This window comes from Arachis hypogaea, chromosome 12, assembly GCF_003086295.3.
Source record: "Arachis hypogaea cultivar Tifrunner chromosome 12, arahy.Tifrunner.gnm2.J5K5, whole genome shotgun sequence".
In the NCBI taxonomy this organism is placed as follows: Eukaryota; Viridiplantae; Streptophyta; class Magnoliopsida; order Fabales; family Fabaceae; genus Arachis; species Arachis hypogaea.
The window spans coordinates 113,447,158-113,519,246 of record NC_092047.1 but is presented as its reverse complement, the minus strand read 5'-3'; the positions used below and the strand labels follow the sequence as shown (position 1 = coordinate 113,519,246).

Below are 72,089 nucleotides of genomic sequence, written 5' to 3'. Positions count from 1 at the left end.
CTCACGGCAAAAGGAATCAATGTCTCTCCTCTGTTTGAACTTCTGCAATGGACTCCTCTGTTCCATATTCAGAAACATGTTTACCCTGGATTGGTACGATAATTCTATGCTAATATGAGACTGATCGATGGTACCATTCACTCTTATGTGAAGCGGGTATACATGACTCTGAATTCGGAGATCATCAGTGCTGCCCTAGGCTATACAGATGAGGGACCAAGAGCGTACATGACTGAGAAATGGGATTCCCAGATTGGAGTCACACACAAGATTGCCCTGCAACACATTTGTGCTAACTTATCTGGCTTGGATGGCTCTATTCTCACTCACAAGGCACTCGGTCCTACAAACTCATTACTACACAGGATCATCACCCATATTCTAAGTCCTCAAAGTGGTTCACATAACAGAGTAACTGTTTCTAACTCTCTTGTACTTTTTGCTCTTGTTACTTCTATTCCTATTTCATTTGGATACCTTATGATTAGGCACATGTGGGAATCTGTCAAAAGTACCAAAAAGGTAAATTTACCTTATGGCATGTTTCTCACCAGTATTTTTGAATTTTTTAAAGTTAATTTAACAAATGAAGTTGTAGAAAATAAGGTCTCAATGATTAAAGGAGGAGGAGCTATGAAGGGTACCAAAGGAAAGAAATCTGTAGCCTCGGACAGTGAGTTTGAGAGTCGGCCACCTGAGTCCTCTAAGACGGTATAATCGATTAAGGAAATTCTTACTGAATTCTCCAACATGTCCAAGCTCATGGTGCAATCATACAAGGAAGCCCGCAAGCTAGCTTATGAAAACGAAATGGCTTGGGTAAAGTGCAAAGACAGGGTGGGTCTAATGCTGCAGAGTTTTGAGGAGGAGATGGGTGCAGCCAGTGATGATGAGGCAGATGGCTCTGACTACAATTTATCTGATGATTGATCACTGTTTTCTTTTATATTGATATTGGCTTGTTATGGCTTAATTTGATACTGTAGTAGTATGCTTGGATACTTTAGACCTATGACACTGTGATAAATTCTTGATATTTTGGTTATATTTTGGATATTTAGCTTCCAATGTCATTTTTTGCAGGTGCCCCTTTGATGACAAAAGGGGGAGAAATGGCTGAAAATTTAAAATTAAGAAAATAGGGGATGAAATCCTTTGTGGATTTATGATCACCCTTGTTTCAATTACTTATTGTGGTGATCTGCTTGATGCTTGTGATGTATTTGTTTTATCTTTGTAAATATGCCTGTTATGTTCTGGATTAGAAATATGCATTTGATTTATCTTGTGGAGGCATTTGATTTACTTTGCTGTGTTTTGAATTAAGAATATTTTTGGCAGTTCCTTTAAGCTGTGATATGTAAATAAATTCTAATAGTTGCCATGTTTTGAGATGATCATGCTTGATTAAAAATATTTTCCATGCTCTGATTATTTTGCTCTGATATGTTGATTAAAAAATATTTTCAATAGCAACTTCTTGAAGCATAAAAAAAATATTTTTGGTTGATATGTACTCAATTGCTTTGTATGTTTGAGCAGAAAATCAATTTTATGATAACAAATGAATTTTGTTTATCACTCCAATTCTGCTCATAAATAAAGCCATTCAACATTACAAAACTTTACATGTTGAATAACATAGTTGCCTTAAGCTTGATTTCAAAAGTTACATGTAGAGCTTCTCTTGGTAAAATAGTATACATTGAGGGGGAGCCATGTAACAATTGGAAAGGAAGAAATCCAAGTATTTAAAAGGGAGTACTCTAATCTTTAATTTCTTTCCAATTTTAATTTTTAATAATGTTTGTCATCAAGGGGGAGATTGATGAGTTTGGAAAACTCAATTTAATTTGAAGATGAACAAACATTATTAATTTAATTAAAATATAAAAAATTATCAATTTGATTTTAATTCATATGTATTGATTGATAATTTTTGTTTGTGCATATTCTTGTTGGGCCGAAAAGAAAAGAAAAGCACCTAAGCCCAATGAAATCAAAATTTCAGTCTTGTCCAAATTTTCAATAAAATGAGTGGCTGAATCATTATTTTATTATTGGACCAGACGGGATTATTATTACAAGCCCAATTACAATCTTTGCTAAATAGACCAAAGCTTGGTCCGAAACCTTTAAGCAAAGAAAGCAAAGTTTTATTGCTTCCAACGGATCTCATTTTTTCATTATGTGATGGAATTCAAATTTTATTAAGATGAGTTAATGCAGACCTTGGAACCATGAGAGAGAAATTGTAGTTGATTTGGTTGATGGCCTTAATGAGGCATGCTACCTAAAGCAAAGGGAAGTGGAAATTTAATTTACTTTATCAAAATCCATTAGTTAGTGTTCAAATTTTTCTCTCCTCTCTCTCATCTTACTTCTTGTTTTCGGTCATTACACAGCAGCCATGAAAGAAACTTTGAGTCACCGAAAAAAAAAAATGCAAGCAACAAGACCATCACAATGATGGCAAGAAAAAGAAAACATAAAATATGTAGTGGCTGAGATCTTCACCAAGAAAGGTAAGATTTGGTGAAGTAATCTCGACCTCTCCATACCAAAAATAGAAGAGAAGATCTCAGTCAGAGGAAGAAGATCCTTGGAGGGATGGCTTGTCTCTGATTCTGCTCAACCACCACAGGAGGTAGCTACAGTGGCTACGTGATGGAAGAGGCAGAGGATGGAGCAGATGAAGCTGTCATCATCATGAAGCATCAAGGGCTAGGAGTTCATCTTGGAGTGAAAGGCAAGATGGAAGGCTTGGATTGATGATTGTTGGTGACGAAGGAAGAACCAGAGGTAATTTCATGTTGGATTTTGCATTCAGTTATCTCTCCTCTCTCTCTGGCCGAACCGGTTTGCATGAAGAAAAAGAAGTTTAGCTTGGTTTTTGGTTTCAACCATAGAGGCTTCTCCTTTTATAAATAAAGGTGAACAACCAGGGCTTGAAACAAGGAGTGAGAGTGCAAGGCACAGAGTTCTCAGAGCTACCTGAGCTAACAGAAGTTCTTCTCTTTCAATGTATTCTGTTTTGTAATTTTTTGTTTAATTTTGTCTGTCTTGAGTCTCATAGAAAAAGACAAACAGTGAGGTTTGTAAGAAAAAGCCATAGAGTGGAAAAAGACAGAGAGTGCAAAATTAAAAGAAAAAAAAAAAGCCATAGATGTCCTTAGAATTCCTTTGTACATCTGTGTTGTGTTTCATGATTCTGTGGGAATCCCTTTGCAAGTTGGGTTAGCACTTAGCAGTTGAAAGCTTGGCAGTGACCAAGTCAAGTTCAGGATTGGGTTTAGATTCTGGACTTGTCGCAGATAGGAAGGGTAGTTCCTAGGGAGAATTGGTGTTTGTAATCAAAGATGATTATAGTAAAATTCCATCATTGTTGTGATGGAGACTGGATGTAGGCTGCACTACACTTAGCAGCTGAACCAGGATATATCTGGGTGTAATTTTCTCTCTCTTCTACTCCATTTCTGTTTCTGCTGTACAGGAGATAAAATTGAAAAATATCTCGTGCCAGGTCACGAGATAAAAAGAAAAAGTCTCGTGGCTAGGTACGAGACAAAAATAAAAAAGTCTCCAAAAGTTGTTTCAAAGACCAGCAAGTGTTATTAAGTGAAAAATGGCTAAGATTCAACCCCCTTTCTCTTAGCCACTGATACCATCAATAATGATTATGACAAATTGAACACAGCGTTTGATAAAATAATCTTCATCATCTTCTTCGACTCTCTTCCCTTTCTTAATCCTATCAACACTGAATATAATAAATTGACATCTTTCGTTTACAAGTGCAGCCATAAACATGAAACATCACTGCCACTATGTCTTCGCTACAAAATGGATTAGATAAATGGGGAGTTCTATGGTGTGGATGGTATTAAATATCCATACCTGTGAATATTATGTGGAGACCTTTTTCATTGAACACGTTTCTGTTGCCCATGTTCACAAGAGAAGCTGATGGAACATCATGTTAGGGAGCAGCAAATATTTTACAGATGTACTACATGGTCTAGGAAAATTAATAAGTATGATTAGGTGTTAATTATTTTTGAGAAGTTGGGGCTATTGGGCAGGTTCTATTTTTTTTTTTTTTTGTGTGTATGTGACCATAACTGAATTTTGGACTTGGGTCACCATTTTTTGTGCCACTGTGCAGAAAGAAATTTTGTTGTGGATAAAAAGAAGTAAAATGTAGCATTAAAAAGGAATTAAAACCCATTAAGAATATTTTACTTCTTAATGTGATACAATTAAGTCGGAATTTATTTCAGCCTCCAATGTCCCAATTTTATCCTCTAAGATTATATATATACTAGACCTACCTAGGGGAAAAAAAATCTTCGCAGAAACAAGATTTTCTCTATTTATAATCATCAATAACTTTCTTTTGAATTTTGAATAAATAATAAGTATACTTTTTTTTTAAAGTGAAAGCTCGTATATAATTATTTTTGTGTGAAGTTGATATTTATATATTATTAAATAATTTAATAAATTTAACTAAATTATTATATAATAATTTTTAATTATCAATTTTACTTAAAAATAATTGTATGCGAGCCATCAACTTCTTTTGACTATGATCATCGCTTCGTTATTATTATAAAATGAAATGAGAATCACAGTGTATATTATGATACTATTATACTATGATCATCGCTTCGTTAAAATATATTATTCTATAATTCTTTGTATATAACACTTATGTAAACTTTTTTTTTCGATCTTTATATTATGAAAATGAATTATATACAATGAAGACTCTCTTTAGTACTTAATTTCCTAAACTTCCCTTAAAATACAAATCAACGGATAACTTTAACTTATAGTGTATAATTTATAACTTCTTGAAGACGATTAATTAATATATAAAAGAGCTTAAGATACATAATAAATGATAATATACATGGTACTTATATTTCCAATTTATACAATTTGTTAATTTTCTAACTTATCATGAATGTGAATGATATAGGCATGAACATTTTACTTCTTAATGGGTTTTAATTCCTTTTTAATATTGCATTTTACTTTTTTTTATCCACAACAAAATTTCTTTCTGCACATTTGCACAAAAAATAGTGACCCAAGTCCAAAATCCAGTCATAGTCACATACACAAAAAAAAAAAATAGAACCTGCCCAATAGCCCCAATTTCCCAAAAATAATTAGCACCTAATCATACTTATTAATTTTCTTAGATCGTATAGTACATCTGCAAAATATATGCTGCTCCCTCACATAATGTCCCATCAGCTTCTCTTGTAAATATGGACAACAAAAACGTGTTCAATAAAAAAGTCTCCACGTAATATCCATACCATAGAACTCCCCTACTATATATAGAGAATGTGAAACTCTTTTATTATTGAGCTCAATATAAAATGCAACATATGTTATTCATATAGCCATTTTCTTTTCTTATCTCAAAATCGCAAACACCCTAGGCCTATAGGCTATAGCTATTTCATTTATATGCTATATATATACACTTGGAATTCAAGGTAAACTTATTAGATTTCTCATCTAATTCTTAAAATTTTTTTAAAATCATTTTTTAGAAAAAAAAACTGATGTTTACATTATTATTTCTTCTTATGCACACATTTTTTGTATTTTTGATGGCATAGAAGATTGTTTTTTATCTTATCTCATATTTCTATCAATCACTTTTAATATCAAAAATAAAAAATTCACAAAAGAATATACACGAAAATAATCTATAACAATATATAATGAAAAAATCTATTTTGGTGTCTAATATTTTTTTTTCATTTTTATCCTTTTTAATAACTTACTTTCAGTTACAGAATTTTCTACTACTTCATTTTCATTCGAAGAAAACAAATCGATACATCAAATGGACGTACTCTAAGTTATACTTCCCATTAATGAATTTATGGTGTTAGTTTATCATTTAATATGAATTATTTTTTACGATATATCTATGTTACTGAACTCTTAGTACATACCAATTATATATAATTTATTTCTTGAGTATATCCTTAAATTATCAAATTACATTATTTTCATCCTAATAATAAATTTTTTACATATACAGATACTCACAATAACACCGAAGCTGGTTCAAGTAATATACCAAACGATCTAAATATGGGTAGGAATCATATGTATTTATATTTATTTTAATTAATAAGAATTTATTTTCTACTTAATATTATTATTTTGTCTTAATGTACTTTACATAATTATAATTTTAATTATTAAATAGTTTAGTAATTTTTAATATAATATCATATAAGTATAAAATTTTTATAACTGTATTATTATAAAAAAAATATATATGTTCAATGTTTAATAATATATTTGTTATTAAATTTTTTGACTCTGCAACAAAAAAACTTAGTAGATAATTCTGATATACTTTTTTTTAACCTTTTTTTTACAATTTAGTTTGCCATTTAATTTGAATTATTTCTATAATATCTCCATATTAATGTACTCTTAGTACTATCTATCTGTAATTTATCTAACGAATGTACTCTTAAATTTTCAACATACATTATTTTCATGTTAATAATAAATTTTTTAAATATTTAGATACTCATAATAAAAGCAAAACTGGTTGCCGAATGATAATAAATATAGATAGGACTCCTGTATATTTATTTATTAATAATAATTTAGTTTTTCATAAATTTTGATTCAATAAGCCTTTCATTATTGTCCTAAATAATATTATTATAAGAATAAATAAAATTTTCTCGCGCCGTATCATTATAAAAAAAATTATATTAGATATATGTTTAATAATATAATTGTTCACTATATAACAAAAAAAATTAGTTGATAATCTCAATATTTTTTTTATACTTTTTCTGATAAAAAATAGATATATCAGAAGTGTCAATTTCTCCACTACATAAATTTAAATTGATAAATTTACTATTTTTAATATAATTATTATGCTACCAGTTTAATATAATTTTTATATTCACGAATTACTTATCTCTAAAGAAAAATTACACACCGTAAAATATAATAATTTAAAATACATTATTGTCGTTCCCAAACGGTCCAAATATGGGTAGGAATCCTATATATTTATATTTATTTAATTAATAATAATTTATTTTTTTTAAATTTTGATTCAATAAATCTTTTATTATTGACCTAAATAATATTATTATAGATATTATTATATTGTCTTAATGTACTTTACATAATTATAATCTCAATTATTAAATAGTTTAATAATTTTTTAATATAATATCATACAAATATAAAATTTTTATAACTGTATTATTATAAGAAAAATATATATGTTCAATGTTTAATAATATATTTGTTATTAAATTTTCTGACTCTGTAACAAAAAGACTTAGTAGATAATTCTGGTATATTTTTTTAACATTTTTTCTACAATTTAGTTTGTCATTTAATTTGAATTATTTCTACAATATCTCTAGGTTAATATACTCTTAGTATTATTTATCTGTAATTTATCTACCGAATGTACTCTTAAATTCTCAACCTACGTTATTTCCATGTTAATAATAAATTTTTTAAATTTTTAAATACTCATAATAAAAGCAAAACTGATTCAAGTAATAGACTGAATGGTAATAAATATGGATAAAACTCCGGTATATTTATTTAATTAATAGTAATTTATTTTTTCATAAATTTTGATTCAATAAACCTTTCATTATTGACCTAAATAATATTATTATAAGAATAAATAAAATGTTCTCGCGCCGTATCATTATAAAAAAATTATATTAGATATATGTTTAATAATATAATTGTAACTTAAATTTTTCACTATATAACAAAAAAAATTAGTTGATAATTTCGATATTTTTTTATACTTTTTCTTATAAAAATAGATGTATCAGAAGTGTCAATTTCTTCACTACATAAATTTAAATTGATAAATTTACTATTTTTAATATAATTATTATGCTACCAGTTTAATATAATTTTTATATTCACGAATTACTTATCTCTAAAAAAAATTATACACTGTAAAATATAATCATTTAAAATAAATTATAGTCATTCCAATAATATGATTGCCATTATTCAAATACTGATAATAATAGTGGTCCAATTAATATCTAATAGAATTTTACATTTCACATCTTTTTTAATATTCTACAATTTTTTTAAACGTTTTATTTAATATACAAAAAAGGTTCAAATATTTTTAATAAATATATATAACATTGTAAAAAATAAATGATAATTTCTTCACTTAATAAATCTATTATACGGTTACACTTGAATTATTTTTTAAATGGTACCTTTTTACATGAACTAAAACTGGCTATCATGTATTTGTATTTCACGGTCACTATCTATTTTTTTTAGTTATTCAGAGTTTGGATAATTATGATATTAATAGGTATTCTACATATTCTATTACTTCCAATCAATTTAATTTTGTATGATTTGTTTCTTATAAAATAACCTCTCAATTACCACTGATTATGTACAGGCTTAATTCAATGAACAATTTTATAATTTTGTTAATGTATTCTTTTTACATACTATCAGAAATTCATAGAAATAGATCTGATCAAAACAGTAAACGTGAAGAAAATATAACTGGTTAGTATTCTATTTTTTTTCTTTATATATTTAGTATTGTGACCTAATTTTAATAGGTAAATAAATTTATTAAAAAATTATTATTTTATCCTTATATGTTAGCATATTAATGTATTCATAGTAAACATTAAGTGTGAGCATAATTGAAGTTAAAAAATTTATTTATTTAAGATCATTACATGAACCAATTATAAAAAAAAAGAGTGCCAGTGCCTAACAAAAAAAATTAAAATCTATACACACAAAAAATTATAAAAATCAATATAATACTTAAAATATTTATTTGTCAATTAAAATGAAAAATATGTAAATTTTAGCAAAAACAAAAAAATACGTAATTTAAAAAATTTTATATTTTGTTGAATCATTTTGTTATAATTCACACAAACATGAAAAAATAAAATAATTAAATAAAATGTTAAAAAATTTATTTATTTAAGATCATTACAAGAACCAATTATCAAAAAAGAGTGCTAGTTCCTAACAAAAAAAATTAAAATCTATACACAAAAAATTTTATAAAAACCAATATAATACTTAAAATATTTATTTGCCAATTAAAATGAAAAATATGTAAACTTTAGCAAAAACAAAAAATATTTAATTTAAAAAATTTTATATTTTGTTGAATCATTTTATTATAATTCACACAAATATGACAAAATAAAATAATTAAATAAAATATATTTTAAGAAATAAAATAAATAGTAAAAATTAAAATGATAACTCTAGGCGAAAGCATACAAAATAAAAATTATTAAAAGTAATAGAACAAATAAAATATGAACCAATATTATCGTCATGTATTGTATTATTTCGACCAGTAATCGTCATGTATTGTATTATTTCGACCAGTAATATCTAAACATTTAAAAAATATGAAACAAAACATACAAACTAAAAAATTTGCCCAAAGGCAAAAATCGTCATACCTATATAAGATAATTAACTAAAAAATGCTATAAGACAACTGATGCAACAGAGAAATTTATACAAAAAAAATTATGATATATAAAGATAGCATTTTTAAAAAAAAATATTTATTTCAGACTCAAACTATATTGTATTGACTATTTAATTTAAAAAAAATAATTCATAACAACATCACAATATTATACAGTGTAACAAAGTTAAAAAAATGATTGAAACATCACTTAAATATTTGATAGTTACTTATCTCTTTTTTATGATGACCATTATAATGGAACTAATTCTTTGTATTTATAATTAACAAAGAACTATTTTTTAGTTGTTACAAAATTAATCATTTTCTGATTTTTATTATGAATGTAACCAAATATATGTAAATTTAATACGAGTACAGAAATTAGACAAAATGTTCGAGCATCCCATAATTGTGCTCGATATTTTCAAGAGGATGCAACAATAATTCGAACTCTGCTACCAATCCCAAGGACATGTCATTACTGTAACGCACGTCTATTTCACCATGAGACGTTCGAGATGTGCTGTAATGGGGGAAAAGTCTCTCTTCCCCAAGTAAATGCTCCTCAGGAATTGCTTGAAATCTTCCTGGACCCCTCTGCAGAAAGAAACCATTTTAGAAAACATATTCGTGGATACAATCATGTATTTTCCTTCACTTCGTGTGGTGTGCACATAGACGAACAACTGGCTATAACAGGTCGTGGTATATATACATTTCGTGCTCAAGGCTCAATATATCACAGTATAGGGGGATTTTATCCAGATCAGGGCATGCGGCCACGGTTTTTGCAACTGTACACATATGATACTGAGCACGAGTTGCAGAATAGGATGCTGGAGAACACACAACTACATGAAACATTGGTTTTCAAGTTACAACAATTGCTACACCGGTATAATCCTTTTTTCCATGTGTTTCGCCAGTTTGCACAATGGTCAGATGTACATGAGTGTAGTTTAGTCATTAGAGAGCGACCTGCTAATCAGCCACAATATAGTCTTCCAACTGCATCGCAGGTAGCAGCTATAATTGTTGGTGATGACATTGAAACAATGATTCGTGGGCGAGATATTAAGGTGCAAACTCATGCTGGTAGCCTATGAAGGATTCAGGAATTCGTTGGCTATTACGATCCACTACAATATCCTCTTATTTTTCCCTTTGGAACTCATGGATGGGATATCAATACCCGAAGTCAAAGTGGCGGCAAAGTATCATGCCGAACATATAATAGCTATATGCTCCAGGTACAAATCCCTATTTCCTACGCAGTATAGACTTCAATAAAATTCTGCCAAAAAATTGTTCAATGTATCTAATCTTTTTTGCAAATTCTTAAAAATTTGTAGATCCGCCCCGATGATCATTCCATTGTATTGCAAGTAGGGTGACTACTACAACAATATGTTGATGATAACTATATGAAAATTAAAACCGGAAAGTTAAAATGGGTTTGAACTAGACAGAAGAAATTACGGGATGAATTATACCAAAGGTTACAAGATGCGTTGTACACAGGAGAAACCAATGCAGGTAAATATTGTTGTATCTAATTGCTACTTCGTAAATCATTAAGAATTACCCAAAATAATTAAAAACTAATAATATTTCTCTATATATTTGTCTTCGAAAAATGTTGGAAGAAAAAGAAAAATATTACCATCGTCGTTCATTGGTAGCCGTCGCGACATGACCCAATGATATGAAGATGGAATGGCAATTGTTCTTAAAGAGGGCAAGCCAGATATTTTCTCACAATGACATGCAATCCATCTTAGACTGAAATAACTTCAGAACTCAACCCAGTTCAAACTCCACAAGATCGTCCAGATCTAACAATAAGAATTTTTCGAGCCAAATTTGAACAGCTGAAAGAGGATATAATTACTAAGGGTGTCTTGGAAAAGGTGACGAGCTATATTTATGTCACTGAGTTTCAAAAAAGAGGGTTGCCACATGTACATATATTGCTAATCTTAGAAAATAATGACAAGTTAATTGACCCAGAGCATTATGATAGTTTGGTACGTACATAGATACTATCTAAAGAAGTAGAACCACACCTACATGATGCAGTGCTAAAACATATGATTCATGGTCCTTGCGGTACACTTGATCAATCTTTACCCTGTATGAAAAATGGCCAATGTAAATACAACTACCCAAAAGAGTTCACAGCAGAAACACGACGAGGTGACGACTCATATCCGCAATATAGGCGACGATTCGACACTCCAGTACCGATTAGCCAAAATGTTACAGTTGACAATAGATGGGTAGTTTTGTACAACCCTTGTCTACTATTAAAGTATGATTGCCATATTAATGTTGAGATATGTAGTAGTATCAAGAGTATAAAGTATCTCTACAAATATTGCTACAAGGATCTAGACCGAATTGCAATGGAATTCACAACGGTTCTAATGTTGACGAGGTCCAACAGTTTGTTGACGCAAGATGGATCGCTGCTCCAGAGGCATGTTGGAGAATATTTAAATTTAACCTTTACCGAATGTATCCATCAGTTGAAAGGTTACAAATTCATTTGCCAAATCAACATCAAGTGAGCTTCTATGATCACCAAACCATTCCTGAAATACTTAATGATGATTATTTCTCTAGAACAATGCTCACGGAGTTCTTTGCCCTAAATCGTGAGGAAGACCAACAATCTAGGCATCTTCTGTACAAGTAAATTCCAGAGTATTACACTTGGCACTACAAGGAAAAAGAATGGTGTTGGCGCAAGACACAAAGGAGATCCATCGGTCGAATTTATACTGTATCACCTTCAGAAGGAGAAAAATTCTATTTGCGTATTCTATTATCTAACGTTAGAGGACCAATCAGTTGGGATGACTTGCTAACAGTGAATGGGATCCAATATTCGTCCTTCAAGCAATCTGCTCAACACCAAGGATTGTTAGAGAGTGACAGTAGCATCCGTGCGTGTTTGGTTGAGGCTTCTGTTTTACGATTGCCATGTGCTTTACGAAGGTTGTTTGCTACCATCTTAATATTTTGTGAGCCTACAGATGTAAGAAGCTTATGGGATGAATTTTTTTCATATATGGTGGATGATTATCCATCAACCAGCACCACAACAGCCTTAGTGTTCACAAATCGGCTACTCAGGGATATAAATGATATACTCCTTCAGCATAGAAAACAGATTACACAATACGATTTGCCAGCTCTAACTCATGAAAATGACAATGACAACTCGATACCCAGAGTTATCCAAGAAGAACTGTCTGTTGAAGTACCTTGGGAAGACCTGTGTTTCGTAGCAAGATTGAACAATAACCAATCTAAAGCTTTCAAGTGCATTATGAATACAATTGATCGAAGAGAAAGTGGAGTGTTCTTTGTTGATGGACCAGGAGGATCAGGCAAAACATTTCTTTACAGAGCTATAATTGCAGAATTGAGAAATAAGGGTCATATTGTCTTGGTAACTGCATCATCAGGAATAGCCGCAGCATTATTGCCTGGGGGTCGAACAACTCATTCTAGGTTTAAGATCCCAATTAATGCAGAACCATCATCCATTTGTAACATAAGCAAACAATCAGATCTTGCAAAGCTGATTAGACAAACAACGGCAATCATCTGGGATGAAGCACCAATGGCAAATAAAGAATCAGTGCAATCATTATACCGCACTCTGAGAGACATATTAACAAACGATATGCCATTTGGAGGAAAAGTGATGGTGATGGGAGGAGATTTCCGCCAAGTACTGCCTGTCGTATCGAAAGGTAGTAAGTCACAAATGATTTCAGCTTCTATAGTTAAGTCTCATTTATGGGCTTCCACTAAAATTCTCTATTTGCGACAAAATATGCGATCTTCTAATGATCCTGTTTTTGCTGAGTATCTTGTGCACATTGGTGATGGAATTGAGCCCACCATACATAAAGACTTTGTACGGATACAAACAAATATGGCAATTTCATGGGAGGGTGAAACATCGTTACACAAGTTAATAGAAGAAATATTTTCAAACTTACAATCTCATGGGTGGGACGCTTCTTACATGGTAGAAAGGGCAATATTGACGCCAAAAAATCATGATGTGCAACAGCTTAATGATATAATTATCAACAAGTTTCTAGGACAAGAACGAAATTTAGTCTCATTTGATGAGGTAGAAGGAGATGTTAATAATTTATATCAACAAGAATACCTTAACTCAGTTTCTACAGGCAGGTTGCCACCTCATGTGTTGAAGGTAAAAAAAGGTGCACCTTTGATGTTATTGAGAAACATAGACCCTAAGGCCGGCTTATGCAATGGTACAAGGTTACTATGTCGTGGAACTTTTCAAAACATGTTGGACGTAGAAATTTTAACCAGCTATCACTGTGGAAGAAGAGCTTTCTTGCCTCGGATAAAACACAAAACAACAGAAAATTCAGGACTGCCTTTTATACTTATCCGGAAGTAATTTCCTGTGAGGTTGACTTTTGCAATAACAATAAACAAATCACAAGAACAAACCATTCCTAAAGTAGGGATCTATCTCCCTAAACATGTATTTAGCCATGGCCAATTATATGTTGTTCTGTCTCGAAGTATTTCTCAGTCAACTACAAAAGTTTTAGTCAAAGAAGGAAAAATAGATGGAACAAGTGGAGAATTTACCATAAATATAGTTTTCAACGAAATATTGTTACCTTCACCACAGGTAATTTATGTTCTTAGTAAATCTGTGTGTAGTTACTTCTTGATACAATTCAGTCTTCATATTATTTTAATCTTTAAATCTCTTTCAGTGATATAGATATTTTTGTTTACAAACTTCAATTTATTGACGACTAACGACTTATATTTTTTTAATAGACAATTTGATTTCAAAGGAGCTCATCAATATATGCCAGGAGATAAAGACAACAAACTTGAACATCTATTTTATGCAACAGGTACGTACTAATTATCATTAACTGAGACATACTAGATATACTAGAAATATATTAACAAATATCAATTACAAGAAGAAGGATTCCAAAGTCTCTGGAGTGCATGGAAAGATGATCAAGGAATTGCATTAATCGAACCAATAGACAATAAAGTAATTTTTTAAATTAATTACTATGAAAATTGCATTAAATATACATACTTCTATTTCTATGTTAGTAATCATAATCATATGTTATCTAATAGGTTCATTCCCTTCAAATTTATTCTATTGGTTGGGGAGGAACGGTTAAAACAGACAAGACCCAATTCTGGAAGATGATAAAAAAGGAAATACTGTTCCAACAACATACAAGGTAATGCAATCATCGTAATCAGAATGTTATTGATGTAACAGCCCAGACCACCCGCTAGCACGATATTGTCCACTTTGGCACACAAGGCCTCATGGTTTTGCCTATGACGATAGGGATGCTAGCCGAAGCCCCCCACACTCACTTGTCAAAACGCGTCATGCTAAGGAGAGGTATCCACACCCTTATAAGACATGCTTCGTTCCCCTCTCTAACCGATGTGGGCCTTACAATCCACCCCCTTAAGGGAGCTTAGCGCCCTCGCTGGCACATCGATCCGAGCTCCGGCTCTGATACCATCTGTAACAGCCCATACCACCCGCTAGCACGATATTGTCCGCTTTGGCACACAAGGCCTCACGGTTTTGCCTTTGACGATAGGGATGATAGCCGAAGCCCCCCACATTCACTCGTCAAAATGCGTCATGCTAGGGAGAGGTATCAACATCCTTATAAGGCATGCTTCGTTCCCCTCCCCAACCGATGTGGGACCTTACAATTGATATGCCTATTATCTATCTCCCTTCTATATTCTTCATTTTTTATAAAATAAAGGGAAAGAGTTTATGCCTAAAATATTAAAAAGTAACTCTGAAATTGCAACGGAGATTATGTTTCCCATGTTGAATAAAGTTGCAAAAAATAATTTTAAACCAGTGATAATAAATTAAACATTTTTCTTTTTCCAGCAACAAACTCACAGAAGCGGAACCAACTTATGTTAGATTAAAAAACCGCACAAAATAGAGGTAATATTGGATAATTATAGATTTGAATGCTCTACAGAGGGTTTAATGGCTTCTTTTGTTGTACATGTGTAGGAAATCCAATCTCAAACAAGAAATTTCAATTTTGTAGGTTTTATTTATTTTATTGTTAAATTGTTGTTCAAATATAATGAAATTTGTATTGGCATATGGTATATTTTATTGATTTCTAAATTTTGTAGTTCTTCAAGGCTCAAGAATTTATTGACAAGGAGATGTATGAGGAATTGCTAAAGATTTTTTTCGGTACAAATTCAGAAATTACTTCAGGTTTATCTTAATGTTTTTACTTATAGTTTGATCTATAATCACCAAAAAGACATAATTATTTTTCTTCTTTACACTTTTTGTAGGCACAAGAAAGATTATTCAAATACAAATCCGTACTTTGGCCTACCACTTAAAAAAGGTCCCTAAACAAAGAAAAAAAATATGACTTTTAAATATGGCTCATTTTTTGTAAACAATCGTATTTTTCTATTTATTTTTATGACTTTGAGTTAGATAGAAGAAGATAAAATATTATTGTAATAATTATTTTACGGATTATGTTATTTGTAGATTTGTAGATAGGTGATGTATATGTTCATTATAATTAAATCATTTTCATATTGTTATTGTTTATAGATAGGTAATATATGATTATTTTAATTTGAACATTTTATACTATCATTGATTATTTTATATTATTATTTTTATGTTATTCGAATTTAAAATTTTAAAATTTATCAAAATAATTAACTTTAAATCCCATAAAAAAAAACTACTGAAGTGCCTGTTAAGCCGCTAATAACAATAATAATAATTATCATTATTTGGTGTAATTAAAACCACATTAATAATTCCTATTACCTGTGATTTGTCTACACTTATAGGACTATTAAAACCACATAAAGGACTATTTTAATTCATGAAATTATTTTTAATTAAACAGAAAAATAAGTAAAAAAATTGGTTTCTTTCTTCATTTTTCCCCTTTTTTTCAGAAAAAAAGTAAAATATATTGATGGTTTATCAGTGGCTAAGAGAAGGGAGAGGTTGAATCTTTAGCCCTTTTTTTTGCTTAGTAACCTTTGCTGTCCTTCAGAACACTTGAGGAGATATTTCTTGTTTTTGTCTCGAGCCTAGCCACGAGATTTTTTCGTTTTTGTCTCGTGACCAGCCAGGAGATATTTTTTAGTTTTGTCTCCTGTGCAGCAGAATCAGAAATGGAGTAAAAGAGAGAGAAAATTGCACCAAGATATATCCTGGTTCAGCTGCAAAGTGCAATACAGTCTACATCCAGTCTCCATCACAACATTGATGGAATTTCACTATAATCATCCTTGATTACAAACACCAATTCTCCCTAGGAACTACCCTTCCTATCCGGGACAAGTCCAGAATCTAAACCCAAAGACTGAACTTGACTTGGTCACTGCCAAGCTTTCAACTGCTAAGTGATAACCCAACTTGCAAGGGGATTCCCACAGAATCATGAAACACAACACAGATGTACAAAGGACCTCTAAGGACATCTATGGCTTTTTCTTTTAATTTTGTGCACTCTGCCTTTTTCCGCTCTATGGCTTTTTCTTACAAACCTCGTTTGTCTTTTTCCATGAGACTCAAGACAGACAAAATTAAACAGAAAAATACAAAATAGAGAACATTGAAGGAGAAGAACTTCTGTTAGCTTAGGTAGCTATGTGAACACTGTGCCTTGCACTCTCACTCCTTGCATCAAGCCCTGGCTGTTCTCCCTTATTTATAAAAGGGGGAAGCCTCCACGGTTGAAACCATTTGAACCAAGCTAAACTTCTTCTTCAAGAAAACTGGTTCGGCCAGAGAGAGAGGAGAGATAACCGAATGCTATATCCAACATGCAATTACCTCTAAGTCTTCCCTTTACACCAAGCTTCACCAATCTGAGCCATCCCTCTTGACTTGCACTCCAAGAAGGACTCTGGTACACAAAATCGTGAGTTTACACTTTTCTCACAACTCTGCGCAGCTGACCAGCAAGTGCACTAGGTCGTCCAACTAATACCTTACGTGAATAAAGGTCGATCCCACGGAGATTTTTAGCTTGAAGCAAGCTATGGTTGTCTTGTAAATCTCAGTCAGGTGGGTTCAAATGGTTATTGAGGTTTTGATGATTAAACGACAAATAAAACATAAAATAGGATAGAGATACTTATGCAGTTCATTGGTGGGAATTTTAGATAAGCGTATGGAGATGCTTTGTTCCCTCTGAGCCTCTGCTTTCCTAATGTCCTCATCCAATCATGCGTACTCCCTTCCATGGCAAACTGTATATTGGTGGATCACCGTTGTCAATGGCTACCATCCGTCCTCTCAGTGAAAACATATCCGCTACAGTTTCCCGCATGGCTAATCAGCTGTTGGTTCTCGATCGTGTCGGAATAAGATCCATTGATCCTTTTGCACACTGTCACTGCGCCCAACAGTCACGAGCTTGAAGCTCGTCACAGTCATCCCATCCCAGATCCTACTCGGAATACCACAAACAAGGTTTAAACTTTTTAGATCTCAAGAATGCTGCCAATTGATTCTAGCTTATACTACGAAGACTAAGATCTCACGGAATGGAAGGCTCTATTGTCAGGAGAGGCAACCATGCGTCGTGAACCAGGAGGCCAAGAGATACACACTCAAGCTCTTGCAGATAGAATGGAGGTGGTTGTCAGGCACGCGTTCATAAGGGAGGATGATGATGAGTGTCACGGATCATCACATCCATCAGGTTGAAGTACGAGTGAATATCTTAGAACAAGAATAAGCGTGAATTGAATAGAAAAACAATAGTACTTTGCATTAATTCATGAGGAACAGCTGAGCTCCACACCTTAATCTATGAGGTGTAGAAACTCCACCGTTAAAAATACATAAGTGATGAAGGTCCAGGCATGGCCGAATGGCCAGCCCCCAAAATGTGATCAAGAGATCAAAAGTGATCCAAAGATAGTCTCAAAAATGATCTAAAGATATGAATAAAATAGTGAAAAGTGTTATTTATACTAAACTAGTAAACTAGGTTTACAGAAAATGAGTAACTAAGTGTAGATAGTGTAGAAATGCACTTCCGGGGCCCACTTGGTGTGTGTTTGGGCTGAGCATTGAAGCTTTCACGTGCATAGGCTCTTCTTGGAGTTTAAACGCCAGTTTTGGTGCCAGTTTGGACGTTTAACTCCAGCTTTGGTGCCAGTTCTGGCGTTTTACGCCAGAAAATGGTCTCTAGTGGGCGTTTGGACGCCAGTTTGGGCCATCAGATCTCGGGAAAAGTATGGACTATTATACATTGCTTGAAAGCCCAAGATGTCTACTTTTCAACGCAATTGAGATCATGCCAATTGGGCTTCTATAGCTCGAGAAAGTACACTTCAAGTGCAGGGAGGTCAGAATCCAACAGCATCTTTAGTCCTTTCTCAGCCTCTGAATCAGATTTTTGCTCAGGTCCCTCAATTTCAGCCAGAAAATACCTGAAATCACAAAAAAACACACAAACTCATAGTAAAGTCCAGAAATGTGATTTTTGCATAAAAACTAATAAAAATATACGAAAAAGTAACTAAAACATATTAAAAACTATGTAAAAATAATGGCAAAAAGCATATAAATTATCAACTCATCACAACACCAAACTTAAATTGTTGCTTGTCCCCAAACAAATGAAAATAAAATAGGATAAAAAGAAGAGAATATACAATAAATCTCACAATATCAATGAAATTTAGTCCCAATTAGATGAGCAGGGCTAGTAGCTTTTTGCTTCTGAACAGTTTTGGCATCTCACTTTATCTTTTGAAGTTTAGAATGATTGGCATCCATTAAGAACTCAGAATTTAGATAATGTTATTGATTCTCCTAGTTCAGTATGTTGATTCTTGAACACAGCTACTTTATGAGTCTTGGCCGTGACCCTAAGCATCTTGTTTTCCAGTATTACCACCGGATACATAAATGCCACAGACACATAACTGGATGAACCTTTTTAGATTGTGACTCAGCTTTGCTAGAGTCCCCAGTTAGAGGTGTCCAGAGTTCTTAAGCACACTCTTTTGCTTTGGATTACGACTTTAACCACTCAGTTTCAAGCTTTTCACTTGGACCTTCATGACACAAGCACATGGTTAGGGACAGCTTGATTTAGCTGCTTAGGCCAGGATTTTATTCCTTTGGGCCCTCTTATCCACTGCTACTCAAAGCCTTGAATCCTCTTTACCCTTGCCTTTTGGTTAAAGGGTTATTGGCTTTTTCTGCTTGCTTTTTCTTTTTCTTTATTTTTTTTGCCTATTTTTTTTCGCAAGCTTGTGTTTTTCACTGCTTTTTCTTGCTTCAAGAGTCAATTTTATGATTTTTCAGATTATCAATAACATTTCTCTTTGTTCATCATTCTTTCAAGAGACAACAATTTTAACATTCATAAACTTCACTATAAAAAACATGCACTGTTCAAGCATTCATTCAGAAAACAAAAAGTATTGCCACCACATCAAAATAATTAGACTAATTTCAAGATAAAAGTCGAAATCCATGTACTTCTTGTTCTTTTGTAATTAGGAACATTTTTCATTTAAGAAAGGTGAAGGATTTATGGGACATTCATAGCTTCAAGGCATAGACACTAGACACTAATGATCATGTAATAAAGACACAAACATAGACAAACATAAAGCATAAAAAATCGAAAAATAGAAAAATAAATAACAAGGAAATTAAAGAACAGGTCCACCTTAGTGATGGCGGCTAGTTCTCCTTCTTGAAGATCCCATAGAGTGCTTGAGCTCCTTAATGTCTCTTCCTTGCCTTTGTTGTTCTTCCCTCATGGCTCTTTGGTCTTCTCTAATTTCATGGAGGATGATGGAATGCTCTTGGTGCTCCATCCTTAGTTGCTCCATATTAGAACTCAAATCTCTTAGAGAAGTATTGAGTTGTTCCCAATAGTTGTGTGGAGAAAAATGCATCCCTTAAGGTATCTCAAGGATTTCTTGATAAGGGACTTCCTCATGCATTTATTGAGGTCCATGAGTGGGCTCTCTTGTTTGCTCCATCCTCTTTTTAGTGATGGGCTTGTCCTCTTCAATGAGGATGTCTTCCTCTATGACAATTCCAGCTAAACTGCATAGGTGACAAATGAGATGAGGAAATGCTAACCTTGCCAAAGTGGAGGGCTGTCAGCCACTTTGTACAGTTCTAGAGGTATGATCTCATGAACTTCCACTTCCTCTCCAATCATGATGCTATGGATCATGATAGCCCGATCCACAGTTACTTCGGATCGGTTGCTAGTAGGAATGATAGAGCGTTGGATGAACTCCAACCATCCTCTAGCCACAAGCTTAAGGTCAAGCCTTCTTAGTTGAACCGGCTTGCCTTTGGAGTCTCTCTTCCATTGGGCTCCTTCCATACAGATGTCCATGAAGACTTGGTCCAACCTTTGATCAAAGTTGACCCTTCTTGTGAAAGGATGAAGATCTCCTTGCATCATTGGCAAGTTGAATGCCAACCTCACATTTTTTGGACTGAAATCTAAGTATTTCTCCCGAACCATTGTGAGCCAATTCTTTGGGTTCGGGTTCATACTTTGATCATGGTTCTTGGTGATCCATGCATTAGCATAGAACTCTTGAACCATTAAGATTCTGACTTGTTGAATGGGATTGGTGAGAGCTTCCCATCCTCTTCTCCTAATCTCATGTCGGATCTCCGGATATTCACTCCTTTTGAGCTTGAAGGGGACCTCGGGGATCACCTTCTTCTTGGCCACAACTTCATAGAAGTGGTCTTGATGGACCTTTAAGATGAATCTTTCCATCTCCCATGACTCGGAGGTGGAGGCAATTTCCTTCCCTTTCCTCTTCCTTGAGGTTTCTCCGGCCTTAGGTGCCATTAATGGTTATGGAAAATTAAAAAGCAAGGCTTTTTCCACACCAAACTTAAGAGGTTTGCTCGTCCTCGAGCAAAAGAAGAAAGAAGAGAGTAGAAGAAGAAGAAAAGTGGGAGATGGAGGCTTGAGAGGGTTTGGCCAAGGGGGGTTTTGAGTGTATGTGATTTGTGAAAATGAAGGAGGAAGGAGGGGTATTTATAGTGTAAGAGAGGGAGTTGGTTCGTGTGAGAAGGGTTGGGTTTGGGAGGGAAAAGGTTTGAATTTGAGTGGGTGGGGGTAGGTGGTTTGTATGATGGGTTTATGGGAATTAGGGAATGGATGTGAGTGGTGAAGAGAATATGGGGAAGAGGGTAAGATTTGATACGAGAGTGGAGTTTTGGGTAGAGTGTTATGGAGAAGTGTGAAGAGGAGAGAGAGTGAGGTGGGGTAGGTGGGGATCCTGTGGGGTCCACAGATCTTGAGTTGTCAAGGATTTCTCATCCCTGCACCATTCTGGCGTGTAAACGCCCTCTATGTGCCATTCCTGGCATTTAAACGTCGGGCTGATGCCCTTTTCTGGCGTTTAAACGCCCAGAAAGGTGCCAGACTAGGCGTTTAAACGCCCATTTTTATACATTTACTGGCATTCAAACGCTAGTTTGCCTGCCAGTTCTGGCATTTAAATGCCAGACTGCTGCCCATTTCTGGCGTTTAAACGCCCAGAATGGTGCCAGGCTGGGCGTTAAACGCCCATTTTGGTATCCTTACTAGCGTTTAAACGCCAGTAAGCTCTTCCTCCAGGGTGTGCTATTTTTGATGTTGTTTTTTATTTTGCTTTAATTTTTGTAGTTATTTTTGTGACTCCACATGATCATCATCCTAAAGAAAACATAAAATAACAATGAAAAATAAAATAAAAGAGTAAATAATATAGATAAATAAAATTGTGTTGCCTCCCAATAAGCGTTTCTTTAATGTCAATAGCTTGACAGGAAGCTCATACAGAGCTTCACAGGTGCTCAGAGCATGATTGTGGCCTCCCAACACCAAACTTAGAGTTTGAATGTGGGGGCTTTGCTTGACTCTGCATGGAGAGAATTGAATGAAGCTTTTCATGCTTCTTCCCCATGTTTACAGAAGAAGATCTTTGTGCCTTAAACACAAGGTAGTCCTCATTCACCTGAAGGACTACCTCTCATCTGTCTACATCAATCACAGCCTTTGCTGTGGCTAGGAAGGGTCTTCCAAGGATGATGGATTCATCCTCATCCTTTCCAGTGTCTAGGATTATGAAATCAGCAGGGATGTAAAGGCCTTCAACCTTTACCAAGACATCATCTACAAGTCCATAAGCCTGTTTCTTTGATTTGTCTGCCATCTCTAGTGAGATTCTTGCAGCTTGTACCTCAAAGATCCCTAGTTTTTCCATTACATAGAGTGGCATGAGGTTGATACTTGATCCTAGGTTACACAGAGCCTTTTCAAAGGTCATGGTGCCTATGGTGCAAGGTATCAAGAACCTTCCGGGATCCTCTTTCTTTTGAGGCAACTTCAGTTGAACCAATGCACTTAGTTCATTGATGAGCAATGGAGGTTCATCCTCCCTAGTCTCATTACCAAATAATCTGGCATTCAGCTTCATGATTACTCCTAGATATTGAGCAACTTGCTCTTCAGTAACATTTTCGTCCTCTTCAGAGGAAGAATATTCGTCAAGCTCATGAATGGTAATAGTAGGTTCAGTGGAATCTCTATGGTCTCTAGATGAGCCTCAGATTCTTGTGGTTCCTCAATAGGGGACTCCTTGTAGTCCAGTGGACATCCTATGAGGTCTTCCTTACTGTGAATCACGTCCTCCTCCTCTTCTATAGGTTCGGCCATTTTGGTTGTATTAATGGCCTTGCACTCTCTTTTTGGATTCTCTTCTGTATTGCTTGGGAGAATACTAAGAGGAGTTTCAGTAATTCTTTTACTCAGATGACCCACTTGTGCCTCCAAATTTCTTATGGAGGACTATGCCTCAGTCATGAAACTGAGGGTGGTCTTAGATAGATCAGAGACTATGTTTGCTAAGCTAGAGAGGCTCTGCTCAGAATTCTCTGTCTGTTGCTGAGAAGATGATGGGAAAGGCTTGCTATTGCCAAACCTGTTTCTCCCACCATTATTGTTATTAAACCCTTGTTGAGGCTTCTGGTGATCCTTCCATGAGAAATTTGGATGATTCCTCCATGAAGGATTATAGGTGTTTCTATAGGATTCTCCCATGTAATTCACATCTTCCATTGCAGGATTCTCAAGGTCATAAGCTTCTCCTTCAGAGGAGGCGTCTTTAGCTTGCAATCCAGTCAGACTCTGAGAAATCATATTGACTTGCTGAGTCAATATTTTGTTCTGAGCCAATATGGCATTCAGAGTATCAATCTTAAGAACTCCTTTCTTCTGAGTCACCCCATTATTCATAGGATTTCTCTCAGAGGTCTACATGAACTGGTTATTTGCAACCATTTCAATGAGTTCCTGGGCTTCTGTAGGTGTTTTCAGATGAAGAGATCCACCAGCAGAGTGGTCCAATGACATCTTGGATAACTCAGACAGACCATCATAAAATATACATATGATGCTCCATTCTGGAAACATGTCAGAAGGACACCTTTTGGTTAATTGCTTGTATCTTTCCCAAGCTTCATAGAGGGATTCACCTTCCTTCTGTCTGAAGGTTTGGACATCCACTTTGAGCTTACTCATCTTTTGAGGTGGAAAGAATTTGGTTAAGAATGCATTGACCAGCTTGTCCCAAGAGTTCAGGCTTTCTCTAGGTTGTGAGTCCAACCATGTAGCTCTGTCTCTCACGACAAAGGGAAAAAGCATAAGTCTGTAGACCTCGGGATCAACCCCATTGGTCTTAACAGTATCACAGATCTGCAAGAATTCAGATAAGAACTGATGAGGATCTTCTGATGGAAGTCCATGAAACTTGCAGTTCTGCTGCATTAGAGAAACTAATTGAGGCTTAAGCTCAAAGTTGTTTACTCTAATGGCAGGAATTGAGATGCTTCTTCCATAGAAGTTGGAAGTTGGTGCAGCATAGTCACCAAGCATCTTCCTTGCATTGTTGTTATTATTTTCGGTTGCCATGTCTTCTTCTTTTTCGAAAATTTCTGTCAGGTCCTCTCCAGAGAGTTGTGCTTTAGCTTCTCTTAGCTTCCTCTTCAGAGTCCTTTCAGGTTCAGGATCGGCTTCAACAAGAATATCCTTATCCTTGTTCCTGCTCATGTGAAAAAGAAGAGAACAGAAAAGAAAATGAATCCTCTATGTCACAGTATAGAGATTCCTTTATGTTAGTAGAAGAAGAGAAGAAGAGAAGAATGAGGTAGAGGAAAAATGAGAAGAATTCGAACACAGAGGGAGAGAGAGGATTCGAATTATGAGTAGAAGAAAAGTGTTAGTAGATAAATAAAATAAATAGAAAGAGATGAGAGAGAGAGAGAGAGGGAATTCGAATATTAAATAAAATAAAAAAGAAAAATATTTTTGTTTTTATTTTAAAAATTAGTTAGTATTCGAAAATTAAGAAAAGGAATAAAATAAAATTAGAGTTTAAAACAATTAGTTAATTAAAAAGATTTTTGAAAAAGTTGTTAGTGGTTTTCGAAAATTAGAGAGAGAAAAGTAGTTAGGTGGTTCTGAAAAAGATAAGAATTAGTAAAATTTTTTTTAAATAAAAAAAAAAGTCAAGTAGTTAATTGAAAAAGATTTGAAAATAAATTTTGAAAAGATAAGAAGTTAGAAAAAGATTTTGAAATTAAGTTTTGAAAAAGATATGATTGAAATCTATTTTGAAAAAGATTTGAAAAAGAAATTTAAAAAGATTTGATTTTGAAAATTGAAGTTGATGACTTGACTAACAAGAAACTAAAAGATATGATTCTAGAATTTAAAGATTGAACCTTTCTTAACAAGAAAGCAACAAACTTGAAATTTTTGAATCAAAACATTAATTGTTGGTAAAGTAATCGAAAATATGAAATGAAAATAAGAAAAAAAGATTTTGAAAATCAATTTTAAAATTTTCAAAAATATTAAGAAGAAAAATGAAAAAGATTTGATTTTTGAAAAAGATTTGAAAAGATAGAATTTTTAAATTGAAATTTGACTTGACTAACAAGAAACAACTAAGTTTTTAAAAAATTTTTACTAAGTCAACCCAAAATTTCAAAATTTTATGAGTGAAATAAGAAAAAGATATTTTTTTTTGATTTTTTGAATTTTAATGAGAAAAGAGAAAAACAACAAATTGACTCAAGACATGAAAAATTAAGATCAACACAAAGAAAACATGCAAGAATACTTTGAATGTCAAGATGAACACCAAGAATACTTTGAAGATCATGATGAACATCAAAAACTTATTTTTGAAAAATTTTTAAGAAAGAAAACACATGCAAGACACCAAACTTAGAAAATTTTTTATGCTTAGACACTAACAAATTAAAAATGCATATGAAAAACAAGAAAGGACACAAAACAAGAAAATCACAAGATCAAACAAAGACAATCATCAAGAACAACTTGAAGATCATGAAGAACATAATGCATGAATTTTCAAAAAATGCTAGAAAAATAAAAACATGCAATTGACACCAAACTTAAAAATTGACACTAGACTCAAACAAGAAACAAGAATAAAAATTACCTAATCTAAGCAACAAGATAAACCGTCAGTTGTCCAAACTCGAACAATCCCCGGCAACGGCGCCAAAAACTTGGTACACGAAATCGTGAGTTCACACTTTTCTCACAACTCCGCGCAGCTGACCAGCAAGTGCACTGGATCGTCCAACTAATACCTTACGTGAGTAAGGGTCGATCCCACGGAGATTGTCGGCTTGAAGCAAGCTATGGTCATCTTGTAAATCTCAGTCAGGCGGGTTCAAATGGTTATTGAGGTTTTGATGATTAAACGAGAAATAAAACATAAAATAGGATAGAGATACTTATGCAGTTCATTGGTGGGAATTTCAGATAAGCGTATGGAGATGCTTTGTTCCCTCTGAGCCTCTGCTTTCCTATTGTCCTCATCCAATCATGCGTACTCCCTTCCATGGCAAGTTGTATGTTGGTGGATCACCGTTGTCAATGGCTACCATCCGTCCTCTCAGTGAAAACATATCCGCTACGGTTTCTCGCATGGCTAATCAGTTGTCGGTTCTCGATCGTGTCAGAATAAGATCCATTGATCCTTTTGCACACTGTCACTGCGCCCAACAGTCACGAGTTTTGAAGCTCGTCACAGTCATCCCATCCCAGATCCTATTCGGAATACCACAGACAAGGTTTAGACTTTTCAGATCTCAAGAATACTGCCAATTGATTCTAGCTTATACCACGAAGACTCTGATCTCACGGAATGGAAGGCTCTGTTGTCAGGAGAGGCAACCATGCGTCGTGAACCAGGAGGCCAAGAGATACACACTCAAGCTCTTGCAGATAGAACGGAGGTGGTTGTCAGGCACACGTTCATAAGGGAGGATGATGATGAGTGTCACGGATCATCACATCCATCAGGTTGAAGTACGAGTGAATATCTTAGAACAAGAATAAGCGTGAATTGAATAGAAAAACAATAGTACTTTGCATTAATTCATGAGGAATAGCTGAGCTCCACATCTTAATCTATGAGGTGTAGAAACTCCACCGTTGAAAATACATAAGTGATGAAGGTCCAGGCATGGCCGAATGGCCAGCCCCCAAAACGTGATCAAGAGATCAAAAGTGATCCAAAGATAGTCTCAAAAATGATCTAAAGATATGAATACAATAGTGAAAAGTGTTATTTATACTAAACTAGTAAACTAGGTTTACAGAAAATGAGTAACTAAGTGTAGATAGTATAAATGCACTTTCGGGGCCCACTTGGTGTGTGTTTGGGCTGAGCATTGAAGCTTTCACGTGCATAGGCTCTTCTTGGAGTTTAAACGCGAGTTTTGGTGCCAATTTGGGCATTTAACTCCAGCTTTGGTGCCAGTTATGGCGTTTTACGCCAGAAAAGGGTCTCTGGTGGGCGTTTGGACGCCAGTTTGGGCCATCAGATCGGGTAAAGTATGAACTATTATACATGCTGGAAAGCCCAAGATGTCTACTTTCCAACACAATTAAGAGCGTGCCAATTGGGCTTTTGTAGCTCGAGAAAATCCACTTCGAGTGCAGGGAGGTCAGAATCCAACGGCATCTTCAGTCCTTTCTCAGCCTCTGAATCAGATTTTTGCTCAGGTCCCTCAATTTCAGCTAGAAAATACCTGAAATCATAGAAAAACACACAAACTCATAGTAAAGTTCAGAAATGTGATTTTTGCATAAAAACTAATAAAAATATACGAAAAAGTAACTAAAACATATTAAAAACTATGTAAAAACAATGTCAAAAAGCGTATAAATTATCCGCTCATCAGACTCCTACCATTGATGCTTCTTGATGCATGATAGCTTCTTCTGCTCAAACTTCTGCATCTTCTCCACGTAGCTACAGTGGCTACCTCCTGTGACAATTGATCAAAAGCTGAGACAAATCATCCCTTAAGGATCTTCTTTCTTTGACCGAGATCTCCTCTTCCATTTTTGGTATGGAGAGCTTGAGCTTACTTCACCAAATCTTACCTTATTTTGGTGAAGATCTCAGCCACAACATACTTTTTGTTTTCTTTTTCTTTCCATCATTGCGATGGTCTTATTGCTTGCTTCTTCTTCTTTTCGGTAGCTAGCTTTAGCTTCTATGCTTTCTCTGTTGAAATGACCAAAAGAGAAGAAAGAGTAGAGAGAAAAGAAAGAAAAAGCAAAGCATGAGAGTAATGAATGTTTTAAGTTAATTAAGATCAACTCCCCATGCTTCTTGTGTAGTAGCGTGTAAGCTACTCTAAATGCCATCAAATCACTTTGACATTTTCTCTCTCATGTTTCCAAGACAATTAATTCAAGCAAAGAGGATTTTGAAATCCACCACATTTTTTGGTCGGTGGATTGGACAACCCCCAATCCTAAGTACACAACACACCCACACACTCCTCACACATTTTTATCACATTTTTCCTCAATTGCATTCTCTAGGGTTTGAACCCTAGACCTTTGAAGTGGGGAGGGGGAGAAATGTCATTAGAACCAAGGCTCATTGGCATTTGCTTTCTCTCAAAATTGGTTTCGGACCAAGCCTTGGGTTTCCAACTAAAATTTGAATTGGGCTAATAATAATGTTAATAGAATCTGGCCCATTAACAAAATATTGATTCAGCCAAACAATTTAACCAAGGTTGAAAGTAAAATTCATTTTTTGGCTTGCAACAATTTTTCTTTTCTTTTCGCCCCAATCAAAACCTGCAGAACAAAATTATTTTAATTAACACATATGAATTAAAATCAAATTAATAATTTTACAATTAATCATATTAATAATATTTAATCATCACTAATATTAATTTAGAGTTTTCCAAACTCATCATATATTTTCACGTAAGATTTCCATTTCCTCTTGAATATTTCCAGAATCTGAGAAAGGAACAAATAAAAGTTTACTTTTCTCAGCTTAGATTTCTTCATAAACAAACAAACAAGCACAATAACAGAAAACGAACCACCCCGTCTTCTCTCTGTCTCCAGATTCATTCATTCAATCATCAAACCAAAAACCACATCACGGAGAGAAAGAGAGAGAGAAGTGGGTGTGTTTGTTATATAATCATAGAATGGAGAAGACTTCAGAGGTGGAAGGTACGGTGAGGAACATTCTAGAAGAAGAGACACTGAAGTGGGTGTTCGTGGGAGGAAAAGGGGGAGTTGGAAAAACAACATGCAGCTCCATCATCTCCGTCCTCCTCTCCCAAGTCAGATCCTCCGTTCTCATCATCTCAATCGACTCTGCTCACATTCTAAGATGATTATAAATTTATAATTATATAGAGTGTGCACATTTAATTTGAGATGTTATTGAAATGCACTTATTTTATTCATTTGTAGAGTAATCTGGGGAGTACTACCACTGCATTTGATTTTCAATGTCAGCAAAAGATTCATGCCTCTAATTCCCACCTTGTACAACTATTTGAAAGTTTGTACAAACAGAAGCACCCGCATTCACTTTTGTGATCTTGTAAAACTCTTATTTGATTTGTGTATCCTAATGTAATTGAACCACTTTTTGTTATGATTCTTTTGTTGCCACACTTTTTTTTTACATAAGTGGGGAGTTTTTATTCTTTAAGTTTTAATTTATGTATTACTGCATGTAAAGCCTTCTCAAATTCACGCGATTTTAATTTATTATGGTTTGAGTATTCATTTAAGCCCCGAAACCAATATAATACGACCAATAATCCAAGCTTGCCTCCATTGAATTTTCAAGAAATGCATCATTACTAAGTTTTATTTCTCTGTCTCTCTACCTACATATACACACTCTCATTATTGTTGCTCAACAGCAGTGTAAATAGAATCAACTTCATTTGTCTCTCATCATTTCAAAATTAGGCCTAATTTATTCAATACTTAGCTATATCATCGCACGAGTCATCATAAAACCAATTTATACTTTGTGAGTTATGATTTATGCATTTAAAAATAAAACATTTATTGAAACATTATAGTCTAATCTGAAGATAAAATAAGAAAATCAAAAAATTGGATATTAAGATGTGTAGAGTCACACTAAAATTTAGAGTTAATACAGTGAATCTAAACAAAATATGAGTTTATAATTTTTTAATTGACAAGTTAGAACGGTGGACTAGTAACTCTCTGGTCAAGTAGTAAAGCTAAATAAAAAAATGAATTTGACAACATCAAACATTCTAAATTTAAGCATATATCGAATCTTAACACCTTTAAGTCATGTCAAATAATTAGAAGAAGAACTCAAGATACACACCAAAAATTATATTTAAACAAAATTACTCATATGTTATTCATGTAGCCAACATATGATTTTTTGTGTTATGTATAAATAAATTGTAATGAATCAAGCTGGTTATTATTTCATTTATATAGTCGTCTTGCATACAAGTTATGAATAATTTGTGGAAGAAGAAGCCAGAACATACATATGGTTATAGCTAAAGAAAGTTTAATCTATGTAGTAGTTTCATCAAATAATATAGGAAAATTATCAGGTGTACCGAGGAATATCGGTGTTCCAGTTGTTTTAACCGTTGATTTTAATTAATATATATTATATATATTTTTTATAATTAAGATCAACGGTTAAAACAACTGGAACACCGGTGTTCTCGGTACACCTGATAACCTTCCAATAATATAAGAATGTATAAAAGATAAAGATTTGATTGTGGAACACTAGAACTTGTCGGTTAGAGTAAGGTAGAAGATGTTTTGTTTCATAGCTAGAATTATAAGATGGGTAACCTAATGTTATAACAAGAGTGCTATTTATATATTAAAATTAGTTACTAAAATTAATTATATACTATTTTTTTATATCAATACATGTGTAGTTTAATTTATTTTAAATATATATTTTATATTTTAATATGTATTTTATATTAGTTACTAATTTTGATGACGATTTTAATGTATATCTAATATGGTTGAATATACAATGGTCGATAAACATTGTAGTAAATAGTATGTGTAGTTGATGATTCAAAGATTTTATGACAAACTTCCAAAGCTTTGATTGTCAAGGAAGCTTTGAATTGGATCTGAAGTTGAACTCTCATCACAAGGCTGATGAATCTACAGGCACTGAAAAGTGAGATGATCTGGAAGATTAGAGGAAAATCAAAACTCCAACTCAGATAATTGGAAGTCATGGAAGAACCTGGATGGCCATGGGAAGAAGATAAAATGATGGAATTAATGCCTCCTTACTTCCATCATTAGGTAAGCTTCTTTGGGGTGAAAAAATACTTATCAATCTTTCGCAGATATTTTTAATTATTGTAGGGCCTTCTTGCTTAAACCGATCTTTCTGTTGCAGAGACAGTTCAGTTTGCTTCAATTAATTGCCCCTTACTTCCCCTGCTTTTGCAACTGCTTACCTTTATATTTTTATATATTAAGAAATTATTTTGCATGAGCAATGATTCAACAACTCAAGTCTCATAGACAGAAACATTTGATTGATCAGACAACAGGCTCTAAATAAAAGTCTATTGTATGCTATCTAAATCTTTAAGAGCATTACAATCTAGATTTTTTTTTTTTCTTTTTCAATAAGAGATCCCTATTTCACTTTTTACATTTAAGCTATGCATATAGCAATATTTCTTACATTCCAAATAGAATATAGGCAGTATGAAATTATTTATGCTAATAATAAGAAAATTCAATTTTATCAATTATGTGAATTCATTCTAATCATTGCCAACTATAAAAAGTTTAAGCAGACTTATATTATTTGCTAACTATTGTATTCTGCAGAAATTTAACCAAAGAATTTCAGATACTTCTAATATAAATATTGGAAAAGCTTGATCTGTTTAATTTGTGGTTGGTTAATCACTAACCATAGCTTTATAAAACTTCATGCCTCTAATTCCCACCTTGTACTACTCTTTGAAAGTTTGCATACAAACAGATGCAGTTCATTCACTTTTGTGTTCTTCAAAATTCTGCTTTAGTTTGTGTATCTCAATGGCTGTCTGAATACTGTACTTGTAATTGAACCACTTTTTGTTATGATTCTTGGTACTGCGACACCTTTTTTCTAAAGCTATGGTAAACAAACTATATATATGCTCTTTTTTCTTTATTTTGATGATTCAAATTAAGATACATCAATAATTTTACATAAATGAGGAGTTTCTGTTCTGAATTTTCAATTTATGTATTATTCCATTTAAACCCTACTCAATTTCAATCCACATAATTTTATTGAAGAGATTGGATAACCTTAAAAATTAAAACAAAATTGTCAGATAATTTTTGGTAAATGATTTAATTTATTTAAGTGCTTATAGCATTTAATGTAAAGGGAAGTGAATATTCAATTAAACATTCCTATTACAATTTCATCATTTTCAGTTGTGTATGGTAATCTTTGATACATCCTCATATCAAATCATTGAAATCAGAAACAGTTTAAAATTATTTGTTTTCAAGAACTCTGACCAAAACAACAATTTTGGCAGTTAGTTTAGGATGCAATTCATCATGACTAGCAATTCATCTTTGATTTGTGATTTCTACTTGTTGGGTTGAGATTCTGTTGTTTGTTTCATTTACTGGCTTTGCTAACTGATTAGACCGCAATTAAAATAACTAACATTCATGTCATGCATTTTGGTTGCTTTCTAAGGTATATGTTCCCCTTTCACCTCAGCTACCGGTGACTATATTTCAAAGAATTTTGTGCTCCTTAATTATTGAAATAAAAGCATGTTGTGGTTGGAGTTCATTCAATTGTAGTAGGCAAACTTATTTTAATAGACAAGCATGTTTATTAGAGAAAAAGAAGCACACGCTATATATGCTAACTTAATTAAAAAAAAAAAAAAATCAACCAACCACACTGTATGGTGACTTAAAACTTTTGAACTGGAATATAAAGAGGGAAAGAACATAGAAATTGTAATACACAAAGGGATATAGAGACACGGCGTGTATTAATTGAATGAGTGAAGCCCATATAAGCTACTCACATGATCTTCTTTGAGAGATTGCCATGTAAATGATTGACAATTTAGTTATTTATTAATTTTACAAAAAAAATAATTATATACGAATTTTTACCTAATAACATACCTAACCATTTTTTGGTAATAACTACTAATAAAATTATTTAAAGGACTTTATTATAAATTTGAATTCAAAATATGAACTCAATTCTAATCTTTAAGGTTATAGTGATATAATATAAAATTGAGTAAATAATATAGAGACAATAGGTAATAAACCTGAAATTTATAACAAATGACAAAAGCTTCTTGGTGGTAACCACTTGGTAATTGCCATAAGACCAAAAGCGTGTTATTTTTATATTTTGTTTCTACTTTCTCACATTCTTGAACCATTTGCGAAAGATACAATAACCGAAAGCAACGAAGAATAAAATAATATTGGGAAAGTATGAGGAGCCAATGAAATATTTGTACAATAGAAGTTTATGGAGAACCATTAATGTTACATTTTCTCATCAACTGAAGTTTTTGGAATAAGTGGTATCATGACATGATATTAGAGCTTTAAATCCGAAAGGTCAAGAGTTTGATTCTTAGTGAACTTGAAAATCAATTTAATCTTTTGAAAAAATGTTTATTATTCCTAGTACTCATGAAGGATGTTCATTTCAAATAAGCCATTGTCTCCCTAACAGAACTCAATAATAATAGAACCGATAGATATGAAAGAGGAAGCAAGTTGTGGAAGAAGCTAACATGATTTATTAGTTTGGAGTTGACTTATTAATTTATATATTTTTTTAATAAAATATATTTATAATAATATAAAAATAATTAAAATAATAAATACATATTTTTATATATTAATTAATTGATTAGTGATTGATTTTTATTATACAGATAGAATGATTGGTATATTTTGATCATGTTGCATCACGGCAATGAAGAAAAGTTGAGAACAGCATCATTAAGCAAAATGAAATACAAAAGATCACCACTAAACACGTAAAAACATCATACAGACTCTGTGCTTTCACACCATATATTTTACGTAAATGAACCCCACATACATATTTTGGGGGATTATTCTATTCACTTACAATGCAAGTTGGTTCTCCATTAATAATGCTTATGTAATTATGTAATTATTATTTGCTTTTAAAATATTTTGATAAATTAGTGTTAGTTTGGATTGATTTTTTTGAGTAAAAAAATATATTTTTTTAATAAAATACTTTTATTTATTAAAACTTATTTAAATACGTTTTTTAAAAAAATATTTTTATTAAAAAAAAGTAAATTATTTAATTTTTTTTAAATTAACAATACCTTATTTGTAAAAAGTAGAAACAAAATATATTTTTAATATTTAAAAATTATTTTTAAAAACTTATTTAAATATAAAATAATATTTGTATGTAAAAGTTTTCTTTTCAAAAGATAAAAAAAATAAATAATTTTTTTAAAAGCTAATTCAAACTCACCTTTAATCTCTTAAAAAATTTTTTGTTTTTAGTTTATAATGACTTGCGAGTCACTCTCTACGGACACTAATACATAACTGTCCGTGTGGATTCAACCTTAGAGGACCAACTATCCAACTTTTTATTTTTTTTATTGTTTGTACAATTGAAAAATTTTTAAAACCAAAAATAAAAATATTTTATGTTTGGATTTACTTATAAAAGTACATTTTATTAGAATAAGAAGTAATTTAATTATTTTAATAAGAAATATGTAAGCACCTTTTATCAAAATTATAATTATGGTCATCATACGGAATAAAAAACTATTTGACATTATATGCTATGTTTGAAAAGTATTGTTCTGTATTATTTATATAGAATAGAATAATTACATAAGTTATTAATAAAAAAACATGTTATATTATTAACACTTTAATTTAAAATAAATTCTTTTAATAATAATATGAAATATATATAACAAAATTTTGTATACACATATTACTGCGTGCACACACCAAAGTAATTTAAAAAAAAAATTAATGTTTTAGTTTTAACAAGCAATAACCAATTTTTTTTTTTTAATTTTAAAGATGAGTGTGATAGAAAAATCTCACATTAAAAGTATTAATATTTGTATAGTATTACATTTAAAAGGTATGATGGTTACGGTGGCTAAGAGAAGGGGGTTGAATCTTAGCCTTCTTTTTTTGCTTGATAACCCTTGTTGACTTGTGAAACCAATTCAGGAAACTTTTTGTTTTTTTATCTCATCATTTCACACGAGACTTTTTCTTTTGTCTCGTCCCTAGCCACGAGACTTTTCTTTTTGTCTCGTCACTTGGCACGAGATATTTTTTGTTTTTGCTCCTGTACAGTAGAAACAGAAATGTAGTAGAGAAGAGTAGAAGATTACACCCAGATATATCCTGGTTCAGCTGCTAAGTGCAGTGCAGTCTACATCCAGTCTCTATCACAACAATGATGGAATTTCACTATAATCAACCTGATTACAAACTGTAAAGTGCTAACCCAACTTACAAGGGGATTCCCACAGAATCATGAAACACAACATAGATGAACAAAGGAACTCTAAGACATCTATGGCTTTTTCTTTTAATTTTGCACTCTCTGCCTTTTTTCGCTCTATGGCTTTTACATACAAACCTCACTGTTTGCCTTTTTCCATGAGACTCAAGACATGACAAAATTAAACAGAAAAATACAAAACAGAATACATTGAAGGAGAAGAAAAACTGCTAGCTTAGGTAGCTCTGAGACTTCTGTGCCTTGCACTCTCAAATCTTACTCCTTGCTCCAAACAGTGGTTGTTCTCTCTTTTTAAAGAAGAGGGAAGCCTCCACTATTGAAGCCAAAAGCCAAGCTTAACTTCTAACTCCTTCAAGAAACAGAACCGGTTCGGCCACATAGAGAGAGAAGAGATAACCATGCAAAACCCAACATGCAATTACCTCTAGTCCTTTCTTGATCATCACTCTTCATCAATACGAGCTCTCCATCCTTGGCTTGCTCTCCAAGATGGATTTCTGGCCCTTGATGCTTCATGATGATGATGACTTCATCTGCTTCAATCTCTGCCTCAACCATCACTTCGCCACTCTAGCTACTTCCTGTGGTGGTTGAGCAGAATCAAAGACAAGCCATGCTTCAAGAATCTCCTCCTTGCTGGCCGAATCTTCATCCTCCATTTTTGGTATGGAGAGGCTAAGATATCATCACCATATCTTACCATATGTGATAAGAATCTCAGCCACTATATTTTTTGTGTTTTCTTGCCATCTTCATGATGGTCTTGAAGCATGCAACTTCTTCTTTTTCTTGGTAGATGAACATAGCATCCATAATTTCCTGGACAAGGACCGAAGAAGAAGAGAGAAAGAGATGAGAGAGAAGAAATTGTGAAAGAAAAAACAATCTAGTGTTTGAATAAATTAATTCAAACGAGTTGCTTTTACTTCCCTAGCTAGAGTGGCGTGTAGCACTATGGCCATCAATCAATTCAGCTGCAACTTTCTCTCTCATAGTTCCCATGCAATAAATGACAATGTAATGAATTTTGGAATCCATCACATGGTGAAGTGCTTGGATCCGTTGGAAGCATTTTTGCTTTCTTTTTCATTTGTTTCGGATCATGCATGAGGAACTCTCATCAAATGTGAAGTTGGGCTTAGTTGCAACAACATTTAATTTCTGGCCCAATAATAACATTTGTTTTCCTGATGAAATTTGGATCAAGCCATGAGCAAATGGGAAAGCATTCTTTGGACTTTGAAGTAATAAGATTTATTCCTGCCCAACATCTATTATAACCATTCAGCCAAAATGTAAGAAACATTAAGCAAGGTTGATTGCAAGTTTTAATTTTGGGCTTGCTGTCTTTTCATTTATTCTCGGCCCAATAAAAAACTGCACAGCAAAATTAATTTAATTAATATATCAATCAAAATTAGATTAATAATTTTGCTGTTAATAATGTTTGATCATCATCAATTTAGTTTAGAGTTTTCCAAACTCATCAATCTCCCCCTTGATGACAAACATTATTAAAATTGAAATGGAAAGAATTTTTTTTTTTGAAAATAAAATTGAGTAGGAGAGCTCCCTTTGAAGATTGAATTTCTCCCATTTCAAAATATCACATGGCTCTCCCTTGATATATGCTATTCTTACCAAGGGAAGCACTAACTTGTAACAATTTAATCAAGCTTCAAGAAACAATGTTATTCAACATATTAATTTTGAAATGTTGAATGCTTGATTTATGAGCAGATTTGAATGATATACAAAACTTATTTGCTATCACAAGTTTGATTTTCTGCTCAAACAACATTGGAAAATGATTTTGCTGTTCAAATATTTTTCACTAAATCAGAGCAATCATGGTTATGGTGGAAAAAATATTTTTCATCAACATGATATATTCTTTCCAAACACAGCAACTTTCATTATTTCAAACTAAAGGAACTGCCAAAAATAAGTTCAATCATCAATCATTCTATCAAGGTAATTCACATATTTCACCAAGATAATCATCAAGTAATGGCAGTAAAAAAATGTAGAACCGAATGCTAAATTATCAAGACATCATCAAATCAAAACATCATCAACCATAATCCTAATTCATTTTCACAATGCATTATCCATTATCAACAAGGGTGATCATGAGTTCTCAAAGAGAATTTCATCCCCTGTTTTTTCAGTTTCAATTTTGGATCATTTCCTCCCCCTTTTGGCATCAAGGGGCATTATGTACCTGCAGCAAGAAAGCAGTGACAATATAACAAAATATTCATAAGATGTCAAATATGTCAAAGTGTCAAGAAGCAGTGAGTATCAAGTCATGCTACTACAAAAAAAAGATTAAGCCTAATCATGCCAATATCAAATAACATAAAACAACAGTCATCAATCATCTGATAGATGAAAAGCAGAGTCCTCAGCGCCTTCTTCACTATTATCGCCCAGATCCTCCTTAAGAGTTGCTAACATCAGGCCGACCCTTTCTTTGCAATTTTTCCAAGCTTTCTCGCTCTCAGAGGCTTGCTTGCGAGCCTCTTTGTGAGATTGAATCATCATGTCTGCCATGTTTGAGAATTCACCCAAAATTTCTTTGATGGATTTGACTGTTTTGGAAGACTCTGGCCGGGTCTCATTGTCACTATCCGATGCAACAGATTTGCCCCCTTTGGTTCCCTTAGTCGCTCCTCCTCCTCTGATTGAGGATACTTTGTTCTCTACTGCCTCATTCAACAGATCAACTTTAAAGTATTCAAAAATTCTAGTTAAAAATATACCATAAGGCAGGTTAGTCTTTTTGGTGCTTCTAACAGAATCCCACATATGCCTAATCATAATATAGCCAAAGGATATCGGAGTAGAGGTAACCAAAGCAAATAATATGAGACAGTCAGAAAATGTTACTCGGTTGTGTGAGCCACTTTGGGGGGTCAGAATATGGGTGATGATTCGGTGAAGCAGAGAGTTGACTGGTCCTAGAGCTTTGTGGGTTGGAATTGTTCCATGCAAGCCAGAAAGATTCTCGCAGATGTGCTGAAGAACCGTTTTGTATGAAACGCCGACTTGTGTATCCCATTTGTCTACCATGTACGCTCGCGGTCCTTCATCCTTGAAGCCCAGGGCCGCTCCAATGGTCTCAGAATCAAGGGCTATTTGAACCCTTTTGACATAGGAATGAAGAGTGCCGTCAATGAGTCGCATATTGGCGTAGAACTCTCGGACTAGGCCAGGATAGACTGGTTTCTGAATGAGAAGAAGTGGCTTCCAGTTGAGGAGTTCAAACAGAGAGGAGATGTTGATGCCTTTGTTAGTGAGAGTGTCGAGACTAACAAGGTAGGTTGCACACAAGTGACGTTTTTCCATAACCTCATTGTGAAACTCAAAAGAGGTACAAGAGTTGAATCTGCTCGGATCAAAGTGGGAGTGAGTCTTGCCATACTTGTTTCTGAATTCCAAGGATTCCAAATTTGGAGGTTCAGTGGTGTCGTGAAGAGCAAAACCATTAGTCTTTTGAGCACTCTTCCCGGATGCATGGGGAGTTGATCTCTTTGGTGGTGATTGTGGAGGGGAAGGAATGGGAGAAGTATGAGACTCTTCTTCTTCTTCCACAGGAACACGGTCTTTCTTCTTCCTTGAGGAAGTTTTTGTGGCAATGACCTTTCTTCTCATTGTGTCTGTGTGTTTTGAAGGGGGTGAGGGTGATGAAGATGATGTAGAATGAATGTGAATGTGAGTGTGTGATTGTGGAGTAGGATGTTTTTGAGAGAATAAGAGCCTTTCACTTTTTCTGGGAGCAGTTTTCTTTTACATGGTTAGGAGAGAATAGAAATCGAATATGAAAGGGTGAAGAAACCGAATTGAGTGGGGGAGAAGGAAGGTGAGAGACACATTAAATGAGGACTGGAGAGAGAATTTAGTGGAAGTAATGACCATTAGTGGACGGTTAATGACCATTATGGTGTAGTTATTACCCAAAAATGATTTCCCTTTTTATTTTTGAAATCAAAAATCTAAAAAGTTGTTGCCTTAAATCAAGGGATTAGATGGAGAGAGGGATTTGATTTGACAATAACCACTTCCAAAGATATGATGACACAGGAAGAAGATTCTTATTTGCATAGAGAAATAACTACCATAACGGTAAAGTGGGGTCAGGAATTATTAGGTGGGACCCAAAAATTTAAATCTGCGTTGCCTCCCCCTTGATCATAGCTCCTCCATCGAGCCCGCATTTTTATCTCGTCCAAACCTACGAGACAAAACTGAACAGAGTTAAAAAATTCACAAATTTTTAATGAAACTTAAATCAAACTTTTTCTCAAGGTACAGAATCTGTCTTCACAGAGGGGTTTTGTAAAAATATCAGCAATTTGGTCTTCAGATTTTACAAATTGAATATCAATAGTTCCCTTTTGCACATGTTCTCTAATGAAATGATATTTTATCTCAATGTGCTTGGTTCTTGAGTGCAGAACAGGATTTTTTGAAATGTTTATAGCACTCATATTATCACAAAATAAGGGTATACTATTGATTTTTAATTTGTAATCTTTTAATTGTGTTTTTAGCCAAATTAATTGTGAGCAACATGCAGATGCGAAAATGTATTCTGCTTCAGCTGTGGATAAAGCCACTGTGGCTTGCTTTTTGCTTGACCACATATTGAGTGAGCTTCCAAGGAAGCAACACATGCCGGATGTGCTTCGTCTATCCACTCTATCTCCCGCAAAATCTGCATCACAAAACCCTACTGCACAAAAGTCATTAGATTTAGGATACCATAGCCCATAATCACAAGTTCCCTTAATGTATCTAATGATGCGCTTAACGGCCGTAAGGTGGGATTCTTTTGGATGAGATTGAAACCTTGAATATACACCCACACTTTGGACTATATCCGGTCTAGAGGATGTAAGATACATAAGCGATCCTATCATTCCTCTATACCTTGTTTCATCCACATCTTGGCCATCATCATCTCTTTCAAGTTTTGTATTAGGATGCATAGGAGTACCCATTGATTTGGAATTTTCTAGGCCAAATTTTTTGATAAGTTCTTTTGCATACTTTCCTTGGTAAATAAAGGTACCACTAGGAGTTTGTTTAATTTGGAGGCCAAGAAAGAAAGTAAGCTCTCCCATTAAACTCATCTCAAACTCACTAGTCATGAGTTTTCCAAACTCTTCACATAAGAAAATGTTGGCCGATCCAAATACAATGTCATCAACATAAACTTGAACAAGGAGTATATCATCATTAGATGCTTTAATAAATAAAGTAGTGTCGGTGGTACCCCTTTGAAATTGATTTTCCAACAAGAAGGCACTAAGCCTTTCATACCAAGCTCTTGGAGCTTGTCTAAGACCATAAAGAGCCTTAGTTAATTTGAAAACATGATTAGGAAACTCTTTATGTTCAAAACCGGGGGGTTGTGCCACATACACTTCTCTATCAATAAAGCCATTAAGGAAAGCACACTTAACATCCATTTGAAATATTTTGAAACCTTTATGGGCGGCATAGGCAAGAAGCAATCTAATTGCTTCTATTCTAGCTACCGGAGCAAAAGACTCATCAAAATCTATACCCTCTTCTTGATCATAACCTTGGGCCACTAATCTAGCCTTGTTACGAACAACTTGTCCATCCTCACCAAGTTTGTTTTTAAATACCCACTTAGTACCCGTTACCTTCTTACCATCCAGATAAGGTACTAGTGTCCAAATCTCATTCTTGTCAAATTGAGCTAGCTCCTCTTGCATGGCCTTGACCCATGATGGATCTTCAAGAGCTTGTTTGACATTGTTGGGCTCCATTTGTGACAAGAAGGTAAAGTTGCTAGGTTCGGTTTGCCTTTTGGTGGAGGATCTTGTTATTACACCATGAGAGGGATCACCAATGATGAAGTCATGAGGATAACCCCTCATAGACTTCCATTCTCTAGGCTTTCAGACAGGTGTAGAGCTTTGATGAACTTCTGGTGGTCTCACTGTTTCAGTTGCTCGTGCCTGCTCAGGAGACAAAATGGAAATGTCTCCTCCAATCTGACGAGACAAAACTGGGCTGACAGATTCTTCATTTTGCACAGATTTGGGATTTTCTTTATTTGTTCCAACCTCTTCACAATCTGAATCAATATCCTTCATAATACTGGGAATTAAGTTAGAATCACAAAAAGTAACATGTATGGATTCCTCTATGGTTCTATGCTCTTTGAGATAAACTCTATAGGCCTTGCTTGTGGTGGAATATCCAACAAACATTCCTTCATAGGATTTTGGATCAAATTTTCCAAGGTTTTCCTTATTGTTGAACACAAAGCATTTGCATCCAAAAACATGAAAATACTTAAGATTTGGAGGGGTTCCTTTCCATAACTCATAAGGTGTTTTCTTTAACCCTTTTCTAATGATTGTTCTATTCAAAATATAACATGCTGTGTTCACAGCTTCGGCCCATAATAATTTAGGAATTTCACTCTCACATAACATAGCCCTAATCATTTCTTGAAGGCTTCTATTCCTTCTTTCAACCACCCCATTTTGTTGGGGGGTTCTAGGACATGAAAAATTATGAGAAATTCCTAAGTCATCTCAGAATTTTTCAAAATCTTGATTTTCAAATTCTCTTTCTTATGGGCAAGGAAAATTACCCAACCAAATCTAGAGTAATCATCTACCACCACAAGACCATAGTGTTTACCTCCTAAACTTCGAGTTCTAGTAGGACCAAAGAGATCAATATGTAACATCTCCAATAGCCTTTTGGTTGAGATTCTATCTTTTGATTTAAAAGAGGATTTTACTTGTTTGCCCAATTGACAAGCATCACAAGTAAGATCCTTATCAAACTTGATGTTTGGAATTCCTCTAACCAAATTTCTTTTGACTAGCTTAGAAATTTGATACATGCTAGCATGTCCCAACTTTCTATGCCAAAGCCATTTCTCAGATTCAAAAGATGTAAAGCATGTTACATTTTTTTCCTTTAAATCCTCAAGAGTTAATCCATACACATTGTTGCATCTTTTAGCTTCAAAAAGAACATCTCCAGTTTTCTCACAAACAACTAAACAAACAAACTTCTTAAAAATAACTTCAAAACCCAAATCACATAATTGACTAACACTAAGTAAGTTATGTTTCAAGCCATGTACAAGAAGGACATCATTTATACAAGATGAGAAACTTTTACCCACTTTTCCAACAGCCACAATGTTTCCTTTTGCATCATCACCGAATGTGACAAGTCCTCCATCATAATCATCAAGCTTTATGAAGAAGGTTGTCTTTCTGGTCATATGCCTAGAGCATCCGCTATCCATATACCACATATTTTCCTTCCGTTTGGATGCTAGGCATACCTAAAAAACAAGCTTAAGTGACCTTAGATATCCAAATCTTTTTGGATCCTTTTACGTTAAACCATCTTCTATGTCCTAAGCCATTGTAATCAAAAACAATTTTATAAACCTTATCACCAATCATTCTTTCACCAAAAAAATATTGAATGGGAAAGTGTCCATTTCGGTTGCATAGTCTACAAAATCTTGGAGTTGTTGTTTTGTTAAAGTAGGTTGGGTCTTGATACCTTGTATCATTTGAAGATGAAGCAATGTTTTCAAAATGAGATTTTTCAGATTTATAAAACCCCAACCCAGCCTTATCATAAAGAGGTTTTTGACTAGCCAAGATTTGATTCAGATTTTCAGAACTTTGGGTGAACTTGGCTAAGTCTTCCTTAAGTCTTTTAACCTCTTTAAGCAACTCTTCATTTTGCTTAAAACAATCCACATATGCAAGAACGGAATGATTACTTTCACAGCTCTTAATTTGGGCTCTTAACTGCTTATTTTCTTCAACAATATCACAAGCAGTTTCGGCCTCTCTCACTTTCTCTTTAAGAAAACTGTTTTCAGCTTTAAGAATGGTGATTTGTTGTTCAAGTTCTTGATTTTCTAACAGAAAACATCTTATTTTTTCAGAAAGGTGGTCTATCATAAGATGAAGATCTTCAGTGTTAGGGTTATGAAAGACTACCTGATCTATGTGATCTGCCATGAGACAAGGTTGTGACTTGGTCTCGGATTCCTCATCATCATCATCATCCAAGTCATTTTCCAAATCTTCCCATGAAGCCATCCGTCCCTTCTTCTTTCCTCTTTTCGGCTTCTCCTCCTTCTTTAACTTGGGACAATCAGATTTGAAATGCCCCATTTCTTTGCAGTTGTAACAGGTTACTTTGCTAAGGTCTTTCTTCACTTTCCTTGAGCTGCTGCCTTTACCTTTGAGCTTCATCATTTTCCTGAATTTTTTGGCAAAGAATACAAATTCATGTTCAGAGGAGTTATCACTGGATTCATCATTCAGAGAGTTAGTCATAGAAGAGAAAGCGATTCCTTTCTTTTTTGAATCTTTTTTTAAATATGTATTTTCAAAAGCAAGAAGATTTCCTCTCAAATCATCAACTGTCATAGAATCTAAGCCACTGCTCTCAGAAATAATTAAAGCTTTTGTTTTCCACTCTTTTGTGAGACATCTCAGCACTCTCCTTACTAGCACAGAATCAGGATATGTAATTCCCAGAGCATCTAAGCCAACAATGATGATGTTGAATCGTTCAAACAACTCATCAATAGACTCTCCTTCCTTCATTGCAAACATTTCATACTCTCTATTCAACATGTCTGTCCGAGTCTTCTTTACAATGGTGGTTCCTTCATGGGTGATTTGCAATTTGTCCCAGATTTCCTTTGCCGTTGTGCATCTTGATACTCGTCGGTACTCCTCGAAGCTGATAGCACAGTTGAGCAGGTTTACTGCCTTGGCATTTAACTCCACCTTCTTCCTATCTTCCTCGGTCCAGCTTGCTTCTGGTTTGAGAGAGACTATTCCTTCAGCACTTGTGTTAGTTGGAAATTGAGGGCCTTCCAAGATGATCTTCCAAAGTTTGTAGTCTACTGCTTGCACAAAGATCTTCATTCTCTCTTTCCAATAGGTATAGTTTTTCCCATTGAAAAGAGGCGGTCTGTTGCTTGACTGTCCTTCGATAAGATTGTAGGACACCACATTTGAGCCACTGTTTTCTGCCATGAGGATCTTTACTCCAAGCTGCAAAGCTTGATCTCTTTGAGACCAAGCTCTGTGTCATGACCCGAACAAAGCCATGACTGGCGCTCAAGGGACAAGTCCCTCAGCAAGCCAAACGACCAAATTTTCAGAAAAATGGACAGAATCTCCTCTGTTTCTAGGACCTTACCAACATAAATATTAACTCCCTGTATTAATAATAAACCTCCATTTCCAAGACAACAACAACAACATACTCCAAATTATATCCACAACCAAATATATCCAAAATACGCATCATATATATATATATATATATATATCAAGTTGATAACTAGAGTATATAGTTAAAACCATAAGTCTTACATAACCAAATCATAATTACTACCTAAACAGTTCAAGATTCAAAATAACATAACCCACACGAGGATCCTGCCTGTGACATATGGAGCATTGACATAATCTAGATTTTGAGCAAAGGTTCCATTACATAATTACTTAGCCCTTGGAAAGAAGAAGGGCTCACCAAAATGACTAAGATCTACTGAGGAGCAGGTGGAATGGAACCTGGAATGACTCCTGTATCTGAAAAACATGGGAATATAATAGGGTGAGTTTTGCAACTCAGTGAGCAAACATTACATCTATAACCCACACGAGACAATACAGAGTTTACCTTGAAAATTATATTTCTTTTCAGAGATGAGAAATTCATATTAATTAATTATACCAACATTAGATAAATAGTTAAGCGGATGAACTGAAATGGGAGTTCTCATTCCAGAAGTCAAATCAAATCAAATATTACACACCTAGGACGGCTCCACCTCTAAGGGTAGCCCTTTCCTCTAGTGTGCCCGTACGGTATAACAGATCCAACGTGTGGCCTACACGTTAGGCTAGCAACCCCCCTGCTAGCTGAGGTCTGAGCCAGATGCATCTAGGTTAACGTCATAACCGCCGTTAACTACGGTTTTCTAGTCAGAGTCTCCCAAACCAATCCAAACCAAATCACTTATAAAAATCTCTAGTGCTTATAACATACTACTAAATTCCATAGCAAATCAATATATATAGGATTGCATACTAAAATTTAATTAAAATTTACATAAGGTCAAATAAGAAAACATTTATACTTTACAAAATATATAAATATCGTCTCGTGTGTATTTTTATAAAATTGTAAGTTTCACAAATCAATATTTATTTTAAAAAATTTTAGAAATCACAATAATAAAATATTTTCAACTCCAAAATTAATGATTCAACATAGATATTGATAATAATATATTTAAAAACAATTATAGATATAATATCCACTCACAACTTGATTCCAAAGAACCGGAAGCAACTCTGAGCGCGTCAACGAGCTACCAAATGATGTCCAATAATTCTACAACTCTAGAAATATGACAATAATGATATTTGTGAGTTACTAATGTTGTCAATTAATATAATCTTACTCACCTTGAAAAAAGCCCCAAATTTTCTAACCCCTAATAACCCTAATTCGGATTTATATATACCTATAAATATAGAGATGACAAAAATTGGAGATATGGCTAATTATTGAGTCAAAGAGTTACCTTGAAGCCTCAATAATAACCAGAACTCAAAAGTTGAATACTTTCTTCACCAAGTAGGTTGAAGCTCCATGATTTATGGTTGTGATAAAAGAAATTTGAATGAATAAAATAGAGAAGAGAAGGAGAAGGAATTAAGATGAAAGAAGTGGGTTTAATGATGGTGTGTATTTGCAAGAAGAAGAGATGAGAAGATGGGAGAGATGAATGAGAAAGAAGGGAAGAGGAGAAGAGGGTTTTAGGTTTTGTTGGAAGGAAATAAAAGAAAATGAAAGAAGGAAAGGGGGGACGGGAGTCTTCGACAGATGGGGGAGAAGGGGAGAAAATTTAAGTGGGGGCATGTGCCCCCCACGTGCTTTCCATCCTTTTTTTTTTTGGTTATAAGTGTGATAGTTACCTGCAGACTCAAACAAATACGGATATTTGTCGTGCATAGCGTTCTCCACTTCCCAAGTTGCTTCTTCTATTGAATGATTCTTCCAAACAACTTTCACAGATGCTATCTCCTTAGAACGTAGTTTCTTTACTTGGCGATCAACTATAGCCACCGGTTCCTCTTCAAATGATAAATCTTTCTTTAGCTCTATGGCTTGTGGTGCAAGCACATGAGATGGGTCGGGAAGGTATTTGCGCAACATTGATACATGAAAGACTGGATGAATCATAGACAACTCAGGCGGCAATGCCAAGCGGTAAGCAACTGCACCTATTCTGTCCAGTATCTCAAATGGACCAATGTATCGAGAACTAAGCTTGCCTCTTTTCCCAAACCTCATCACTCCCTTCATAGGCGACACTCTCAGAAATACCTGATCACCCACTGAAAACTCTAAGTTACGCCTTCTGTTATCAACATAAGCCTTCTGCCTACTCTGAGCTGCTAATAAACGTTCTCTTATTATGCGAACCTTCTCAACCGCATCTTGTACCAAATTTGGCCCCAAAAGCTTAACCTCACCAACCTCAAACCACCCAATAGGTGACCTGCATCTTCTCCCATAAAGAGCCTCAAATGGTGCCATTTGAATGCTGGCTTGATAACTATTATTATAAGAGAACTCGATCAAAGGTAGATAGTTGTCCCAATTCCCACCAAAATCTAGAACACAACACCTTAACATGTCTTCCAATGTCTGGATCGTCCTCTCTGATTGTCCATCGGTTTGAGGGTGAAAAGCTGTGCTAAGATCCAAACGAGTTCCTAACGCTTTTTGAAAAGATTTCCAAAAATGAGAGGTAAACTGGGGCCCGCGATCTGAAATAATGGACACTGGAATTCCATGTAACTTAACTATCTCATCAACATAAAGTTGAGCATATCGAGCTGCACTGAAAGTTGTTTTTACCGGAAGAAAGTGAGCTGACTTTGTCATTCTATCCACAATTACCCAAATTGAATCAAAACCCTTAAAGCTACGAGGTAAACCTGTTACAAAATCCATCGTAATCCTTTCCCACTTCCATTCAGGTATCTCAATTTGTTGCAATAACCCAGCAGGTCTTTGATGTTCAGCTTTAACCTGTTGGCAAGTTAAGCAATGAGAAACAAAAACTCCTATGTCTTTCTTCATGCCTTCCCACCAAAATAATTGTTTCAAATCTCGATACATCTTATTAGAGCCCGGATGAACTGTGTACTTCGAATTGTGAGCCTCTTCCAAAATAGCTTTCTTCAAGTTGTGGTTATCTGGCACACATAAGCGTTGACCGTGACGCAATACATCTTGATCAAGAGAAAAGTCTGAGTTCCTCCCATTGCGAACATCTTCCATAAGCTTTCTTAGTTTCAGATCATCACTTTGTGCAACCTTGATCTGTTCTATCAGGGAAGATTGGGCTCGAACATGTGCTAAGAAAACTCCTGATTCTCCAAGATCAAATTGAATTCCACTAGCCTCCAATTGATGGACTTCTTCAACAATTGGTCTCCTTCCAAGAGTGATATGGGCCAAGCTACCCATAGATTTTCTACTGAGGGCATCTGCTACAACATTTGCCTTTCCAGGATGATACAAAATGGTACAATCGTAATCTTTTAGCAACTCCATCCATCTCCGTTGCCTCAAATTTAAATCCTTCTGTTGAAATATATACTTCAAACTCTTGTGATCCGTATAGATTTCACAAGTCTCACCATAAAGGTAGTGTCTCCAAATTTTTAAAGCAAAGACGACCGCTGCCATTTCCAGGTCATGAGTTGGATAATTCTGCTCATGCTTCTTGAGTTGTCGCGAGGCATAGGCAATGACGCGGCCATGATGCATTAATACACAACCAAGTCCTATCCGAGATACATCGCAAAAGACTGAGAATCCCCCAGACCCAGAAGGTAAAACAAGAATTGGTGCTGAGGTTAGACAAGACTTAAGTGTCTGAAAACTTCCCTCACAAGCTTCTGACCATTGAAACTTCACATTCTTCTGAGTTAACTTGGTTAATGGTGCTGAAATTCTTGAGAAGTCCTTGATGAATCGCCGATAGTAGCCGGCCAACCCTAGAAAGCTACGAATTTCTGTCACTGTAGTAGGCCTTGGCCACTTCTGAACGGCTTCAACCTTCTTTGGATCCACCATGATTCCATCTTTTGATACCACATGCCCCAAGAATGTCACTTGATCAAGCCAAAACTCACATTTAGAAAACTTAGCATAGAGCTTGTGATCCCTTAAGGTTTGTAACACAATCCTCAAATGATACTCATGCTCCGTAGCACTTTTCGAATACACCAAGATATCATCGATGAAGACGATAACAAAGCGATCTAAGAAAGGTTTGAAGACTCGATTCATTAAGTCCATGAAAGCTGCAGGCGCATTCGTCAGACCAAAGGACATTACTAAGAACTCATAGTGCCCATAGCGAGTACGAAAAGCAGTTTTTGGAATGTCTTCCTCTTTTATCTTCAATTGATGGTACCCTGAACGCAGGTCGATTTTTGAGAAACAGGTAGCTCCTTGAAGTTGATCAAACAGATCATCAATCCTGGGCAATGGATACTTGTTGCGAACAGTTATCTTATTGAGCTGACGATAATCCACACATAGTCGCATCGTTCCATCCTTCTTCTTTACGAATAGAACAGGAGCTCCCCACGGAGAAGTGCTAGGACGAATGAATCCTTTCTCTAGCATATCTTCCAATTGAACTTTTAATTCTCGTAACTCAGTTGGAGCCATACGATAGGGAGGAATGGACACAGGTTGGACTCCCGGAGCTAATTCTATGGAAAACTCAACTTCACGGTCAGGCGGCATCCCCGGTAGCTCATCAGGGAACACGTCAGGGAATTCTCTAACAATAGGAACCTGATCAAGACTAGGCACTTCGGCATCAACATCTCTAACAACTGCCAGAAATCCTTGGTTTCCCTTATCCATCAATTGCATAGCACTCATAGATGAGATGATGCTAGCTAAAGTGGGACAGTCATCACCCTTAAAAACAAAAGGTGAGATACCCGGTATGTCAAACTTCACAGTTTTGGAGTAACAGCCCACATCAGCATGACAAGCTACTAACCAATCCATGCCTAAGATGACATCAATATCTTCCATTGGTTCTAAAAGGATTAAATCAGCTAAGGTTTCAACGGTATTAATTCTAACAACACAAGACCGAAACACGACTCGAACCACCGTGGAAACTCCAAGTGGAGTGCCAACATGAAATGGGTGGGATAACAGTTCAGGTTGTTTATTGAAACGAGATGCAAGATGTGGAGATACATATGAATAATGAGAACCCGTATCAAATAACACTCGAGCATCTAAAGAACAAACTTGTAAAGTACCTGCCACCACAGCATTAGAAGCTTGAGCATCTTGACGTGTTAAAGCATACACACGTGTCTGACCTCTTCCTCTTTGGCTCCCTCCTCTGTTATAAGTCTGACCCCTACCACCAGCTCCTCTGCCACTAGGACCAGAAGAATTCCCAATAGACATAGCTGAAGATGATGGCATTGGTGTTGTAGGATGTGCAATACCTGGAGCAAAGCCTCCTTTAGGATTTGGACAATCCCTCCTAAGATGACCAGATTGACCACAACCAAAACATGCACCAGTAGCCTTGAAACATATACCGGAATGGTAACTCCCACACTGAAGACAATAGGGCTGAGCTGGCCTTGTCTAATTTGAACCCTGTGCACTAGATTGAGAGGTGCTCTTAACAAAAGGTCTGGGATTCGAAACACTCATGGGAGCAGATCCAGAAGAAGCAACCCCACCAAAAGATGCTTGAGGACGAGCTCGATACCTCGAATAACCTTGCTGATTAGTTTGACCATGATGAGACTGAAATCCTCCTAAACTAGATCCACCAGAAAATTGTCCCTTCATCTTGGGCTTCTTACCAACATCCTTAAAAGCATTTCTCTCCGCTATCCCAGCTTCAATTCCATAGGCAGAGTTTAGGACATCCTTAAAAGACATGCGTCCGACTTCAGGCATAAGAGTAGTGAACATAGGTTCTGCCAATCCACGAACGAAACGACGAACTTTCATCTCTTCTGAATTCACCAAGTACGGAGCACTCTTAGAAAGTCTAGTAAACTCCTTAGCATACTTAGTCACTGTCATATTCTCTTGCCTTAATCTTTCAAAGGCAATTGCATCTTCTGCTTGCTTGTTAGCTGGATAAAATCGAGCAAGAAACTCTTCAGTAAACTCTTCCCAAGAAGGAGGAGGAAGTCCAGCTGCTTCTTTGCTCTCAAGAAGAGACTCATACCAATATCTTGCTGAACCATGCAAGTTGTAGGATACTAACTCAACAGCCCATTCTTTGGTGCACTTGAGAGCTCGAATAGCTTTCTTTGCATCCTCTAGATATTGTTATGGATCTTCATCCAATGAATCTCCATTGAAAGTGGACGAATTCAACTTCAAATACTTTTCAATTGGCAGCTCTTGATCCCCAAACAATTGATGAACCCTATGAGGCTGAGGATTTGGCGCATTAGGAAGTCTCGCTTCACCCCTATTTTGATTTGTTAGAACCTGTAACACCGCATTAAGAGTTTGATTCATTCCCCTCAATTCAGCTATACTAAGTCCGGTTGAGCCTCTCTTACTGCGGGGTTCTCTTGAACTCTCTCGCGGGGTATCTCTCCTTCGCACCTATCAGCTATCCTTTGGCTCCTTGGCCTTTGTCGAAGCGCTCCAAGTGGCGGAGAAACTGCCCTATTGGATTCAGCAGTATCAGGAGCATTAACAGCTCCACCACGTCTTTTCTTAGGCGGCATCTTCCACCTATTGAGTAAATAAGCGATTGGATCACCAACGACATATGTATATGGAGTTCAAAGACAATAGGACAGACAGGAAGAATTATGAGACTAAAAGATTGAGGACGACTTCCTATAGGCCTCTAGTAACATCACACTTTGTGAAAATGGGCCGGCTTCCATTTGCACAATTGTGATCTTACTAAAAGACACTTGCTCCATATTACACAGGAAAACCTAAAGCTCTGATACCATTTTGTCATGACCCGAACCAAGCCATGACTGGCGCTCAAGGGACAAGTCCCTCAGCAAGCCAAACGACCAAATTTTCAGAAAAACGGACAGAATCTCCTCTGTTTCTAGGACCTTACCAACATAAATATTAACTCCCTGTATTAATAATAAACCTCCATTTCCAAGACAACAACAACAACATACTCCAAATTATATCCACAACCAAATATATCCAAAATACGCATCATATATATATATATATATATATATATATCAAGTTGATAACTAGAGTATATAGTTAAAACCATAAGTCTTACATAACCAAATCATAATTACTACCTAAACAGTTCAAGATTCAAAATAACATAACCCACACGAGGATCCTGCCTGTGACATATGGAGCATTGACATAATCTAGATTTTGAGCAAAGGTTCCATTACATAATTACTTAGCCCTTGGAAAGAAGAAGGGCTCACCAAAATGACTAAGATCTACTGAGGGGCAGGTGGAATGGAACCTGGAATGACTCCTGTATCTGAAAAATATGGGAATATAATAGGGTGAGTTTTGCAACTCAGTGAGCAAACATTACATCTATAACCCACACGAGACAATACAGAGTTTACCTTGAAAATTATATTTCTTTTCAGAGATGAAAAATTCATATTAATTAATTATACCAACATTAGATAAATAGTTAAGCGGATGAACTGAAATGGGAGTTCTCATTCCAGAAGTCAAATCAAATCAAATATTACACACCTAGGGCGGCTCCACCTCTAAGGGTAGCCCTTTCCTCTAGTGTGCCCGTACGGTATAACAGATCCAACGTGTGGCCTACACGTTAGGCTAGCAACGCCCCTGCTAGCTGAGGTCTGAGCCAGATGCATCTAGGTTAACATCATAACCGCCGTTAACTACGGTTTTCTAGTCAGAGTCTCCCAAATCAATCCAAACCAAATCACTTATAAAAATCTCTAGTGCTTATAACATACTACTAAATTCCATAGCAAATCAATATATATAGGATTGCATACTAAAATTTAATTAAAATTTACATAAGGTCAAATAAGAAAACATTTATATTTTACAAAATATATAAATATCGTCTCGTGTGTATTTTTATAAAATTGTAAGTTTCACAAATCAATATTTATTTTCAAAAATTTTAGAAATCACAATAATAAAATATTTTCAACTCCAAAATTAATGATTCAACATAGATATTGATAATAATATATTTAAAAACAATTATAGATATAATATCCACTCACAACTTGATTCCAAAGAACCGGAAGCAACTCTGAGCGCGTCAACGAGCTACCAAATGATGTCCAATAATTCTACAACTCTAGAAATATGACAATAATGATATTTGTGAGCTACTAATGTTGTCAATTAACATAATCTTACTCACCTTGACAAAAGCCCCAAATTTTCTAACCCCTAATAACCCTAATTCGGATTTATATATACCCATAAATATAGAGATGACAAAAATTGGAGATATGGCTAATTATTGAGTCAAAGAGTTACCTTGAAGCCTCAATAATAACCAGAACTCAAAAGTTGAATACTTTCTTCACCAAGTAGGTTGAAGCTCCATGATTTAGGGTTGTGATAAAAGAAATTTGAATGAATAAAATAGAGAAGAGAAGGAGAAGGAATTAAGATGAAAGAAGTGGGTTTAATGATGGTGTGTATTTGCAAGAAGAAGAGATGAGAAGATGGGAGAGATGAATGAGAAAGAAGGGAAGAGGAGAAGAGGGTTTTAGGTTTTGTTGGAAGGAAATAAAAGAAAATGAAAGAAGGAAAGGGGGGACGGGAGTCTTCGACAGATGGGGGAGAAGGGGAGAAAATTTAAGTGGGGGCATGTGCCCCCCACGTGCTTTCCATCCTTCTTTTTTTTTTCTTCGGTTATAACACTCTGATACCAATTGATGGTTTCAGTGGTTAAGAGAAGGGGGGTTGAATCTTAGCCCCCTTTTTTTGCTTGATAACCCTTGCTAACTTGTGAGACCAATTCAGGAAACTTTTTGTCTTTTTATCTCATCATTTCATACAAGACTTTTTCTTTTGTCTCGTCCCTAGCCACGAGACTTTTCTTTTTGTCTCGTTACTTGGCACGAGATATTTTTGGTTTTTGCTCCTGTGCAGTAGAAACAGAAATCTAGTAGAGAAGAGTAGAAGATTACACCCAGATATATCCTGGTTCAGCTGCTAAGTGCAGTGCAGCCTACATCCAGTCTCCATCACAACAATGATGGAATTTCACTATAATCAACCTGATTACAAACTGTAAAGTGCTAACCCAACTTACAAGGGGATTCCCACAGAATCATGAAACACAACATAGATGAACAAAGGAACTCTAAGACATCTATGGCTTTTTCTTTTAATTTTGCACTCTCTGTCTTTTTCCGCTCTATGGCTTTTACATACAAACCTCACTGTTTGCCTTTTTCCATAAGACTCAAGACATGACAAAATTAAACAAAAAAATACAAAACAGAATACATTGAAGGAGAAGAAAAACTACTAGCTTAGGTAGCTCTGAGACTTCTGTGCCTTGCACTCTCAAATCTTACTCTTTACTCCAAACAGTGGCTGTTCTCTCTTTTTAAAGAAGAGGGAAGCCTCCACTATTGAAGCCAAAAGCCAAGCTTAACTTCTAACTCCTTCAAGAAACAGAATCGGTTCGGCCACATAGAGAGAGAAGAGATAACCATGCAAAATTCAACATGCAATTACCTCTAGTCCTTTCTTGATCATCACTCTTCATCAATCCGAGCTCTCCATCCTTGACTTGCTCTCCAAGATGAATTTTTGGCCCTTAATGCTTCATGATGATAATGACTTCATCTGCTTCAATCTCTGCCTCAACCATCACTTCGCCACTCTAGCTACTTCCTGTGGTGGTTGAGCAGAATCAAAGACAAGCCATGCTTCAAGAATCTCCTCCTTGCTGGCCGAATCTTCATCCTCCATTTTTGGTATGGAGAGGCTAAGATATCATCACCATATCTTACCATATGTGATAAGAATCTCAGCCACTATATTTTTTGTGTTTTCTTGCCATCTTCATGATGGTCTTGAAGCATGCAACTTCTTCTTTTTCTTGGTAGATGAACATAGCATCCATAGTTTCATGGACAAGGACCGAATAAGAAGAGAGAAAGAGATGAGAGAGAAGAAATTGTGAAAGAAAAAACAATCAAGTGTTTGAATAAATTAATTCAAACGAGTTGCTTTTACTTCCCTAGCTAGAGTGGCGTGTAGCACTATGGCCATCAATCAATTCAGCTGCAACTTTCTCTCTCATAGTTCCCATGCAATAAATGACAATGTAATGAATTTTGGAATCCATCACATGGTGAAGTGCTTGGATCCGTTGGAAGCATTTTTGCTTTCTTTTTCATTTGTTTCGGATCATGCATGAGGAACTCTCATCAAATGTGAAGTTGGGCTTAGTTGCAACAACATTTAATTTATGACCCAATAATAACATTTGTTTTCCTGATGAAATTTGGATCAAGCCATGAGCAAATGGGAAAGCATTCTTTGAGCTTTGAAGTAATAAGATTTATTCCTGCCCAACATCTATTATAACCATTCAGCCAAAATGTAAGAAACATTAAGCAAGGTTGATTGCAAATTTTAATTTTGGGCTTGCTGTTTTTTCATTTATTCTCGGCCCAGTAAAAAACTGCACAGCAAAATTAATTTAATTAATATATCAATCAAAATTAGATTAATAATTTTGCTGTTAATAATATTTGATCATCATCAATTTAGTTTAGAGTTTTCCAAACTCATCAAGGTATGATTTTTTTTAATAGAAAAACTTATCTTTCAGCAAAAATATAGCCTATAGGGATACATTTGTAAATTAATATTTTTTTTATAAAAAAGGTAAATAGATAACTCAGAAATACATTTGTTATGTGCTTAAATTTAGTGAAAAATTAGAAAAAAAAATAGAATAATATCTACAAATATTAATATATAATATAATAAGTATTATATTCAAAAATCTTATATTCAAATTGAAAAATGGAATATTGTATTAATTGATCAAATTAAATAAAATAACTAAAAACAAAATACAGAAATAATAAAAAATTTATTAAAAAATGTATTTATTTTATTCCAAATTTTATTTTAATCTAAAAAAAACAAAAGATTCTAATCTAAAAACCGTTAAAGAAAACATTTTTCTTCGTAGAAAAAAGTACAAATAAAAAACTCAAAATATAAAATAAGTATTTTATTTTTTAGTACTTCTTCTTGTATGTTGTATACCTGTATGTCTTAAAATGAGGAATATAGATTGAGACACGGAGTAGTACTCAGCGTAATTGAAGGGGGATGAGCCCACTAAAGTAAAGCAAAGCTATCATTATATATAGTTACTTTTAATAAGGGAGAGGAATCAACCAAGAAACATCCAGGAAGAACCTAGCTATCATTATGGCTGACTACTTGACTTCACTTGCCTCTTTATTTAATCTTAGTCTTTAGCTAAGAATTTAATCACACCATACTTGCTAACACACAACATTCGATGGCATATTCTCCTTTCTCTAGTTCATCGTCTTCTTACTTTTTCTAAAAAAAAAGTACAAATAAAAAATTCAAAATATAAAATAAGTATTTTATTTTTTAGTACTTCTTCTTCCTGTATGTCCTAAATGAGGACCATATATCGAGACACGGAGTAATCCTCAGCGTAATTGAAGGGGGATGAGCCACACTTAAGTAAAGCAAAGTTATCATTTATAGAGACCTTTAAATCAACGAAGAAACAACCTGGAAGAACTATAGCCACCTAGCTATCATTATGGTTGACTACTTTGACTTCACTCACTTAGCTCATTATATAACCTTAGTCTCTTCAGCTAAGAATTCATCACACCACACTAAAACACACACAACCTTCAATGGCATATTCTCCTTTCTCTAGTTCATCCTCTGCTTTCAATGTTCCTCTAATCAAACATGATGTCTTCGTCAGTTTTCGAGGAACAGACATTCGCACTAATTTTCTTAGTCATTTGACAACAAACTTGAAGCGTAATCAAATTGATTTCTTTGTTGACGATGAAAAGCTTCATCCTGGAGATGAGATTTCATCCACCCTCCTTCGAGCAATCGAGCAATCATACATTTCATTGGTCATCTTCTCCGAACATTATGCTTTTTCAAGATGGTGTATGGCGGAGCTTGTGAAGATTATTGAATGCATGGAACAGTATGAAAGGATTGTGATACCTGTTTTTTATAATGTTGATCCTTCTCATGTAAGGTATCAAAAAAGAACTTTTGCAGAAGCTTTTGATGTCCACAAAGAGAGATATGAAGAGAAAATTATGCAGAATTGGAAATCTGTTCTCAAGAAGACGGCAAATTTATCTGGAATTCATTATCCATCAAAATATCAGTAAGATCTTTCACCATGAAAGTATATGCTTTTGTTATGTAGCCTCTTTTACTATTTATTGTTTAATTTTATATTTGTTACCCCTATATTACATCAAATTAGTTTACTTTAAATAGATTAATAGAGAAATCGTATCTATACCATTTTCTATATAATTTTTGTTGTATTTGTTTTAGGTAAAAAATTCATTTTTTTTTTATTTCTTATGAATCACTTCTAATATTAAAGTTAAAAAATGTATAAAAAAGTGTACAAAAAAATACATATAGCATTTTTTCTTTAAATATTGTTGGCTAAAATCTAAATATTAAGAGAGATATGTATCTAGCAAGCAACAATCATAGCAACTAGGAAGGAATATATTATGGAGAGTGTTAGGTAAATAATGACTATCTTAAACAACATGAATAACTATTAATCAAATAAAAATATAATACATCCTAATTTAATACTACTAATTACATTTAAGATTAATTTATTCTTTTAACCCTATTAATTCACATTGTTCACACATTATTCAAAAATGTTATTGATTACCTATACTTTTCCATATATATTATATACATGGGTGAGTTTTATCGTATCCCTCTTAATTAAGAATAAAAATTATTCTTTCTAGTTGATTTTATTTGAATTTAATTTAATATTATATTATTAATCAATAATTAATAAATTATATTTTAAATTTCAATATTCATATTTGTATACTTTTATTCAAAATATTAATTAAATTTTAAAATATATAAGAGTTTATCTAATCCTAAAATATCCTTTAAATTATTTATAAAAGACTAAAATATTATTTTGAGTAATGTTAGTATGTTACAAAAGATTTAGAGCATCGTTTTTAACATTATAACAAAACAACCTTTTAGTATTAATAAAAAACTAAAATACCCTTTTAACTTAAAGATTTTTAACTGATATTAGAACTAAAATTTGAATAGGATTTTAAAAATATTAAAATATTCAGAGAGTTTATTATAAAAGATTAAAATGCACATTTAGCATTAATTTTAAAAAGACTAAAATATTTTTATAGTTTATTTTCAAAAAACTAAGAATAGTGAAATATTATTTTAAAATTAGTTTTAAAATATCTAAAATATCCTTATATGATTAATAATGATTATTTAATTTTATTAGAAAATATAAGTTTTAATTTTATATTAAAAAGACTAAAATACATTTATAGTTCATTTTTAAAAGACTAAAATACCTTTTTAGAATTAATTTTGTTTAAATATATTTAAAATTATAAATTTAAGTATTTAAAAATATTAAAATATCCATATAATTAATTTTTAAAAAAAAATTAAATCACATTTTAGGATTAAGTTTTATAAACACTAAAATATCCTTATATATGACTAATTAATATTGTTTGATTGTATGAAAAATTAGACATTTAAATTTAATTTTAAAATGATTAAAACACGGAAAGAGTTCATTTTAAGAAATCAAAATACGTTTCGAGAATTAATTTTAAAAGACTAAAATATTTTTATAATTAATTTTTTAAAAGACTAAATAATCTTTTAGGATTAATTCGGAAATTAAAATACTAAAATACTATAGGATGAAGAACGATTATTTGGTTTTTTTAGAAATTAGGAACTTGACTTTAATAATAAAAAGACTAAAATAATAGCTTCTAGAATTAAAGTTGTTTAATTGTATTAAAAAAATTGAATTTGATTTTAGAAAGACTAAAATAAAATATATTTCTAGTTAATTTTGAAAAGATTTAATTACCTTTTTAAAATTTAATTTGTTTAATTGTATTATAAATTTAAAACATGTGATACTAAAACATCCTCTTAATCATATTTTAAAAAACCAAAATATCTTTTTAGGATTAATTTTGAAAGACTTTATAAATAGTTTAATTATTCTGTCGATACAGAATAATTATTTTGTTAATTCCAATGTTTTTGTCATCACATAGACTTAATTACAAAATTTGAAATAATATAAAAATTTAATAAAAAATATAAAAACCTAATTAAAAATTTAATAAAATTATATGAACTGATACCTAATTAAGCCCATACAGTAGTGTATTAGTGTCTGAAATATCTTTAATAGTCTCACTTTCTTCTTTTTTAGTTATTGTTCATTATTTTGGAGAAATCCACATTCTTGTGTTGTTGTCCTATTCATATTCGGCTAATTTTTTTTAGAAATGGATGAGCATGCTGTTGTGTTATCCATTATTATGGGTAAGTTTGGTGTTTTTTATTTTTAATATAAAAATTCATTTTTTTAATTGAATTATCAAATTAAATCATCATATTTGAGCGTATGAAAAATTCAAAAAAAAAAAATTTTGAGGGTAATTTTATGATGGCTGAGATGTGAACTTTGTAAGTACATAAAAAAAATTCAGATTTATGATTTTAAAATAATAAAAAAATTTATAAACACAAATTTGATATTAAAATTTATTATTTCAAAAAAATAAAAAATTCATATACGCAAACCTAACCATCAGATTTTGATATCAAATTTTGATTTTTAGAATTTTTTTTAACTGTCTTCCACAATTTTGTGATATATTTTTCACTTTTATAATACATCAAAAGATATATTCCTCTCTAAAATTTAAAATAAAAATACTATTCTAACCATCCATTTATTTTATTAATCAATAAAATAACTATCTTTGAGAAAAAATAATTAATTTTAAAAGATTAAAATATTCTTTCTGAGTTAAAATTATTTAATTGTATTAAAAATTAGAAGTATCAATTTACTAATACTAGACTACTTTTTTTTGAATTTTAAAATGGTTAAATTTAGGATTAGTTTTAAAAGGAATTAAATAAATTACCTTTTAACGTTAACTTTGTTTAGTTGTATTAGAAATTTGGTTTTGATTAAAAAAAATATTATTTCACACATACATAAAAATATTAGTATAAGAATCAAAGTATTTTAATATCATAATTATTATTATCTTGGAATTCTAAATTGAATAAAGTTACATAAACAATTTTGAATCAAATATTTTCATAAATTTTCACATAGCTTTATAAATTTGTAATTACATAATTGTTAAATTTTATATTAATTTATATATCTATCTAAATTTCGTCACATGCGCGGATATAGATCTAGTTTCATACTAAATTGTACAAATAAACAGAATTATGCATTCACCTTAAGTTGGTCATATCTGTTTCAACGTAGAAAAGCAAACTGACAAAGATTTGCATGATTTTCATACTCTGTTGGATGAGAGTAAATGCACATTAGAATAAGAAACAGTAATAAATAATAATATTTAGTTACTTTAGATATTAAAAAAGTTAGCTACACATGGAAAAAAAATTCACTTTTATAAAAAAAAAGTTAAAAATTAATTTAATATATTTTACTAAATATCTAAATTGCTTGATATAATTAGTATTAAAATATAAATTCACTAAAATCACCAGCTTAAACTTGCTCATTTTCTTTTTTATTACTCGTCTCCGTTATTATTGTTTTTTTCCCTCTTCTTATTCTTCTCTATTTTTACTTGTACTATGATATACTTTCTCCTTTTCTTTTCCATATACGATAGAAATGAATCAGAACTCATCCAAGATATTGTCAAGAATATTTCGGAGAAATTATCGCATCTTTTTTCAAATGCACCCCAAGACCTTGTCGGAATTGATGAGCATTTTAAATTTTTTCAACCTTTAATGGCAATGGAGTCTGATGAAGTTCGAACTGTGGGGATTTGGGGGATGGGAGGCATAGGTAAAACAACAATTGCTAGAGCAATATTCGACAGATATGCCTCTCGATATGAAGGTTGCTGCTTTCTACAAAATGTAAGAGAAGAATCTCAGAAGTCTGGTGAACACAACTTATATGAGAAACTTATTTCTGAACTACTTGAGGGAGAACATCTCCTTGTGAAAGGATCAGCCCATGCAAGATCTATGTATGTTAAGAGAATGTTGAGTCGGAAAAAGGTGCTCATAGTGCTTGATGATGTGGATGCATTAGACAAGTTAGATTATCTAACAAGAGAAGCAATCTGTCTGGGAGCAGGTAGTAGGGTCATTGTAACAACAAGAGACGAGCAAATTCTAATTGCTAAAGGAGTGGATATAAGATACAAGGTTTGGGGATTGAGCTTTGAGAGTTCCCTTGAGCTTTTTTGCTTAAAAGCCTTTCACAAAAGCTGTCCTGAACATGGATACCAAGAGCTTTCAGAAATGGCGGTTAATTATGCAGAAGGCATTCCATTAGCATTGAAAGTATTGGGATCCTTTCTACACTCAAGGAGCATAAAAGAATGGGAAAGTGCATTGAGAAAACTCAGGGTTCATTCTAATGTGGACATCTATAATGTCTTAAAATTGAGTTATGATGGATTAGATGATTCAGATAAGAACATATTCCTTGACATTGCATTCTTTTTCAGAGGAGAATACATGGATAATGTTATAAGCTTTCTAGACTCTTGTGGTTTCTTTGGCGACATTGGAATAAGCACTCTTGAGCGTAAAGCTCTTATAACTATTTTCGGCAATAGAATAGGAATGCATGACTTGATACAACAAATGGGTTGGGAAGTCGTTCGCCGAGAATCAAACAAAGATTCTGGAAAGCTCACTCGAATAAATAAAGCTGAAGATTTCTGCAACTTATTGAAAAATAGTGAGGTAAGAAACTGGTACACCTATTTTGTTTTTGCTTGTATTAAACTATCACAATAGCATTTTGTTAGTACTCGTTTTTGGTTTTCAGGAAAAAAGTTTAGTAGAAGGCATTATGATAGACTTGTCCCAAATTGGAGATTTACACTTAAATGCCGACACCTTTAAAAATATGCCTCGTCTAAGATTTCTTAAGTTTTATGATCCTTTGAATCGAAGACAGTCCAAAGTCCATGTTCCCACAACCCTGGACCCGTTTCCGGCAAAACTCAGCTATTTGGAGTGGAATAGTTGTCCTCTGAATTCTCTACCATTAAGGTTTTGTGCAGAAAAACTTGTTGAGCTTAGGATGACTAACAGTCAAATTTCTAAACTCTGGGATGGAGCACAGGTACTAATACCAATATGAACTTCTGTTTTATCCATTTTCTTTTAATTGGAAATCAAGGATTTTTGCATAATGTAATGAATGTATCTCTAAATTGTTACAGGATTTTGTGAATTTGACAAAGCTTGACCTTAGTGGATGTATAAAGTTGGTAGAGCTCCCAGACTTGAGTAAAGCAACGAAGTTTAAAAGGTTAAACCTTTGGGGTTGTGAAAATCTATGTCAACTTCATCCATCTATTTTATCCATCCAAACACTTGAGGAATTGCAGCTTTATGGTTGCAAAAAATTGAAGAGTGTCAAAGGCAACACATATTTGAAATCTCTTAAAAGACTCGAGGTTCGAATGTGCTCAAGCCTGGAGGAATTTTCGGTGTCATCAGAGAAACTGACGACTTTGTATTTATCTTTTTTGAGAATTAAGAGTGTACCATATGAATTATATTGCTCTACATATCTTGTGTGTCTTTGTCTTTGGGATTGCAAAGAGCTAATTGAGCTTCCACACCATATCAAAACCCTATCAAGCTTATTGACTCTGGACGTAAGTGGTTGTTTTAGTCTTCGATCTATACCGGAGCTTCCACCATCTATTGAAGTGCTTCTTGCTAATGACTGCACATCACTGGAAAGAATATTCAGTTTGAAGGCAGAATTTAGTTTGAACAGAAGACATCTCTCATTTGAAAATTGCGTGAAATTGGAAGAGGAGTCGCTGAATGATATTGCAGAAGATGCCCATCTCACAATATTGAGAAATGTTTTGTTTTTTTTAACAGGTAAATATCAGATGATAAATTATTATCATTATCCTAGAATGGATGGTCGTATTTGTTATCCAGGGTACAAAGTTCCAGAGTGGTTTGGATGTCAGACAACAGAAGCGTCCATAACAATTGAACTTGATCAACCTTACTACCAATTGTTGGGTTTCATCTTCTGTTGTGTTGTTTCTCAAAACTTACCTCCTCCTTTTTTTAATAAATGGGGTTTTCTCAACATTAGGTGTGAATACGGCCACTTCGGAGATGATGTAAAGCACACATTTCTAATTACAAGGCGAAACTTTGTTCCTGAAAGACGACGGAACTCTGAAGATCACGTTTTTATTTGGACATATCAATTTCCTGATGAAGACATGTTTAGGGAAATTGAAATGTCTGATGATGATGACAGTACTAGCAACCAAAAGATGTCATTCGGATTCAGTGTTGATAGACATGATGAATATGGGAAGAGAGTAGAAGAATGTAAAAAACATTATTTTATAAAAGGGTGTGGAGTTGTGCCAATGTATGCCTCAACTGTCGTGGATGTCATTCAAAAACTTGAATTGGAGTTGAACCCTCATCGTCATAACTCCATCACAAGGCAGAGTATAGACGCACTGAAAAGCAAGATGATCCGGAAGATTAAAGGAAAATCACATCGACTCTTGAAGAAGTAAGTTGCATGATCAAAGGTATTATTAATCAGGCACATTCTAAAATGATTATAATTATAGAGTGTGCACGTTTATGTTATTGAAATGCACTTATTTTATTCATTTGCAGAGTAATCTGGATTTAAAAGGCAGCAAGGGGAGTAATACCACTACATTTGATTTTCAACATTAGCAAAAGCTTCATGCCGCTAATTCCACCTTGTACTACTATTTGAAAGTTTGTACAAACAGATGCACTTACATTCACTTTTGTGGTCTTGTGAAACTCTTATTTGATTTGTGTATCCTAATGTAATTGAACCACTTTTTGTCATGATTCTTGGGATTGCCACACTTTTTTTTACACAAGTGAGGAGTTTCTATTCTTAAGTTTTAATTTATGTATTACTGCATGTAAAGCCTTCTCAAATTCACACGATTTTAATTTATTCTAGTACTTCTAGCATTCAATCAAAGATTCTTGTTTCAATTTTAATAGCATGATACATTTTCATTAATTATACAGATTCTGTTAGCAGACATGAGTAAATGGTTTGAGTAATCATTTAAGCCCAATAATCCAAGCCTGCCTCCATTGAATTTATGCATCATTACCAAGTTTTATTTTTCTGTTTCTCTACTTACATATATGCACATGGTTCCTCTGTTGGTAGAGAGAGAGAGGCAGAGAAATAAAACTACTCTCATTAATCATTATTGTTGCTCAACTTCATTTGTCTCTCATTTGTCTCTCACTATTTCATTTGTCTCTCACCATTTCAAAACTAGGTCTAATTTATTCAATACTTAGTTACATTATCACATGACTCATCATAAAACTAATTTATACTTTGAGTGAGTTATGATTTATGCATTTAAAACTAAAAAATTTATTGACATACTATAATCCAATCTAGAGATAAAATAAAAAACCAAAAAAATTGGATATTAGAATGTGCAGAGTCACACTAAAATTTAAAGTTAATATAGTAAATGTAAACAAAATGAGTTTGAATTTTTTTTAATTGACAAGTTAGAACAGGGACTAATGACTCTCTGGTCAACTGGTCAAGTAGTAAAGATAATTAAAGAAGAGAATTTGACAACATCAAACATTTCAAATTCAAGCATATATTCAATCTTAACAGTTAACACTTTTAAGTCATGACAAATAATTATAACAATCGGATCGATAATTAATGTCAAGATACACACTAAAAAAATATATTTAAACAAAATTACTCTCAAGAATGAAATTATTTTTAAACTAATTAATTATTAGCGAGCTAAGAATGCCTAAAATTATTCATAAAAAAGAAAAATAAAAAGAACATTTTATTCGGATGGTTTCAGTGGCTAAGAGAAGGGGGTTGAATCTTAGCCCCCTTTTTGGTTGCTAACACTTGCTGAACTTCAGAGGAGACTTTTCTGTTTTAGCTCGTCACTGGACACGAGACATTTTCTTTTGTCTCGTTCCAAGTCACGAGACTTTTTGTTTTGTCTCGTCACTTTGCACGAGATACTTCTGGTTTTTGTTCCTGTGCAGTAGAAACAGAAATGGAGTAGAGAAGAAAGAGAATTACACCCAGATATATCCTGGTTCAGCTGCTAAGTGCAGTGCAGCCTACATCCAGTCTCCATCACAAATATGATGGAATTTCACTATAATCAATCTGATTACAACCTGTAAAGTGCTAACCCAACTTACAAGGGGATTCTCACAGAATCATGAAACACAACATAGATGAACAAAGGAACTCTAAGACATCTATGGCTTTTTCTTTTAATTTTGCACTCTCTGCCTTTTTCCGCTCTATGGCTTTTTCTTACAAACCTCACTGTTTGCCTTTTTCCATGAGACTCAAGACATGACAAAATTAAACAGAAAAATATTAAACAGAATACATTGAAGGAGAAGAGAAAACTGTTAGCTCAGGTAGCTCTGAGAACACTGTGCCTTGCACTCTCAAATTTTCTCCTTGCTTCAAACAGTGGCTGTCCACACTTATTATAGAAGAGAGGAGCCTCCACTTATTGAAGCCAAAACCGAACCAACTTCTTCCTCCTTCAACCAACAGAACCGGTTCGGCCACATAGAGAGAGAAGAGATAACCATGCAAAACCCAACATGCAATTACCTCTAGTCCTTTCTTGATCATCACCCTTCATCAATCCGAGCTCTCCATCCTTGGCTTGCTCTCCAAGATAGATTTCTGGCCCTTGATGCTTCATGATGATAATGACTTCATCTGCTTCAATCTCTGCCTCAACCATCACTTCGCCACTCTAGCTACTTCCTGTGGTGGTTGAGCAGAATCAAAGACAAGCCATGCTTCAAGAATCTCCCTTGCTGGCCGAATCTTTGCCTTCCATTTTGAGCATGAAAAACTCAAGATAACCTCACCAAATCTAACCACATTTGGTGAATATCTTAGCCACAGCTCATTTTTATTTTAGTATGTTTTCTTGCCATCATTAGCTTAATGGTCTTGATGCATGCAGCTTCTTCCTTTTCTTGGTTGATGAGCATAGCGTCCATAGCTTCCTGGACAAGGATCGAAGAAAGAAGCAAGAAAGAGATGAGAGAGAATAAACAACTTAGAAGAAAAGCAATTCAATGTGATAAACCACTTTGTTGGTTAAAGTTGCTTTTACTTCCTTAGCTTAGAGTGGCGTGTTGTCATAATAGCCATCAATCAATTCAGCTGAACATTTCTCTCTCATATTTCCCATGCATTAATTAACAATGTAATAGATTTTGAAATCCATCACATGGTGAAATACTTGGATCCGTTGGAAGCATTTTGCTTTCATTTTAATCTTGGTTTCGGACCAAGTTTGGAACCATTCATCACAAATGAGATTTGGGCTTGTAGCATTGAAATTAAAACTGGCCCAATTAGTTAACATTTGCTTTCCTGATGAATTTTGTTTCGGATCAAGCATGAGAAAATTAACCATGGGCTTGGTTGTAACAATATTGAGTTTGGCCCATCAATAAGAATTCAGCCACTTGTTATAAACCATGCATCAAGGTTGATTGTTGGGCTTAAACCAAAAGCTCATTTTTCGGCCCAACATAAAATCTGCACAACAAAATTATTAATTAAGCAAATATGAATTAAGATCAAATCAATAATTTTGTAATTAAATATTTTAATAATATTTGTTCATCATCAAAATTAAATAAGAGTTTTCGAAACTCATCAATCTCCCCCTTGATGACAAACATTATTAAAATTGAAATGGGAAAAATTTAAAAGGTTGAGTAAAGAATACTCCCTTTGAAGATTGAATTTCTCTCCCTTTCTAAATGTCACATGGCTCCCCCTTGATGTATGCTTGTTTTACCAAGGGAAGCACTTACCTGTAACATTTTAATCAAGCTTGAAGAACTATGTTATTTAGCATATTATTTGATGCTAAATGCTTGATTTATGAGCAGTTTTAATTGATAATCAAAACTCATTTGATATCATAAACTGATTTACTGCTCAAACTTATTCATACATCAAAAAAAATATCCAAACATTTTTCAAACATTTTCCTATTTAGGATATCAGAGCAGATAGAATGATGGAAAAAATATTTGAAGTACACATGATCAAAATAAGGCAGTTTTTATACTTTATATAATTTAAAGGAATGCCAAAAATAAGTTTTCAATCCAACAAGTTTATCAATGATGAATCAACAGCCAGGCATCAAAATAAATCAAACATCATTATAAATCAAATGCCATATGCAGTTCAAGCAGCAGTGACCAAGGTAAAACAAATGCAATAAACACATGCATTCTTTGAACAAGGTGATCATGAATTTTCAATTTGAAAATTTCATTCCCTGTTCTTATCCCCTGTTTTTTGTTTTTATTTGTTCTAATTTCAATTTTGGAAACTAAATTTCCTCCCCCTTTTGTCATCACGGGGGCACCTGCACAAAACATGATTATCATAGCAAAATATTCAAGATAAAGTAGCAAAAGTATTTCACAGTATCCTAGAGATTATCCTAGAGCAGGGAGTATTAAGTCATGCTCCTACAAAAAAATAGATTGAGCCTAATGGAGCCAATATCAAACAAAGTAAACAAACAGTTCATTAATCATCAGAAAAATTAATGTCTTCTTCCCCAACGCCTCCTTCACTATCATCTCCCAGATCTTCTTTAAAGCTTTCGATCATCAGATTGACCCTTTCTTTGCAATTTTTCCAAGCTTTCTCGTTCTCAGAGGCTTGCTTGCGAGTTTCTTTGTGAGACTGAATCATCATGTCTACTATGTTTGAGAATTCACCCAAAATTTCTTTGATGGATTTGACTGTTTTGGAGGATTCTGGCCGTGACTCATTGTCACCATCTGATGCAGCCGATTTGCCTCCTTTTGTTCCCTTAGTTGCTCCTCCTCCTCTGATTGAGGAGACTTTGTTTTCTACTGCCTCATTCAACAAATCAACTTTAAAGTATTCAAAGATTCTAGTTAAAAACATACCATAAGGCAGGTTAGCCTTTTTGGTACTTCTAACAGAATCCCACATATGCCTAATCATAACATAACCAAAGGATATAGGTGTAGAGGTAACCAAAGCAAATAATATGAGACAGTCAGAAAATGTTACTCGGTTGTGTGAGCCGCTTTGGGGAGTCAGAATGTGGGTGATGATTCGGTGAATCAGTGAGTTGACTGGTCCTAGAGCTTGATGAGTTGGAGTTGTTCCATGCAAGCCAGAAAGATTCTCGCAAATGTGCTGAAGAACTGTTTTGTATGAAACGCCTACTTGTGTGTCCCATTTGTCTGCCATTTACGCTCGTGGTCCTTCTTCCTTGAAGCCCAGGGCCGCTCCAAGGGTTTCAGCATCAAGGGCTATTTGAACCCTTTTGACATAGGAATGAATAGTGCCATCAAAAAGACGCATATTGGCGTAAAACTCTCGGACAAGGCCAGGATAGACTGGTTTCTGAATGAGAAGAAGCGGCTTCCAGTTGAGGAGTTCAAACAGAGAGGAGATGTTAATGCCTTTGTTGGTGAGAGTGTCAAGATTCACAAGGTAGGTAGCACACAGATGGCGTTTTTTCATAACCTCATTGTGGAACTCAAAGAAAGTGCAACAGTTGAATCTGCTTGGATCAAAGTGAGAGTGAGTCTTGGCATACTTATTTTTGAATTTCAGGGATTCCAAGTTTGATGGTTCGGTGGTGTCATTGAGTGCAAAACCCTTAGTCTTTTGAGCACTCTTCCCGGATGCATGGGGACTTGATCTCTTTGGTGGTGATTGTGGAGGGGAAGGAAATGGGAGAAGTATGAGACTCTTCTTCTTCTGCCACGGGAACTCCTTTCTTCTTCCTTGAGGAAGTTTTTGTGGCAATGACTTTTCTTCTCATTGTGTCTGTGCGTTTTGAAGGGGGTGAAGGTGATGAAGATGATGTAGAATGGATGTGAATGTGTGTGTGTGATTGTGGAGTAGACTGTTTTTGAGAGGATAGAAGCCTTTCACTCTTTCTTGGCACGGTTTTCTTTTTCATGGTGATGGAAGAATGAAATATGAGGGGTTGGTGAGGTAACCGAATGAGTGGGGAAGAAGGAAGGTGAGAGACGCATTAAATGAGGACATGAGAGAGAATTTGGTGGGAGTAATGACCATTAGTGGGCGGTTAATGACAATAATGGAGAAGTTATTACCCAAAAGTGATTTCCCTTTTAATTTTGAAATCTAAAAACTGAAAAGTTGTTGCCTTAAATCAAGGGATTAGATGGAGAAAGGGATTTGATTTGACAATAACTACTTCCAATAAGATATGATGACACAAGGAAGAAGATTCTCATTTGCATAGATAGATAACTAACAAAACTGTTAGGGTGGGGTCAAGGAATTTTGGTGGGGCCCATAAAATTTTGAAATCTGCGTTGCTTCCCCCTTGACCACAGCTCTTCCATCATGCCATTATTTTTATCTCGTCCAAACCTACGAGCAAAACTGAACAGAGTCACTTATTCACAAATTTTCAATGAAACTTAAATCAAACATCCCCAAAATTTTTCTCAAGGTACAGAATCTGTCTTCACAGAGGGGTTTTGTAAACATATCAGCAATTTGGTCTTCAGATTTTACAAATTGAATATCAATAGTACCCTTTTGCACATGTTCCCTAATGAAATGATATTTTATCTCAATGTGCTTAGTTCTTGAATGCAAAACAGGATTTTTTGAAATATTTATAGCACTCATATTATCACAAAATAAAGGTATACTATTGATTTTTAATTTGTAATATTCCAATTGTATTTTTAACCAAATTAATTGTGAGCAACATGATGATGCGGAAATATATTCAGCTTCGGCTGTGGATAGAGCCACTGTGGCTTGTTTCTTGCTTGACCACATGTTGAGTGAGCTTCCAAGGAAGCAACACATGCCGGAGGTGCTCCTTCTATCCACTCGATCTCCCGCATAATCTGCATCACAAAAACCTACTGCACAAAAGTCATCAGATTTAGGATACCATAATCCATAATTGCAAGTTCCCTTAATGTATCTAATGATGCGTTTAACAGCCGTGAGATGGGATTCTTTTGGGTGAGATTGGAACCTTGAACATACACCCACACTTTGGACTATATCCGGTCTAGAGGAGGTGAGATACATGAGTGATCCTATCATTCCTCTATACCTTGTTTCATCCACATCTTAGCCATCATCATCCTTTTCAAGTTTAGTATTGGGATGCATAGGAGTACCCATTGATTTGGAATTTTCTAAGCCAAACTTTTTGATAAGTTCTTTTGCATACTTTTCTTGGTAAATAAAAGTACCACTAGGAGTTTGTTTAATTTGGAGGCCAAGAAAGAAAGTAAGCTCTCCCATTAAACTCATTTCAAACTCACTAGTCATGAGTTTTCCAAACTCTTCACACAAGGAAGTGTTGGCCGATCCAAATACAATGTCATCAACATAAACTTGAACAAGAAGTATATCATCATTAGATGCTTTAATAAATAAAGTAGTGTCGGTGGTACCTCTTTGAAATTGATTTTCCAACAAGAAGGCACTAAGCCTTTCATACCAAGCTCTTGGAGCTTGTCTAAGACCATAAAGAGCCTTAGTTAATTTGAAAACATGATTTGGAAACTCTTTATGTTCAAAACCGGGGGGTTGTGCCACATACACTTCTCTATCAATAAAGCCATTAAGAAAAGCACATTTAACATCCATTTGAAATATTTTGAAACCTTTATGGGCGGCATATGCAAGAAGCAACCGAATTGCTTCCATTCTAGCTACCGGAGCAAAAGACTCATCAAAATCTATACCCTCTTCTTGATCGTAACCTTGGGCCACTAATCTAGCCTTGTTACGAACAACTTGTCCATCCTCACCAAGTTTATTTTTAAATACCCACTTAGTACGGGTCACTTTCTTACCATCCGAATGAGGTACTAGTGTCCAAACCTCATTTTTTTTAAATTGGGCAAGCTCCTCTTGCATTGCTTTAACCCATGATGGGTCTTCTAGAGCTTGTTTGACATTGTTGGGCTCTATTTGTGACAAGAGAGCAAAGTTGCTAGGTTTGGTTTGCCTTTTGGTGGAGGATCTTGTTGTTACACCATGAGAGGGATCACCAATGATGAAGTCATGAGGATAACCCCTCATAGACTTCCATTCTCTAGGTTTTCGGCCAGGTGTTGAACTTTGATGAACTTCTGGTGGTTTCACTGTTTCAGTTTCTCGTGTCTGCTCAGGAGATAAAATGGAAGTTTCTCCTTCAATCTGACGAGATAAAACCGGGCTGACAGATTCTTCATTTTGCACAGATTTGGGATTTTCTTTACTTGTTCCAGCCTCTTCACAATCTGAATCATTATCCTTCATAATACTGGGAATTAAGTTAGAATCACAAAAAGTAACATGTATGGATTCCTCTATTGTCCTATGCTCCTTGAGATAAACTCTATAGGCCTTGCTTGTGGTTGAATATCCAACAAACATTCCTTCATAAGATTTTGGATCAAATTTTCCAAGGTTTTCCTTATTGTTGAGCACAAAACATTTGCATCCAAAAACATGAAAATACTTAAGATTTGGAGGGGTTCCTTTCCATAGCTCATAAGGTGTTTTCTTTAACCCTTTTCTAATGATTGTTCTATTCAAAATGTAACATGCTGTGTTCACAGCTTCAGCCCATAAAAATTTAGGAATTTTATTCTCACATAACATAGCCCTAGTCATTTCTTGAAGGCTTCTATTCCTTCTTTCAACCACCCCATTTTGTTGGGGGGTTCTAGGACATGAAAAGTTATGAAAAATCCCTAAGTCATCACAAAATTTTTCAAAATCTTGATTTTCAAATTCTCTTCCATGATCACTTCTCAAATGGGCAATTTTCAAATCTTTTTCATTTTGAATTTTCTTACATAAAAAGCATGAAAGGCATCATTCTTATGAGCAAGGAAAAGTACCCAACCAAATCTAGAGTAATCATCTACCACCACAAGACCATAGTATTTACCTCCT

At 34.1% G+C, this 72,089-nt stretch overlaps 1 protein-coding gene and 1 non-coding gene across 5 annotated transcripts; both read left to right on the top strand.

The window, feature by feature from the left end:
• The first annotated feature begins 24,076 nt into the window (after window positions 1-24,076).
• Window positions 24,077-24,180, top strand: LOC112731033 (small nucleolar RNA R71). The gene has a single exon (XR_003166829.1). It is a non-coding gene; the product is annotated as a small nucleolar RNA R71 (small nucleolar RNA).
• A 31,927-nt stretch (window positions 24,181-56,107) lies between these two features.
• LOC112728385 (disease resistance protein RML1B) lies at window positions 56,108-63,979 on the top strand. 4 transcript variants are annotated; one of them, XR_011868912.1, is made up of 6 exons: window positions 56,403-57,113; window positions 60,682-61,777; window positions 61,863-62,162; window positions 62,263-62,938; window positions 63,165-63,621; window positions 63,713-63,979. XR_011868912.1 is itself a non-coding variant. In XM_025778480.3 (5 exons), exons 1-5 carry the CDS (start codon window positions 56,614-56,616, stop codon window positions 63,726-63,728), a joined length of 3,252 nt encoding a protein of 1,083 aa, XP_025634265.1. In that variant the 5' UTR covers window positions 56,108-56,613; the 3' UTR covers window positions 63,729-63,979. The 4 variants fall into 4 exon arrangements, 2 of the variants coding, with proteins under 2 accessions (XP_025634265.1, XP_025634266.1); XR_011868914.1 differs by having other exon boundaries at window positions 56,465-57,113; window positions 63,165-63,602; XM_025778480.3 differs by having other exon boundaries at window positions 56,108-57,113; window positions 62,263-63,602.
• Window positions 63,980-72,089: the final 8,110 nt, after the last annotated feature.

Excerpts from the sequence above, each read along its gene's own strand:
- LOC112728385 (XM_025778480.3), top strand. The coding sequence starts at position 56,614 with ATGGCATATTCTCCTTTCTCTAGTTCATCCTCTGCTTTCAATGTTCCT. Across the intron at positions 57,114-60,681 it reads CATTATCCATCAAAATATCA|AAATGAATCAGAACTCATCC; the intron begins GTAAGATCTTTC and ends CATATACGATAG. Across the intron at positions 62,163-62,262 it reads AACTCTGGGATGGAGCACAG|GATTTTGTGAATTTGACAAA; the intron begins GTACTAATACCA and ends AAATTGTTACAG.